The sequence below is a fragment of the Heterodontus francisci genome, chromosome 18 (assembly GCF_036365525.1).
Source record: "Heterodontus francisci isolate sHetFra1 chromosome 18, sHetFra1.hap1, whole genome shotgun sequence".
NCBI classification, from domain to species: Eukaryota; Metazoa; Chordata; class Chondrichthyes; order Heterodontiformes; family Heterodontidae; genus Heterodontus; species Heterodontus francisci.
The window spans coordinates 96,895,350-96,961,064 of record NC_090388.1 but is presented as its reverse complement, the minus strand read 5'-3'; positions in this window follow the sequence as shown (position 1 = coordinate 96,961,064).

Sequence of the window (65,715 nt, the reverse complement as noted above, 5' to 3'; positions counted from 1 at the left end):
TTTCAGAGAGTTTCAGAGATCTTCAGAGAGTGTCAGAGAATTTCAGAGTGTCAGAGAGTTTCAGAGAGCGTCAGACAGAATCTGAGAGTGTCAAAGAGTGCAGAAGAGCTTCAGAGAGGTTCAGAGAGTGTCAGAGAGTGTCAGAGAGTGTCAAAGAGTGTCAGAAATTTTCAGAAAGTGTCAGAGAGTGTCAGAGAGTTTCAGAGACTTTCTGAGAGTACCAGAGAGTGTCAGAGAGTGTCTGAGAGTGTCAGAGAGTGTCTGAGAGTGTCAGAGAGTTTCAGAGAGTTTCAGAGAGTGTCAGAAAGTTTCAGAGAGTGTCAGAGATTGTCAGAGAGTTTCAGAGAGTTTCAGAGACCTTCAAAGAGTGTCGGGGAGTGGCAGAGAGTGGCAGAGATTTTCGGAGTGTTTCAGAGAGAGTCAGACAGTTCCTGAGAGTGTCAGAGAGTGCCTGAGAGTTTCTGACAGTTTCTGAGTGTGTCGGAGAGTGTCAGAGTGTTTCAGAGAGTGTCACAGAGTTTCAGAGAGTGTCAGAGATTTTCAGAGAGTTTCAGAGATCTTCAGAGAGTGTCAGAGAGTGCCAGAAAGTTTCAGAGAGTTTCAGGGAGTGTCAGAGAGTGTCAGAGAATATCAGAGAGTGTCAGAGAGTTTCAGAGAGTGTCAGACAGAATCTGAGAGTGTCAAAGAGTGCAGAAGAGCTTCAGAGAGGTTCAGAGAGTGTCAGAGAGTGTCAGAGAGTGTCAGAGAGTTTCAGAGAGTGTCACAGAGTGTCAGTGAGTGTCAGAGAGTTTCAGAGAGTGTCAGATAGTGTCAGTGAGTGTTAGAGAGTGTCAGATAGTGTCAGTGAGTGTTAGAGAGTATCAGAGACTTTCAGTGAGAGACAGAGAGTGTCATCGAGTGTCAGAGAGTGTCACAGAGTTTCTGAGTTTGTCGGAGAGTGTCAGAGAGTGTCAGTGAGTGTCAGAGAGTATCAGAGAGTGTCAGCGAGAATCGGAGAGTGTCAGTGAGTGTCGGAGAGTGTCAGAGAGTTTCAGAGAGTGTCAGAAAGTGTCAGAGAGTGTCAGAGAGTTTCAGAGAGAGTCACAGAGTGTTGGTGAGTGTCAGAGAGTTTCAGAGAGTGTCAGATAGTGTCAGTGAGTGTTAGAGAGTATCAGAGACTTTCAGTGAGAGTCAGAGAGTGTCATCGAGTGTCAGAGAGTGTCACAGAGTTTCTGAGTTTGTCGGAGAGTGTCAGAGAGTGTCAGAGAGTTTCAGAGATTTTCTGAGAGTTTCAGAAAGTGTCAGATAGTATCAGAGAGTTTCAGAAAGTGTCAGAGAGTGTCAGAGAGTGTCTGAGAGTGTCAGAGAGTGTCTGAGAGTGTCAGAGAGTGTCAGAGAGTTTCAGAGAGGTTCAGAGAGTGCCAGAGAGCTTCAGAGAGATTCAGAGAGTGTCAGAGATTGTCAGAGAGTTCAGAGAGTGTCAGAGAGTGTCCGAGACTGTCTGAGAGATTCAGAGAGTGTCACAGAGTGTCAGAGAGTTTTGGAGAGTGTCACAGAGTGTCAGAGAGTTTCAGAGAGTTTCAGAGAGCTTCTGAGAGTGTCAGAGAGTGTCAGAGTGTGTCAGAGAGTGTCAAAGAGTGTCAGAAACTTCCAGAAAGTGTCAGATAGTGTCAGAGAGTTTCAGAAAGAGTCAGAGTGTGTCAAACAGTGTCAAATAGTTTCAGAGAGTGTCAGAGAGTGTCAGAGAGTTTCAGAGAGTGTCAGAGAGTTTCAGAGACTTTCTGAGAGTACCAGAGAGTGTCAGAGAGTGTCTGAGATTGTCAGAGAGTGTCTGAGAGTGTCAGAGAGTTTCAGAGAGTTTCAGAGAGTGTCAGAAAGTTTCAGAGAGTGTCAGAGAGTGTCAGAGAGTTTCAGAGAGTTTCAGAGAGCTTCAGAGAGTGTCAGGGTGTGGCAGAGAGTGTCAGAGAGTTTCGGAGAGTTTCAGAGAGATTCAGACAGTGCCTGAGAGTGTCAGAGAGTGTCAAAGAGTTTCAGAGAGTGTCAGAGAGTGTCAGAGAGTGTCAGAGAGGTTCAGATAGTGTCAGAGAGTTTCAGAGACTTTCTGAGAGTGTCAGAGAGTGCCTGAGAGTTTCTGACAGTTTCTGAGTGTGTCGGAGAGTGTCAGAGAGTGTCAGAGTGTTTCAGAGAGTGTCACAGAGTTTCAGAGAGTGTCAGAGATTTTCAGAGAGTTTCAGAGATCTTCAGAGAGTGTCAGAGAGTGCCAGAAAGTTTCAGAGAGTGTCAGGGAGTGTTAGAGAGTGTCAGAGAATTTCAGAGAGCATCAGAGAGTTTCAGAAAGTTTCAGGTAGTATCAGAGAGTTTCAGAAAGTGTCAGAGAGTGTCAGAGAGTGTCTGAGAGTGTCAGAGAGTGCCAGAGAGCTTGAGAGAGATTCAGAGAGTGTCAGAGCTTGTCAGAGAGTTTCAGAGAGTGTCAGAGAGTGTCAGAGAGTGTCAGAGACTGTCTGAGAGATTCAGAGAGTGTCAGAGAGTGTCAGAGAGTTTTGGAGAGTGTCACAGACTGTCAGAGAGTGTCAGAGAGTTTCAGAGAGTTTCTGAGAGCTTCTGAGAGTGTCAGAGAGTGTCAGAGAGTGTCAAAGAGTGTCAGAAATTTTCAGAAAGTGTCAGAGAGTGTCAGAGAGTTTCAGAAACTTTCTGAGAGTACCAGAGAGTGTCAGAGAGTGTCTGAGAGTGTCAGAGAGTGTCTGAGAGTGTCAGAGAGTTTCAGAGAGTTTCAGAGAGTGTCAGAAAGTTTCAGAGAGTGTCAGAGAGTGTCAGAGAGTTTCAGAGAGTTTCAGAGACCTTCAACGAGTGTCAGGGAGTGGCAGAGAGTGGCAGAGATTTTCGGAGAGTTTCAGAGAGAGTCAGACAGTTCCTGAGAGTGTCAGAGAGTGCCTGAGAGTTTCTGACAGTTTCTGAGTGTGTCGGAGAGTGTCAGAGTGTTTCAGAGAGTGTCACAGAGTTTCAGAGAGTGTCAGAGATTTCCAGAGAGTTTCAGAGATCTTCAGAGAGTGTCAGAGAGTGCCAGAAAGTTTCAGAGAGTTTCAGGGAGTGTCAGAGAGTGTCAGAGAATATCAGAGAGTGTCAGAGAGTTTCAGAGAGTGTCAGACAGAATCTGAGAGTGTCAGAGAGTGCCAGAGAGTTTCGGAGAGATTCAGAGAGTGTCAGAGCTTGTCAGAGAGTTTCAGAGAGTGTCAGAGAGTGTCAGAGACTGTCTGAGAGATTCAGAGAGTTTCAGAGAGAGTCAGAGAGTTTTGGAGAGTGTCACAGAGTGTCAGAGAGTGTCAGAGAGTTTCAGAGAGTTTCTGAGAGCTTCTGAGAGTGTCAGAGAATTTCAGAGAGTGTCATAGAGTTTCAGAGAATGTCAGACAGAATCTGAGAGTGTCAGAGAGTGCCGAAGAGCTTCAGAGAGGTTCAGAGAGTGTCACAGAGTGTCAGTGAGTTTCAGAGAGTTTCAGAGATTTTCAGATAGTGTCAGTGAGTGTTAGAGAGTGTCAGAGACTGTCTGAGAGTTTCAGAGAGTGTCACAGAGTGTCAGACAGTTTTGGAGAGTGTCACAGTGTGTCAGAGAGTGTCAGAGTGTTTCAGAGAGTTTCAGAGAGCTTCTGAGGGTGTCAGAGAGTGTCGGAGAGTGTCAGAGAGTGTCAAAGAGTGTCAGAAACTTCCAGAAAGTGTCAGATAGTGTCAGAGAGTTTCAGAAAGAGTCAGAGAGTGTCAAACAGTGTCAAAGAGTTTCAGAGAGTGTCAGAGAGTGTCAGAGAGTTTCAGAGAGTTTCAGAGAGCTTCAGAGAGTGTCAGGGAGTGGCAGAGAGTGTCAGAGAGTTTCGGAGAGTTTCAGAGAGAGTCAGACAGTGCCTGAGAGTGTCAGAGAGTGTCAAAGAGTTTCAGAGAGTTTCAGGGAGTGTCAGAGAGTGTCAGAGAATATCAGAGAGTGTCAGAGAGTTTCAGAGAGTGTCAGACAGAATCTGAGAGTGTCAGAGAGTGCCAGAGAGTTTCAGAGAGATTCAGAGAGTGTCAGAGCTTGTCAGAGAGTTTCAGAGAGTGTCAGAGAGTGTCAGAGACTGTCTGAGAGGTTCAGAGAGTGTCAGAGAGTGTCAGAGAGTTTTGGAGAGTGTCACAGAGTGTCAGAGAGTGTCAGAGAGTTTCAGAGAGTTTCTGAGAGCTTCTGAGAGTGTCAGAGAATTTCAGAGAGTGTCAGAGAGTTTCAGAGAATGTCAGACAGAATCTGAGAGTGTCAGAGAGTGCCGAAGAGCTTCAGAGAGGTTCAGAGAGTGTCACCGAGTGTCAGTGAGTGTCAGAGAGTTTCAGAGAGTGTCAGATAGTGTCAGTGAGTGTTAGAGAGTGTCAGAGACTGTCTTAGAGATTCAGAGAGTGTCACAGAGTGTCAGAGAGTTTTGGAGAGTGTCACAGTGTGTCAGAGAGTGTCAGAGAGTTTCAGAGAGTTTCAGAGAGCTTCTGAGAGTGTCAGAGAGTGTCGGAGAGTGTCAGAGAGTGTCAAAGAGTGTCAGAAACTTCCAGAAAGTGTCAGATAGTGTCAGAGAGTTACAGAAAGAGTCAGAGAGTGTCAAACAGTGTCAAAGAGTTTCAGAGAGTGTCAGAGAGTGTCAGAGAGTTTCAGAGAGTGTCAGAGAGTTTCAGAGACTTTCTGAGAGTACCAGAGAGTGTCAGAGAGTGTCTGAGAGTGTCAGAGAGTGTCAGAGAGTGTCAGAGAGTTTCAGAGAGTGTCTGAGAGTTTCAGAGACTTTCTGAGAGTACCAGAGAGTGTCAGAGAGTGTCTGAGAGTGTTAGAGAGTGTCTGAGAGTGTCAGAGAGTTTCAGAGAGTTTCAGAGAGTGTCAGAAAGTTTCAGAGAGTGTCAGAGAGTGTCAGAGAGTTTCAGAGAGTTTCAGAGACCTTCAAAGAGTGTCAGGGAGTGGCAGAGAGAGTCAGAGATTTTCGGAGAGTTTCAGAGAGAGTCAGACAGTGCCTGAGAGTGTCAGAGAGTGTCAAAGAGTTTCAGAGAGTGTCAGAGAGTGTCAGAGAGTGTCAGAGAGGTTCAGATAGTGTCAGAGAGTTTCAGAGACTTTCTGAGAGTGTCAGAGAGTGCCTGAGAGTTTCGGACAGTTTCTGAGTGTGTCGGAGAGTGCCGAAGAGCTTCAGAGAGGTTCAGAGAGTGTCAGAGAGTGTCAGAGAGTGTCAGAGAGTTTCAGAGAGTGTCACAGAGTGTCAGTGAGTGTCAGAGAGTTTCAGAGAGTGTCAGATAGTGTCAGTGAGTGTTAGAGAGTATCAGAGACTTTCAGTGAGAGTCAGAGAGTGTCATCGAGTGTCAGAGAGTGTCACAGAGTTTCGGAGAGTTTCTGAGTTTGTCGGAGAGTGTCAGAGAGTGTCAGAGAGTTTCAGAGAGTGTCACAGAGTGTCAGAGAGTGTCAGAGAGTTTCAGAGAGTGTCAGAGAGTGTCAGAGAGTTTCAGAGAGTTTCAGAGAGTGCCAGAGAGCTTCAGAGAGATTCAGAGAGTGTCAGAGATTGTAAGAGAGTTTCAGAGAGTGTCAGAGAGTGTCAGAGACAGTCTGAGAGATTCAGAGAGTGTCACAGAGTGTCAGAGAGTTTTGGAGAGTTTCAGAGAGTGTCAGAGAGTTTCAGAGAGTTTCAGAGAGCTTCTGAGAGAGTCAGAGAGTGTCAGAGAGTGTCAAAGAGTGTCAGAAATTTTCAAAAAGTGTCAGATAGTGTCAAAGAGTTTCAGAAAGAGTCACAGAGTGTCAAAGAGTGTCAAAGAGTTTCAGAGAGTGTCAGAGTGTGTCAGAGAGTTTCAGAGAGTACCAGAGAGTGTCAGAGAGTGTCTGAGAGTGTCAGAGAGTGTCTGAGAGTGTCAGAGAGTTTCAGAGAGTTTCAGAGAGTGTCAGAAAGTTTCTGAGAGTGTCAGAGAGTTTCAGAGAGTTTCAGAGAGTGTCAGAAAGTTTCAGAGAGTGTCAGAGAGTGTCAGAGAGTTTCAGAGAGTTTCAGAGACCTTCAAAGAGTGTCAGGGAGTGGCAGAGAGAGTCAGAGATTTTCGGAGAGTTTCAGAGAGAGTCAGACAGTGCCTGAGAGTGTCAGAGAGTGTCAAAGAGTTTCAGAGAGTGTCAGAGAGTGTCAGAGAGTGTCAGAGAGGTTCAGATAGTGTCAGAGAGTTTCAGAGACTTTCTGAGAGTGTCAGAGAGTGCCTGAGAGTTTCGGACAGTTTCTGAGTGTGTCGGAGAGTGCCGAAGAGCTTCAGAGAGGTTCAGAGAGTGTCAGAGAGTGTCAGAGAGTGTCAGAGAGTTTCAGAGAGTGTCACAGAGTGTCAGTGAGTGTCAGAGAGTTTCAGAGAGTGTCAGATAGTGTCAGTGAGTGTTAGAGAGTATCAGAGACTTTCAGTGAGAGTCAGAGAGTGTCATCGAGTGTCAGAGAGTGTCACAGAGTTTCGGAGAGTTTCTGAGTTTGTCGGAGAGTGTCAGAGAGTGTCAGAGAGTTTCAGAGAGTGTCACAGAGTGTCAGAGAGTGTCAGAGAGTTTCAGAGAGTGTCAGAGAGTGTCAGAGAGTTTCAGAGAGTTTCAGAGAGTGCCAGAGAGCTTCAGAGAGATTCAGAGAGTGTCAGAGATTGTAAGAGAGTTTCAGAGAGTGTCAGAGAGTGTCAGAGACAGTCTGAGAGATTCAGAGAGTGTCACAGAGTGTCAGAGAGTTTTGGAGAGTTTCAGAGAGTGTCAGAGAGTTTCAGAGAGTTTCAGAGAGCTTCTGAGAGAGTCAGAGAGTGTCAGAGAGTGTCAAAGAGTGTCAGAAATTTTCAAAAAGTGTCAGATAGTGTCAAAGAGTTTCAGAAAGAGTCACAGAGTGTCAAAGAGTGTCAAAGAGTTTCAGAGAGTGTCAGAGTGTGTCAGAGAGTTTCAGAGAGTACCAGAGAGTGTCAGAGAGTGTCTGAGAGTGTCAGAGAGTGTCTGAGAGTGTCAGAGAGTTTCAGAGAGTTTCAGAGAGTGTCAGAAAGTTTCAGAGAGTGTCAGAGAGTGTCAGAGAGTTTCAGAGAGTTTCAGAGAGCATCAGAGAGTGTCAGGGAGTCGCAGAGAGTGTCAGAGAGTTTCGGAGAGTTTCAGAGATAGTCAGACAGTGTCTGAGAGTGTCAGAGAGTGTCAAAGAGTTTCAGAGAGTGTCAGAGAGTGTCAGAGAGGTTCAGATAGTGTCAGAGAGTTTCAGAGACTTTCTGAGAGTGTCAGAGAGTGCCTGAGAGTTTCTGACAGTTTCTGAGTGTGTCGGAGAGTGTCAGAGAGTGTCAGAGTGTTTCAGAGAGTGTCACAGAGTTTCAGAGATTGTCAGAGATTTTCAGAGAGTTTCAGAGATCTTCAGAGAGTGTCAGAGAGTGCCAGAAAGTTTCAGAGAGTTTCAGGGAGTGTCAGAGATTGTCAGAGAATTTCAGAGAGTGTCAGAGAGTTTCAGAAAGTGTCATGTAGTATCAGAGAGTTTCAGAAAGTGTCAGAGAGTGTCAGAGAGTGTCTGAGAGTGTCAGAGAGTGCCAGAGAGCTGCAGAGAGATTCAGAGAGTGTCAGAGAGTGTCAGAGAGTTTCAGAGAGTGCCAGAGTGTTTCAGAGAGTATCAGAGAGTGTCAGAGAGTTTCAGAGACTTTCTGAGAGTACCAGAGAGTGTCAGAGAGTGTCTGAGAGTGTCAGAGAGTGTCAGAGAGTTTCAGAGAGTTTCAGAGAGTGTCAGAGAGTTTCAGAGACTTTCTGAGAGTACCAGAGAGTGTCAGACAGTGTCTGAGAGTGTCAGAGAGTGTCTGAGAGTGTCAGAGAGTTTCAGAGAGTTTCAGAGAGTGTCAGAAAGTTTCAGAGAGTGTCAGAGAGTTTCGGAGAGTTTCAGAGAGAGTCAGACAGTGCCTGAGAGTGTCAGAGAGTGTCAAAGAGTTTCAGAGAGTGTCAGAGAGTTTCAGAGAGTGTCAGAGAGTTTCAGAGACTTTCTGAGAGTGCCAGAGAGTGTCAGAGAGTGTCTGAGAGTGTCAGAGAGTGTCTGAGAGTGTCAGAGAGTTTCAGAGAGTTTCAGAGAGTGTCAGAAAGTTTCAGAGAGTGTCAGAGAGTGTCAGAGAGTTTCAGAGAGTTTCAGAGACCTTCAAAGAGTGTCAGGGAGTGGCAGAGAGTGTCAGAGATTTTCGGAGAGTTTCAGAGAGAGTCAGACAGTGCCTGAGAGTGTCAGAGAGTGTCAGAGAGTTTCAGAGAGTTTCAGAGAGCATCAGAGAGTGTCAGGGAGTCGCAGAGAGTGTCAGAGAGTTTCGGAGAGTTTCAGAGAGAGTCAGACAGTGTCTGACAGTGTCAGAGAGTGTCAAAGAGTTTCAGAGAGTGTCAGAGAGTGTCAGAGAGGTTCAGATAGTGTCAGAGAGTTTCAGAGACTTTCTGAGAGTGTCAGAGAGTGCCTGAGAGTTTCTGACAGTTTCTGAGTGTGTCGGAGAGTGTCAGAGAGTGTCAGAGTGTTTCAGAGAGTGTCACAGAGTTTCAGAGAGTGTCAGAGATTTTCAGAGAGTTTCAGAGATCTTCAGAGAGTGTCAGAGAGTGCCAGAAAGTTTCAGAGAGTTTCAGGGAGTGTCAGAGAGTGTCAGAGAATTTCAGAGAGTGTCAGAGAGTTTCAGAGAGTGTCAGACAGAATCTGAGTGTGTCAGAGAGTGCCGAAGAGCTTCAGAGAGGTTCAGAGAGTGTCAGAGAGTGTCAGAGAGTTTCAGAGAGTGTCACAGAGTGTCAGTGAGTGTCAGAGAGTTTCAGAGAGTGTCAGATAGGGTCAGTGAGTGTTAGAGAGTATCAGAGACTTTCAGTGAGAGTCAGAGAGTGTCATCGAGTGTCAGAGAGTGTCACAGAGTTTCGGAGAGTTTCTGAGTTTGTCGGAGAGTGTCAGAGAGTGTCAGAGAGTTTCAGAGAGTGTCACAGAGTGTCAGAGAGTGTCAGAGAGTTTCAGAGAGTGTCAGAGAGTGTCAGAGAGTTTCAGAGAGTTTCAGAGAGTGCCAGAGAGCTTCAGAGAGATTCAGAGAGTGTCAGAGATTGTAAGAGAGTTTCAGAGAGTGTCAGAGAGTGTCAGAGACAGTCTGAGAGATTCAGAGAGTGTCACAGAGTGTCAGAGAGTTTTGGAGAGTTTCAGAGAGTGTCAGAGAGTTTCTGAGAGTTTCAGAGAGCTTCTGAGAGAGTCAGAGAGTGTCAGAGAGTGTCAAAGAGTGTCAGAAATTTTCAAAAAGTGTCAGATAGTGTCAAAGAGTTTCAGAAAGAGTCACAGAGTGTCAAAGAGTGTCAAAGAGTTTCAGAGAGTGTCAGAGTGTGTCAGAGAGTTTCAGAGAGTACCAGAGAGTGTCAGAGAGTGTCTGAGAGTGTCAGAGAGTGTCTGAGAGTGTCAGAGAGTTTCAGAGAGTTTCAGAGAGTGTCAGAAAGTTTCAGAGAGTGTCAGAGAGTGTCAGAGAGTTTCAGAGAGTTTCAGAGAGCATCAGAGAGTGTCAGGGAGTCGCAGAGAGTGTCAGAGAGTTTCGGAGAGTTTCAGAGAGAGTCAGACAGTGTCTGAGAGTGTCAGAGAGTGTCAAAGAGTTTCAAAGAGTGTCAGAGAGTGTCAGAGAGGTTCAGATAGTGTCAGAGAGTTTCAGAGACTTTCTGAGAGTGTCAGAGAGTGCCTGAGAGTTTCTGACAGTTTCTGAGTGTGTCGGAGAGTGTCAGAGAGTGTCAGAGTGTTTCAGAGAGTGTCACAGAGTTTCAGAGATTGTCAGAGATTTTCAGAGAGTTTCAGAGATCTTCAGAGAGTGTCAGAGAGTGCCAGAAAGTTTCAGAGAGTTTCAGGGAGTGTCAGAGAGTGTCAGAGAATTTCAGAGAGTGTCAGAGAGTTTCAGAAAGTGTCATGTAGTATCAGAGAGTTTCAGAAAGTGTCAGAGAGTGTCAGAGAGTGTCTGAGAGTGTCAGAGAGTGCCAGAGAGCTTCAGAGAGATTCAGAGAGTGTCAGAGAGTGTCAGAGAGTTTCAGAGAGTGCCAGAGTGTTTCAGAGAGTTTCAGAGAGTGTCAGAGAGTTTCAGAGACTTTCTGAGAGTACCAGAGAGTGTCAGAGAGTGTCTGAGAGTGTCAGAGAGTGTCTGAGAGTTTCAGAGAGCGTCAGAGAGTTTCAGAGACTTTCTGAGAGTACCAGAGAGTGTCAGACAGTGTCTGAGAGTGTCAGAGAGTGTCTGAGAGTGTCAGAGAGTTTCAGAGAGTTTCAGAGAGTGTCAGAAAGTTTCAGAGAGTGTCAGAGAGTTTCGGAGAGTTTCAGAGAGAGTCAGACAGTGCCTGAGAGTGTCAGAGAGTGTCAAAGAGTTTCAGAGAGTGTCAGAGAGTTTCAGAGAGTGTCAGAGAGTTTCAGAGACTTTCTGAGAGTGCCAGAAAGTTTCAGAGAGTTTCAGGGAGTGTCAGAGAGTGTCAGAGAATTTCAGAGAGTGTCAGAGAGTTTCAGAAAGTGTCATGTAGTATCAGAGAGTTTCAGAAAGTGTCAGAGAGTGTCAGAGAGTGTCTGAGAGTGTCAGAGAGTGCCAGAGAGCTTCAGAGAGATTCAGAGAGTGTCAGAGAGTGTCAGAGAGTTTCAGAGAGTGCCAGAGTGTTTCAGAGAGTTTCAGAGAGTGGCAGAGAGTGTCAGAGAGTTTCGGAGAGTTTCAGAGAGAGTCAGACAGTGCCTGAGAGTGTCAGAGAGTGTCAAAGAGTTTCAGAGAGTGTCAGAGAGTGTCAGAGAGTTTCAGAGAGTGTCAGAGAGTTTCAGAGACTTTCTGAGAGTACCAGAGAGTGTCAGACAGTGTCTGGGAGTGTCAGAGAGTGTCTGAGAGTGTCAGAGAGTTTCAGAGAGTTTCAGAGAGTGTCAGAAAGTTTCAGAGAGTGTCAGAGAGTTTCGGAGAGTTTCAGAGAGAGTCAGACAGTGCCTGAGAGTGTCAGAGAGTGTCAAAGAGTTTCAGAGAGTGTCAGAGAGTTTCAGAGAGTGTCAGAGAGTTTCAGAGACTTTCTGAGAGTACCAGAGAGTGTCAGAGAGTGTCTGAGAGTGTCAGAGAGTGTCTGAGAGTGTCAGAGAGTTTCAGAGAGGTTCAGAGAGTGTCAGAGAGTTTCAGAGACTTTCTGAGAGTACCAGAGAGTGTCAGAGAGTGTCTGAGAGTGTCAGAGAGTGTCTGAGAGTGTCAGAGAGTGTCAGAGAGTTTCAGAGAGTTTCAGAGAGCTTCAGAGAGTGTCAGGGAGTGGCAGGGAGTGGCAGGGAGTGTCAGAGAGTTTCAGAGAGTGTCAGAGAGTGTCAGAGAGTTTCAGAGAGTGTCAGAGAGTTTCAGAGACTTTCTGAGAGTACCAGAGAGTGTCAGAGAGTGTCTGAGAGTGTCAGAGAGTGTCTGAGAGTGTCAGAGAGTTTCAGAGAGTTTCAGAGAGTGTCAGAAAGTTTCAGAGAGTGTCAGAGAGTTTCGGAGAGTTTCAGAGAGAGTCAGACAGTGCCTGAGAGTGTCAGAGAGTGTCAAAGAGTTTCAGAGAGTGTCAGAGAGTGTCAGAGAGTTTCAGAGAGTGTCAGAGAGTTTCAGAGAGTGTCAGAGAGTTTCAGAGACTTTCTGAGAGTACCAGAGAGTGTCAGAGAGTGTCTGAGAGTGTCAGAGAGTGTCTGAGAGTGTCAGAGAGTTTCAGAGAGTTTTAGAGAGTGTCAGAAAGTTTCAGAGTGTGTCAGAGAGTGTCAGAGAGTTTCAGAGAGTTTCAGAGACCTTCAAAGAGTGTCAGGGAGTGGCAGAGAGTGTCAGAGATTTTCGGAGAGTTTCAGAGAGAGTCAGAAAGTGCCTGAGCGTGTCGGAGAGTGTCAAAGAGTTTCAGAGAGTGTCAGAGAGTGTCAGAGAGGTTCAGATAGTGTCAGAGAGTTTCAGAGACTTTCTGAGAGTGTCAGGGAGTGTCAGAGAGTTTCAGAGAGTGTCAGAGAGTGCCTGAGAGTTTCTGACAGTTTCTGAGTGTGCCGGAGAGTGTCAGAGAGTGTCAGAGAGTTTCAGAGAGTGTCAGAGATTTTCAGAGAGTTTCAGAGATCTTCAGAGAGTGTCAGAGAGTGCCAGAAAGTTTCAGAGAGTTTCAGGGAGTGTCAGAGAGTGTCAGAGAATTTCAGAGAGTGTCAGAGAGTTTCAGAGAGTGTCAGACAGAATCTGAGAGTGTCAGAGTGTGCCGAAGAGCTTCAGAGAGGTTCAGAGACTGTCAGAGAGTTTCAGAGAGTGTCACAGAGTGTCAGTGAGTGTCAGAGAGTTTCAGAGAGTGTCAGATAGTGTCAGTGAGTGTTAGAGAGTTTCAGAGACTTTCAGTGAGAGTCAGAGAGTGTCATCGAGTGTCAGAGAGTGTCACAGAGTTTCGGAGAGTTTCTGAGTTTGTCGGAGAGTGTCAGAGAGTGTCAGAGAGTTTGAGAGAGTGTCACAGAGTGTCAGAGAGTGTCAGAGAGTTTCAGAGAGTGTCTGAGAGTGTCAGAGAGTGTCTGAGAGTTTCAGAGAGTTTCAGAGAGTGCCAGAGAGCTTCAGAGAGATTCAGAGAGTGTCAGAGATTGTCAGAGAGTTTCAGAGAGTGTCAGAGAGTGTCAGAGACAGTCTGCGAGATTCAGAGAGTGTCACAGAGTGTCAGAGAGTTTTGGAGAGTGTCACAGAGTGTCAGAGAGTGTCAGAGAGCTTCTGAGAGAGTCAGAGAGTGTCAGAGAGTGTCAGAGAGTGTCAAAGAGTGTCAGAAATTTTCAAAAAGTGTCAGATAGTGTCAGAGAGTTTCAGAAAGAGTCAGACGGTGCCTGAGAATGTCAAAGAGTTTCAGAAAGTGTCAGAGAGTGTCAGAGCGTTTCAGAGAGTGTCAGAGAGTTTCAGAGAGTGTCAGAGAGTTTCAGAGACTTTCTGAGAGTACCAGAGAGTGTCAGAGAGTGTCTGAGAGTGTCAGAGAGTGTCTGAGAGTGTCAGAGAGTTTCAGAGAGTTTTAGAGAGTGTCAGAAAGTTTCAGAGAGTGTCAGAGAGTGTCAGAGAGTTTCAGAGAGTTTCAGAGACCTTCAAAGAGTGTCAGGGTGTGGCAGAGAGTGTCAGAGATTTTCGGAGAGTTTCAGAGAGAGTCAGACAGTGCCTGAGAGTGTCAGAGAGTGTCAAAGAGATTCAGAGAGTGTCAGAGAGTGTCAGACAGGTTCAGATAGTGTCAGAGAGTTTCAGAGACTTTCTGAGAGTGTCAGAGAGTGCCTGAGAGTGTCAGAGTGTTTCAGAGAGTGTCACAGAGTTTCAGAGAGTGTCAGAGATTTTCAGAGAGTTTCAGAGATCTTCAGAGAGTGTCAGAGAGTGCCAGAAAGTTTCAGAGAGTTTCAGGGAGTGTCAGAGAGTGTCAGAGAATTTCAGAGAGTGTCAGAGAGTTTCAGAGAGTGTCAGACAGAATCTGAGAGTGTCAGAGTGTGCCGAAGAGCTTCAGAGAGGTTCAGAGAGTGTCAGAGAGTTTCAGAGAGTGTCACAGAGTGTCAGTGAGTTTCAGAGAGTTTCAGAGAGTGTCAGATAGTTTCAGTGAGTGTTAGAGAGTTTCAGAGACTTTCAGTGAGAGGCAGAGAGTGTCATCGAGTGTCAGAGAGTGTCACAGAGTTTTGGAGAGTTTCTGAGTTTGTCGGAGAGTGTCAGAGAGTGTCAGAGAGTTTGAGAGAGTGTCACAGAGTGTCAGAGAGTGTCAGAGAGTTTCGGAGAGTGTCTGAGAGTGTCAGAGAGTGTCAGAGAGTTTCAGAGAGTTTCAGAGAGTGCCAGAGAGCTTCAGAGATATTCAGAGAGTGTCAGAGAGTGTCAGAGACAGTCTGAGAGATTCAGAGAGTGTCACAGAGTGTCAGAGAGTTTTGGAGAGTGTCACAGAGTGTCAGAGAGTGTCAGAGAGTTTCAGAGAGTTTCAGAGAGCTTCTGAGAGAGTCAGAGAGTGTCAGAGAGTGTCAGAGAGTGTCAAAGAGTGTCAGAAATTTTCAAAAAGTGTCAGATAGTGTCAGAGAGTTTCAGAAAGAGTCAGAGAGTGTCAAAGAGTGTCAAAGAGTTTCAGAGAGTGTCAGAGTGTGTCAGAGAGTGTCAGAGAGTGTCTGAGAGTGTCAGAGAGTGTCTGAGAGTGTCAGAGAGTTTCAGAGAGTTTCAGAGATTGTCAGAAAGTTTCAGAGAGCGTCAGAGAGTGTCAGAGAGTTTCAGAGAGTTTCTTAGAGCTTCAGAGAGTGTCAGGGAGTCGCAGAGAGTGTCAGAGAGTTTCGGAGAGTTTCAGAGAGAGTCAGACAGTGTCTGAGAATGTCAGAGAGTGTCAAAGAGTTTCAGAGAGTGTCAGAGAGTGTCAGAGAGGTTCAGATAAAGTCAGAGAGTTTCAGAGACTTTCTGAGAGTGTCAGAGAGTGCCTGAGAGTTTCTGACAGTTTCTGAGTGTGTCGGAGAGTGTCAGAGAGTGTCAGAGTGTTTCAGAGAGTGTCACAGAGTGTTGGTGAGTGTCAGAGAGTTTCAGAGAGTGTCAGATAGTGTCAGTGAGTGTTAGAGAGTATCAGAGACTTTCAGTGAGAGTCAGAGAGTGTCATCGAGTGTCAGAGAGTGTCACAGAGTTTCGGAGAGTTTCTGAGTTTGTCGGAGAGTGTCAGAGAGTGTCAGAGAGTTTCAGAGAGTGTCACAGAGTGTCAGAGAGTGTCAGAGAGTTTCAGAGAGTGTCAGAGAGTGTCAGAGAGTTTCAGAGAGTTTCAGAGAGTGCCAGAGAGCTTCAGAGAGATTCAGAGAGTGTCAGAGATTGTAAGAGAGTTTCAGAGAGTGTCAGAGAGTGTCAGAGACAGTCTGAGAGATTCAGAGAGTGTCACAGAGTGTCAGAGAGTTTTGGAGAGTTTCAGAGAGTGTCAGAGAGTTTCTGAGAGTTTCAGAGAGCTTCTGAGAGAGTCAGAGAGTGTCAGAGAGTGTCAAAGAGTGTCAGAAATTTTCAAAAAGTGTCAGATAGTGTCAAAGAGTTTCAGAAAGAGTCACAGAGTGTCAAAGAGTGTCAAAGAGTTTCAGAGAGTGTCAGAGTGTGTCAGAGAGTTTCAGAGAGTACCAGAGAGTGTCAGAGAGTGTCTGAGAGTGTCAGAGAGTGTCTGAGAGTGTCAGAGAGTTTCAGAGAGTTTCAGAGAGTGTCAGAAAGTTTCAGAGAGTGTCAGAGAGTGTCAGAGAGTTTCAGAGAGTTTCAGAGAGCATCAGAGAGTGTCAGGGAGTCGCAGAGAGTGTCAGAGAGTTTCGGAGAGTTTCAGAGAGAGTCAGACAGTGTCTGAGAGTGTCAGAGAGTGTCAAAGAGTTTCAGAGAGTGTCAGAGAGTGTCAGAGAGGTTCAGATAGTGTCAGAGAGTTTCAGAGACTTTCTGAGAGTGTCAGAGAGTGCCTGAGAGTTTCTGACAGTTTCTGAGTGTGTCGGAGAGTGTCAGAGAGTGTCAGAGTGTTTCAGAGAGTGTCACAGAGTTTCAGAGATTGTCAGAGATTTTCAGAGAGTTTCAGAGATCTTCAGAGAGTGTCAGAGAGTGCCAGAAAGTTTCAGAGAGTTTCAGGGAGTGTCAGAGAGTGTCAGAGAATTTCAGAGAGTGTCAGAGAGTTTCAGAAAGTGTCATGTAGTATCAGAGAGTTTCAGAAAGTGTCAGAGAGTGTCAGAGAGTGTCTGAGAGTGTCAGAGAGTGCCAGAGAGCTTCAGAGAGATTCAGAGAGTGTCAGAGAGTGTCAGAGAGTTTCAGAGAGTGCCAGAGTGTTTCAGAGAGTTTCAGAGAGTGTCAGAGAGTTTCAGAGACTTTCTGAGAGTACCAGAGAGTGTCAGAGAGTGTCTGAGAGTGTCAGAGAGTGTCTGAGAGTTTCAGAGAGCGTCAGAGAGTTTCAGAGACTTTCTGAGAGTACCAGAGAGTGTCAGACAGTGTCTGAGAGTGTCAGAGAGTGTCTGAGAGTGTCAGAGAGTTTCAGAGAGTTTCAGAGAGTGTCAGAAAGTTTCAGAGAGTGTCAGAGAGTTTCGGAGAGTTTCAGAGAGAGTCAGACAGTGCCTGAGAGTGTCAGAGAGTGTCAAAGAGTTTCAGAGAGTGTCAGAGAGTTTCAGAGAGTGTCAGAGAGTTTCGGAGACTTTCTGAGAGTGCCAGAAAGTTTCAGAGAGTTTCAGGGAGTGTCAGAGAGTGTCAGAGAATTTCAGAGAGTGTCAGAGAGTTTCAGAAAGTGTCATGTAGTATCAGAGAGTTTCAGAAAGTGTCAGAGAGTGTCAGAGAGTGTCTGAGAGTGTCAGAGAGTGCCAGAGAGCTTCAGAGAGATTCAGAGAGTGTCAGAGAGTGTCAGAGAGTTTCAGAGAGTGCCAGAGTGTTTCAGAGAGTTTCAGAGAGTGGCAGAGAGTGTCAGAGAGTTTCGGAGAGTTTCAGAGAGAGTCAGACAGTGCCTGAGAGTGTCAGAGAGTGTCAAAGAGTTTCAGAGAGTGTCAGAGAGTGTCAGAGAGTTTCAGAGAGTGTCAGAGAGTTTCAGAGACTTTCTGAGAGTACCAGAGAGTGTCAGACAGTGTCTGGGAGTGTCAGAGAGTGTCTGAGAGTGTCAGAGAGTTTCAGAGAGTTTCAGAGAGTGTCAGAAAGTTTCAGAGAGTGTCAGAGAGTTTCGGAGAGTTTCAGAGAGAGTCAGACAGTGCCTGAGAGTGTCAGAGAGTGTCAAAGAGTTTCAGAGAGTGTCAGAGAGTTTCAGAGAGTGTCAGAGAGTTTCAGAGACTTTCTGAGAGTACCAGAGAGTGTCAGAGAGTGTCTGAGAGTGTCAGAGAGTGTCTGAGAGTGTCAGAGAGTTTCAGAGAGGTTCAGAGAGTGTCAGAGAGTTTCAGAGACTTTCTGAGAGTACCAGAGAGTGTCAGAGAGTGTCTGAGAGTGTCAGAGAGTGTCTGAGAGTGTCAGAGAGTGTCAGAGAGTTTCAGAGAGTTTCAGAGAGCTTCAGAGAGTGTCAGGGAGTGGCAGGGAGTGGCAGGGAGTGTCAGAGAGTTTCAGAGAGTGTCAGAGAGTGTCAGAGAGTTTCAGAGAGTGTCAGAGAGTTTCAGAGACTTTCTGAGAGTACCAGAGAGTGTCAGAGAGTGTCTGAGAGTGTCAGAGAGTGTCTGAGAGTGTCAGAGAGTTTCAGAGAGTTTCAGAGAGTGTCAGAAAGTTTCAGAGAGTGTCAGAGAGTTTCGGAGAGTTTCAGAGAGAGTCAGACAGTGCCTGAGAGTGTCAGAGAGTGTCAAAGAGTTTCAGAGAGTGTCAGAGAGTGTCAGAGAGTTTCAGAGAGTGTCAGAGAGTTTCAGAGAGTGTCAGAGAGTTTCAGAGACTTTCTGAGAGTACCAGAGAGTGTCAGAGAGTGTCTGAGAGTGTCAGAGAGTGTCTGAGAGTGTCAGAGAGTTTCAGAGAGTTTTAGAGAGTGTCAGAAAGTTTCAGAGTGTGTCAGAGAGTGTCAGAGAGTTTCAGAGAGTTTCAGAGACCTTCAAAGAGTGTCAGGGAGTGGCAGAGAGTGTCAGAGATTTTCGGAGAGTTTCAGAGAGAGTCAGAAAGTGCCTGAGCGTGTCGGAGAGTGTCAAAGAGTTTCAGAGAGTGTCAGAGAGTGTCAGAGAGGTTCAGATAGTGTCAGAGAGTTTCAGAGACTTTCTGAGAGTGTCAGGGAGTGTCAGAGAGTTTCAGAGAGTGTCAGAGAGTGCCTGAGAGTTTCTGACAGTTTCTGAGTGTGCCGGAGAGTGTCAGAGAGTGTCAGAGAGTTTCAGAGAGTGTCAGAGATTTTCAGAGAGTTTCAGAGATCTTCAGAGAGTGTCAGAGAGTGCCAGAAAGTTTCAGAGAGTTTCAGGGAGTGTCAGAGAGTGTCAGAGAATTTCAGAGAGTGTCAGAGAGTTTCAGAGAGTGTCAGACAGAATCTGAGAGTGTCAGAGTGTGCCGAAGAGCTTCAGAGAGGTTCAGAGACTGTCAGAGAGTTTCAGAGAGTGTCACAGAGTGTCAGTGAGTGTCAGAGAGTTTCAGAGAGTGTCAGATAGTGTCAGTGAGTGTTAGAGAGTTTCAGAGACTTTCAGTGAGAGTCAGAGAGTGTCATCGAGTGTCAGAGAGTGTCACAGAGTTTCGGAGAGTTTCTGAGTTTGTCGGAGAATGTCAGAGAGTGTCAGAGAGTTTGAGAGAGTGTCACAGAGTGTCAGAGAGTGTCAGAGAGTTTCAGAGAGTGTCTGAGAGTGTCAGAGAGTGTCTGAGAGTTTCAGAGAGTTTCAGAGAGTGCCAGAGAGCTTCAGAGAGTGTCAGAGATTGTCAGAGAGTTTCAGAGAGTGTCAGAGAGTGTCAGAGACAGTCTGCGAGATTCAGAGAGTGTCACAGAGTGTCAGAGAGTTTTGGAGAGTGTCACAGAGTGTCAGAGAGTGTCAGAGAGTTTCAGAGAGCTTCTGAGAGAGTCAGAGAGTGTCAGAGAGTGTCAGAGAGTGTCAAAGAGTGTCAGAAATTTTCAAAAAGTGTCAGATAGTGTCAGAGAGTTTCAGAAAGAGTCAGACGGTGCCTGAGAATGTCAAAGAGTTTCAGAGAGTGTCAGAGAGTGTCAGAGCGTTTCAGAGAGTGTCAGAGAGTTTCAGAGAGTGTCAGAGAGTTTCAGAGACTTTCTGAGAGTACCAGAGAGTGTCAGAGAGTGTCTGAGAGTGTCAGAGAGTGTCTGAGAGTGTCAGAGAGTTTCAGAGAGATTTAGAGAGTGTCAGAAAGTTTCAGAGAGTGTCAGAGAGTGTCAGAGAGTTTCAGAGACCTTCAAAGAGTGTCAGGGTGTGGCAGAGAGTGTCAGAGATTTTCGGAGAGTTTCAGAGAGAGTCAGACAGTGCCTGAGAGTGTCAGAGAGTGTCAAAGAGATTCAGAGAGTGTCAGAGAGTGTCAGACAGGTTCAGATAGTGTCAGAGAGTTTCAGAGACTTTCTGAGAGTGTCAGAGAGTGCCTGAGAGTGTCAGAGTGTTTCAGAGAGTGTCACAGAGTTTCAGAGAGTGTCAGAGATTTTCAGAGAGTTTCAGAGATCTTCAGAGAGTGTCAGAGAGTGCCAGAAAGTTTCAGAGAGTTTCAGGGAGTGTCAGAGAGTGTCAGAGAATTTCAGAGAGTGTCAGAGAGTTTCAGAGAGTGTCAGACAGAATCTGAGAGTGTCAGAGTGTGCCGAAGAGCTTCAGAGAGGTTCAGAGAGTGTCAGAGAGTTTCAGAGAGTGTCACAGAGTGTCAGTGAGTTTCAGAGAGTTTCAGAGAGTGTCAGATAGTTTCAGTGAGTGTTAGAGAGTTTCAGAGACTTTCAGTGAGAGGCAGAGAGTGTCATCGAGTGTCAGAGAGTGTCACAGAGTTTTGGAGAGTTTCTGAGTTTGTCGGAGAGTGTCAGAGAGTGTCAGAGAGTTTGAGAGAGTGTCACAGAGTGTCAGAGAGTGTCAGAGAGTTTCGGAGAGTGTCTGAGAGTGTCAGAGAGTGTCAGAGAGTTTCAGAGAGTTTCAGAGAGTGCCAGAGAGCTTCAGAGATATTCAGAGAGTGTCAGAGAGTGTCAGAGACAGTCTGAGAGATTCAGAGAGTGTCACAGAGTGTCAGAGAGTTTTGGAGAGTGTCACAGAGTGTCAGAGAGTGTCAGAGAGTTTCAGAGAGTTTCAGAGAGCTTCTGAGAGAGTCAGAGAGTGTCAGAGAGTGTCAGAGAGTGTCAAAGAGTGTCAGAAATTTTCAAAAAGTGTCAGATAGTGTCAGAGAGTTTCAGAAAGAGTCAGAGAGTGTCAAAGAGTGTCAAAGAGTTTCAGAGAGTGTCAGAGTGTGTCAGAGAGTTTCAGAGAGTACCAGAGAGTGTCAGAGAGTGTCTGAGAGTGTCAGAGAGTGTCTGAGAGTGTCAGAGAGTTTCAGAGAGTTTCAGAGATTGTCAGAAAGTTTCAGAGAGCGTCAGAGAGTGTCAGAGAGTTTCAGAGAGTTTCTTAGAGCTTCAGAGAGTGTCAGGGAGTCGCAGAGAGTGTCAGAGAGTTTCGGAGAGTTTCAGAGAGAGTCAGACAGTGTCTGAGAATGTCAGAGAGTGTCAAAGAGTTTCAGAGAGTGTCAGAGAGTGTCAGAGAGGTTCAGATAAAGTCAGAGAGTTTCAGAGACTTTCTGAGAGTGTCAGAGAGTGCCTGAGAGTTTCTGACAGTTTCTGAGTGTGTCGGAGAGTGTCAGAGAGTGTCAGAGTGTTTCAGAGAGTGTCACAGAGTTTCAGAGATTGTCAGAGATTTTCAGAGAGTTTCAGAGATCTTCAGAGAGTGTCAGAGAGGGCCAGAAAGTTTCAGAGAGTTTCAGGGAGTGTCAGAGAGTGTCAGAGAACTTCAGAGAGTGTCAGAGAGTTTCAGAAAGTGTCATGTAGTATCAGAGAGTTTCAGAAAGTGTCAGAGAGTGTCAGACAGTGCCTGAGAGTGTCAGAGAGTGTCAAATAGTTTCAGAGAGTGTCAGAGAGTGTCAGAGAGTGTCAGAGAGGTTCAGATAGTGTCAGAGAGTTTCAGAGACTTTCTGAGAGTGTCAGAGAGTGCCTGAGAGTTTCTGACAGTTTCTGAGTGTGTCGGAGAGTGTCAGAGAGTGTCAGAGTGTTTCAGAGAGTGTCACAGAGTTTCAGAGAGTGTCAGAGATTTTCAGAGAGTTTCAGAGATCTTCAGAGAGTGTCAGAGAGTGCCAGAAAGTTTCAGAGAGTTTCAGGGAGTGTCAGAGAGTGTCAGAGAATTTCAGAGAGTGTCAGAGAGTTTCAGAGAGTGTCAGACAGAATCTGAGAGTGTCAGAGTGTGCCGAAGAGCTTCAGAGAGGTTCAGAGAGTGTCAGAGAGTTTCAGAGAGTGTCACAGAGTGTCAGTGAGTTTCAGAGAGTTTCAGAGAGTGTCAGATAGTTTCAGTGAGTGTTAGAGAGTTTCAGAGACTTTCAGTGAGAGGCAGAGAGTGTCATCGAGTGTCAGAGAGTGTCACAGAGTTTCGGAGAGTTTCTGAGTTTGTCGGAGAGTGTCAGAGAGTGTCAGAGAGTTTGAGAGAGTGTCACAGAGTGTCAGAGAGTGTCAGAGAGTTTCAGAGAGTGTCTGAGAGTGTCAGAGAGTTTCAGAGAGTTTCAGAGAGTTTCAGAGAGTGCCAGAGAGCTTCAGAGAGATTCAGAGAGTGTCAGAGACAGTCTGAGAGATTCAGAGAGTGTCACAGAGTGTCAGAGAGTTTTGGAGAGTGTCACAGAGTGTCAGAGAGTGTCTGAGAGTTTCAGAGAGTTTCAGAGAGCTTCTGAGAGAGTCAGAGAGTGTCAGAGAGTGTCAGAGAGTGTCAAAGAGTGTCAGAAATTTTCAAAAAGTGTCAGATAGTGTCAGAGAGTTTCAGAAAGAGTCAGAGAGTGTCAAAGAGTGTCAAAGAGTTTCAGAGAGTGTCAGAGTGTGTCAGAGAGTTTCAGAGAGTACCAGAGAGTGTCAGAGAGTGTCTGAGAGTGTCAGAGAGTGTCTGAGAGTGTCAGAGAGTTTCAGAGAGTTTCAGAGATTGTCAGAAAGTTTCAGAGAGCGTCAGAGAGTGTCAGAGAGTTTCAGAGAGTTTCTTAGAGCTTCAGAGAGTGTCAGGGAGTCGCAGAGAGTGTCAGAGAGTTTCGGAGAGTTTCAGAGAGAGTCAGACAGTGTCTGAGAGTGTCAGAGAGTGTCAAAGAGTTTCAGAGAGTGTCAGAGAGTGTCAGAGAGGTTCAGATAGTGTCAGAGAGTTTCAGAGACTTTCTGAGAGTGTCAGAGAGTGCCTGAGAGTTTCTGACAGTTTCTGAGTGTGTCGGAGAGTGTCAGAGAGTGTCAGAGTGTTTCAGAGAGTGTCACAGAGTTTCAGAGATTGTCAGAGATTTTCAGAGAGTTTCAGAGATCTTCAGAGAGTGTCAGAGAGGGCCAGAAAGTTTCAGAGAGTTTCAGGGAGTGTCAGAGAGTGTCAGAGAACTTCAGAGAGTGTCAGAGAGTTTCAGAAAGTGTCATGTAGTATCATAGAGTTTCAGAAAGTGTCAGAGAGTGTCAGAGAGTGTCTGAGAGTGTCAGAGAGTGCCAGAGCGCTTCAGAGAGATTCAGAGAGTGTCAGAGCTTGTCAGAGAGTTTCAGAGAGTGTCAGAGAGTGTCAGAGACTGTCTGAGAGATTCAGAGAGTGTCAGAGAGTTTTGGAGAGTGTCACAGAGTGTCAGAGAGTGTCAGAGACTTTCAGAGAGTTTCTGAGAGTGTCAGAGAGTGTCAGAGAGTGTCAGAAATTTTCAGAAAGTGTCTGATAGTGTCAGAGAGTTTCAGAAAGAGTCAGAGAGTGTCAAACAGTGTCAAAGAGTTTTAGAGAGTGTCTGAGAGTGTCAGAGAGTTTCAGAGAGTGTCAGAGAGTTTCAGGGACTTTCTGAGAGTACCAGAGAGTGTCAGAGAGTGTCTGAGAGTGTCAGAGAATGTCTGAGAGTGTCAGAGAGTTTCAGAGAGTCTCAGAGAGTGTCAGAAACTTTCAGAGAGTGTCAGAGAGTGTCAGAGAGTTTCAGAGAGTTTCAGAGACCTTCAAAGAGTGTCAGGGAGTGGCAGAGAGTGTCAGAGAGTGTCAAAGTGTGTCAGAAATTTTCAAAAAGTGTCAGATAGTGTCAGAGAGTTTCAGAAAGAGTCACAGAGTGTCAAAGAGTGTCAAAGAGTTTCAGAGAGTGTCAGAGTGTGTCAGAGAGTTTCAGAGAGTACCAGAGAGTGTCAGAGAGTGTCTGAGTGTCAGAGAGTGTCTGAGAGTGTCAGAGAGTTTCAGAGAGTTTCAGAGAGTGTCAGAAAGTTTCAGAGAGTGTCAGAGAGTGTCAGAGAGTTTCAGAGAGTTTCAGAGAGCTTCAGAGAGTGTCAGGGAGTCGCAGAGAGTGTCAGAGAGTTTCGGAGAGTTTCAGAGAGAGTCAGAGAGTGTCAGAGAGGTTCAGATAGTGTCAGAGAGTTTCAGAGACTTTCTGAGAGTGTCAGAGAGTGCCTGAGAGTTTCTGACAGTTTCTGAGTGTGTCGGAGAGTGTCAGAGAGTGTCAGAGTGTTTCAGAGAGTGTCACAGAGTTTCAGAGATTGTCAGAGATTTTCAGAGAGTTTCAGAGATCTTCAGAGAGTGTCAGAGAGGGCCAGAAAGTTTCAGAGAGTTTCAGGGAGTGTCAGAGAGTGTCAGAGAACTTCAGAGAGTGTCAGAGAGTTTCAGAAAGTGTCATGTAGTATCAGAGAGTTTCAGAAAGTGTCAGAGAGTGTCAGACAGTGCCTGAGAGTGTCAGAGAGTGTCAAAGAGTTTCAGAGAGTGTCAGAGAGTGTCAGAGAGTGTCAGAGAGGTTCAGATAGTGTCAGAGAGTTTCAGAGACTTTCTGAGAGTGTCAGAGAGTGCCTGAGAGTTTCTGACAGTTTCTGAGTGTGTCGGAGAGTGTCAGAGAGTGTCAGAGTGTTTCAGAGAGTGTCACAGAGTTTCAGAGAGTGTCAGAGATTTTCAGAGAGTTTCAGAGATCTTCAGAGAGTGTCAGAGAGTGCCAGAAAGTTTCAGAGAGTTTCAGGGAGTGTCAGAGAGTGTCAGAGAATTTCAGAGAGTGTCAGAGAGTTTCAGAGAGTGTCAGACAGAATCTGAGAGTGTCAGAGTGTGCCGAAGAGCTTCAGAGAGGTTCAGAGAGTGTCAGAGAGTTTCAGAGAGTGTCACAGAGTGTCAGTGAGTTTCAGAGATTTTCAGAGAGTGTCAGATAGTTTCAGTGAGTGTTAGAGAGTTTCAGAGACTTTCAGTGAGAGGCAGAGAGTGTCATCGAGTGTCAGAGAGTGTCACAGAGTTTCGGAGAGTTTCTGAGTTTGTCGGAGAGTGTCAGAGAGTGTCAGAGAGTTTGAGAGAGTGTCACAGAGTGTCAGAGAGTGTCAGAGAGTTTCAGAGAATGTCTGAGAGTGTCAGAGAGTGTCAGAGAGTTTCAGAGAGTTTCAGAGAGTGCCAGAGAGCTTCAGAGAGAATCAGAGAGTGTCAGAGATTGTCACAGAGTTTCAGAGAGTGTCACAGAGTGTCAGAGAGTTTTGGAGAGTGTCACAGAGTGTCAGAGAGTGTCAGAGAGTTTCAGAGAGTTTCAGAGAGCTTCTGAGAGAGTCAGAGAGTGTCAGAGAGTGTCAGAGAGTGTCAAAGAGTGTCAGAAATTTTCAAAAAGTGTCAGATAGTGTCAGAGAGTTTCAGAAAGAGTCAGAGAGTGTCAAAGAGTGTCAAAGAGTTTCAGAGAGTGTCAGAGTGTGTCAGAGAGTTTCAGAGAGTACCAGAGAGTGTCAGAGAGTGTCTGAGAGTGTCAGAGAGTGTCTGAGAGTGTCAGAGAGTTTCAGAGAGTTTCAGAGATTGTCAGAAAGTTTCAGAGAGCGTCAGAGAGTGTCAGAGAGTTTCAGAGAGTTTCTTAGAGCTTCAGAGAGTGTCAGGGAGTCGCAGAGAGTGTCAGAGAGTTTCGGAGAGTTTCAGAGAGAGTCAGAGAGTGTCTGAGAGTGTCAGAGAGTGTCTGAGAGTGTCAGAGAGTTTCAGAGAGTTTCAGAGATTGTCAGAAAGTTTCAGAGAGCGTCAGAGAGTGTCAGAGAGTTTCAGAGAGTTTCTTAGAGCTTCAGAGAGTGTCAGGGAGTCGCAGAGAGTGTCAGAGAGTTTCGGAGAGTTTCAGAGAGAGTCAGACAGTGTCTGAGAGTGTCAGAGAGTGTCAAAGAGTTTCAGAGAGTGTCAGAGAGTGTCAGAGAGGTTCAGATAGTGTCAGAGATTTTCAGAGACTTTCTGAGAGTGTCAGAGAGTGCCTGAGAGTTTCTGACAGTTTCTGAGTGTGTCGGAGAGTGTCAGAGAGTGTCAGAGTGTTTCAGAGAGTGTCACAGAGTTTCAGAGATTGTCAGAGATTTTCAGAGAGTTTCAGAGATCTTCAGAGAGTGTCAGAGAGGGCCAGAAAGTTTCAGAGAGTTTCAGGGAGTGTCAGAGAGTGTCAGAGAACTTCAGAGAGTGTCAGAGAGTTTCAGAAAGTGTCATGTAGTATCAGAGAGTTTCAGAAAGTGTCAGAGATTGTCAGAGAGTGTCTGAGAGTGTCAGAGAGTGCCAGAGAGCTTCAGAGAGATTCAGAGAGTGTCAGAGCTTGTCAGAGAGTTTCAGAGAGTGTCAGAGAGTGTCAGAGACTGTCTGAGAGATTCAGAGAGTGTCAGAGAGTTTTGGAGAGTGTCACAGAGTGTCAGAGAGTGTCAGAGACTTTCAGAGAGTTTCTGAGAGTGTCAGAGAGTGTCAGAAATTTTCAGAAAGTGTCAGATAGTGTCAGAGAGTTTCAGAAAGAGTCAGAGAGTGTCAAACAGTGTCAAAGAGTTTTAGAGAGTGTCTGAGAGTGTCAGAGAGTTTCAGAGAGTGTCAGAGAGTTTCAGGGACTTTCTGAGAGTACCAGAGAGTGTCAGAGAGTGTCTGAGAGTGTCAGAGAGTGTCTGAGAGTGTCAGAGAGTTTCAGAGAGTTTCAGAGAGTGTTAGAAACTTTCAGAGAGTGTCAGAGAGTGTCAGAGAGTTTCAGAGAGTTTCAGAGACCTTCAAAGAGTGTCAGGGAGTGGCAGAGAGTGTCAGAGAGTGTCAAAGAGTGTCAGAAATTTTCAAAAAGTGTCAGATAGTGTCAGAGAGTTTCAGAAAGAGTCACAGAGTGTCAAAGAGTGTCAAAGAGTTTCAAAGAGTGTCAGAGTGTGTCAGAGAGTTTCAGAGAGTACCAGAGAGTGTCAGAGAGTGTCTGAGTGGCAGAGAGTGTCTGAGAGTGTCAGAGAGTTTCAGAGAGTTTCAGAGAGTGTCAGAAAGTTTCAGAGAGTGTCAGAGAGTGTCAGAGAGTTTCAGAGAGTTTCAGAGAGCTTCAGAGAGTGTCAGGGAGTCGCAGAGAGTGTCAGAGAGTTTCGGAGAGTTTCAGAGAGAGTCAGACAGTGTCTGAGAGTGTCAGAGAGAGTCAAAGAGTTTCAGAGAGTGTCATAGAGTGTCAGAGAGATTCAGAGAGTGTCAGAGAGTTTCAGAGACTTTCTGAGAGTACCAGAGAGTGTCAGAGAGTGTCTGAGAGTGTCAGAGAGTGTCTGAGAGTGTCAGAGTGTTTCAGAGAGTTTCAGAGAGTGTCAGAGAGTTTCAGAGACTTTCTGAGAGTACCAGAGAGTGTCAGAGAGTGTCTGAGAGTGTCAGAGAGTGTCTGAGAGTGTCAGAGAGTGTCAGAGAGTTTCAGAGAGTTTCAGAGAGTTTCAGAGAGCTTCAGAGAGTGTCAGGGAGTGGCAGAGAGTGTCAGAGAGTTTCGGAGAGTTTCAGAGAGAGTCAGACAGTGCCTGAGAGTGTCAGAGAGTGTCAGAGAGTTTCAGAGAGTGTCTGAGAGTGTCAGAGAGTGTCTGAGAGTGTCAGAGAGTGTCAGAGAATTTCAGAGAGTGTCAGAGTGTTTCAGAGAGTGTCAGACAGAATCTGAGAGTGTCAGAGAGTGCCGAAGAGCTTCAGAGAGGTTCAGAGAGTGTCAGAGAGTGTCAGAGAGTTTCAGAGAGTGTCACAGAGTGTCTGTGAGTGTCAGAGAGTTTCAGAGAGTGTCAGATAGTGTCAGTGAGTGTTAGAGAGTATCAGAGACTTTCAGTGAGAGTCAGAGAGTGTCATCGAGTGTCAGAGAGTGTCACAGAGTTTCGGAGAGTTTCTGAGAGTGTCAGAGAGTTTCAGAGAGTTTCAGAGAGTTTCAGAGACCTTCAAAGAGTGTCAGGGAGTGGCAGAGAGTGTCAGAGATTTTCGGAGAGTTTCAGAGAGAGTCAGAGAGTGTCAGAGAGGTTCAGATAGTGTCAGAGAGTTTCAGAGACTTTCTGAGAGTGTCAGAGAGTGCCTGAGAGTTTCTGACAGTTTCTGAGTGTGTCGGAGAGTGTCAGAGAGTGTCAGAGTGTTTCAGAGAGTGTCACAGAGTTTCAGAGAGTGTCAGAGATTTTCAGAGAGTTTCAGAGATCTTCAGAGAGTGTCAGAGAGTTTCAGAGAGTGTCAGACAGAATCTGAGAGTGTCAGAGTTTGCCGAAGAGCTTCAGAGAGGTTCAGAGATTGTCAGAGAGTTTCAGAGAGTGTCACAGTGTGTCAGTGAGTGTCAGAGAGTTTCAGAGAGTGTCAGATAGTGTCAGTGAGTGTTAGAGAGTTTCAGAGACTTTCAGTGAGAGTCAGAGAGTGTCATCGAGTGTCAGAGAGTGTCACAGAGTTTCGGAGAGTTTCTGAGTTTGTCGGAGAGTGTCAGAGAGTGTCAGAGAGTTTGAGAGAGTGTCACAGAGTGTCAGAGAGTGTCAGAGAGTTTCAGAGAATGTCTGAGAGTGTCAGAGAGTGTCAGAGAGTTTCAGAGAGTTTCAGAGAGTGCCAGAGAGCTTCAGAGAGAATCAGAGAGTGTCAGAGATTGTCAGAGAGTTTCCGAGAGTGTCAGAGAGTGTCAGAGACAGTCTGAGAGATTCAGAGAGTGTCACAGAGTGTCAGAGAGTTTTGGAGAGTGTCACAGAGTGTCAGAGAGTGTCAGAGAGTTTCAGAGAGTTTCAGAGAGCTTCTGAGAGAGTCAGAGAGTGTCAGAGAGTGTCAAAGAGTGTCAGAAATTTTCAAAAAGTGTGAGATAGTGTCAGAGAGTTTCAGAAAGAGTCAGAGAGTGTCAAAGAGTGTCAAAGAGTTTCAGAGAATGTCAGAGTGTGTCAGAGAGTTTCAGAGAGTACCAGAGAGTGTCAGAGAGTGTCTGAGAGTGTCAGAGAGTGTCTGAGAGTGTCAGAGAGTTTCAGAGAGTTTCAGAGAGTGTCAGAAAGTTTCAGAGAGCGTACGAGAGTGTCAGAGAGTTTCAGAGAGTTTCAGAGAGCTTCAGAGAGTGTCAGGGAGTCGCAGAGAGTGTCAGAGAGTTTCGGAGAGTTTCAGAGAGAGTCAGACAGTGTCTGAGAGTGTCAGAGAGTGTCAAAGAGTTTCAGAGAGTGTCAGAGAGTGTCAGAGAGGTTCAGATAATGTCAGAGAGTTTCAGAGACTTTCTGAGAGTGTCAGAGAGTGCCTGAGAGTTTCTGACAGTTTCTGAGTGTGTCGGAGAGTGTCAGAGAGTGTCAGAGTGTTTCAGAGAGTGTCACAGAGTTTCAGAGATTGTCAGAGATTTTCAGAGAGTTTCAGAGATCTTCAGAGAGTGTCAGAGAGTGCCAGAAAGTTTCAGAGAGTTTCAGGGAGTGTCAGAGAGTGTCAGAGAATTTCAGAGAGTGTCAGAGAGTTTCAGAAAGTGTCATGTAGTATCAGAGAGTTTCAGAAAGTGTCAGAGAGTGTCAGAGAGTGTCTGAGAGTGTCAGAGAGTGCCAGAGAGCTTCAGAGAGATTCAGAGAGTGTCAGAGCTTGTCAGAGAGTTTCAGAGAGTGTCAGAGACTGTCTGAGAGATTCAGAGAGTGTCAGAGAGTTTTGGAGAGTGTCACAGAGTGTCAGAGAGTGTCAGAGAGTTTCAGAGAGTTTCTGAGAGCTTCTGAGAGTGTCACAGAGTGTCAGTGAGTTTCAGAGATTTTCAGAGAGTGTCAGATAGTTTCAGTGAGTGTTAGAGAGTTTCAGAGACTTTCAGTGAGAGGCAGAGAGTGTCATCGAGTGTCAGAGAGTGTCACAGAGTTTCGGAGAGTTTCTGAGTTTGTCGGAGAGTGTCAGAGAGTGTCAGAGAGTTTGAGAGAGTGTCACAGAGTGTCAGAGAGCTTCAGAGAGTTTCAGAGAGTGTCTGAGAGTGTCAGAGAGTGTCAGAGAGTTTCAGAGAGTTTCAGAGAGTGCCAGAGAGCTTCAGAGAGATTCAGAGAGTGTCAGAGAGTGTCAGAGACAGTCTGAGAGATTCAGAGAGTGTCAGAGACAGTCTGAGAGATTCAGAGAGTGTCACAGAGTGTCAGAGAGTTTTGGAGAGTGTCACAGAGTGTCAGAGAGTGTCAGAGAGTTTCAGAGAGTTTCAGAGAGCTTCTGAGAGAGTCAGAGAGTGTCAGAGAGTGTCAAAGAGTGTCAAAGAGTTTCAGAGAATGTCAGAGTGTGTCAGAGAGTTTCAGAGAGTACCAGAGAGTGTCAGAGAGTGTCTGAGAGTGTCAGAGAGTGTCTGAGAGTGTCAGAGAGTTTCAGAGAGTTTCAGAGAGTGTCAGAAAGTTTCAGAGAGCGTAAGAGAGTGTCAGAGAGTTTCAGAGAGTTTCAGAGAGCTTCAGAGAGTGTCAGGGAGTCGCAGAGAGTGTCAGAGAGTTTCGGAGAGTTTCAGAGAGAGTCAGACAGTGTCTGAGAGTGTCAGAGAGTGTCAAAGAGTTTCAGAGAGTGTCAGAGAGTGTCAGAGAGGTTCAGATAATGTCAGAGAGTTTCAGAGACTTTCTGAGAGTGTCAGAGAGTGCCTGAGAGTTTCTGACAGTTTCTGAGTGTGTCGGAGAGTGTCAGAGAGTGTCAGAGTGTTTCAGAGAGTGTCACAGAGTTTCTGAGATTGTCAGAGATTTTCAGAGAGTTTCAGAGATCTTCAGAGAGTGTCAGAGAGTGCCAGAAAGTTTCAGAGAGTTTCAGGGAGTGTCAGAGAGTGTCAGAGAATTTCAGAGAGTGTCAGAGAGTTTCAGAAAGTGTCATGTAGTATCAGAGAGTTTCAGAAAGTGTCAGAGAGTGTCAGAGAGTGTCTGAGAGTGTCAGAGAGTGCCAGAGAGCTTCAGAGAGATTCAGAGAGTGTCAGAGCTTGTCAGAGAGTTTCAGAGAGTGTCAGAGACTGTCTGAGAGATTCAGAGAGTGTCAGAGAGTTTTGGAGAGTGTCACAGAGTTTCAGAGAGTGTCAGAGAGTTTCAGAGAGTTTCTGAGAGCTTCTGAGAGTGTCAGAGAGTGTCAGAGAATTTCAGAGAGTGTCAGAGAGTTTCAGAGAGTGTCAGACAGAATCTGAGAGTGTCAGAGAGTGCCGAAGAGCTTCAGAGAGGTTCAGAGAGTGTCAGAGAGTGTCAGAGAGTGTCAGAGAGTTTCAGAGAGTGTCAGATAGTGTCAGTGAGTGTTAGAGAGTGTCAGAGACTGTCTGAGAAATTCAGAGAGTGTCACAGAGTGTCAGAGAGTTTTGGAGAGTGTCACAGTTTGTCAGAGAGTGTCAGAGAGTTTCAGAGAGTTTCAGAGAGCTTCTGAGAGTGTCAGAGAGTGTCAGAGAGTGTCAGAGGGTGTCAAAGAGTGTCAGAAACTTCCAGAAAGTGTCAGATAGTGTCAGAGAATTTCAGAAAGAGTCAGAGAGTGTCAGAGAGTTTCAGAGAGTGTCAGATAGTGTCAGTGAGTGTCAGAGAGTGTCAGAGACTGTCTGAGAGATTCAGAGAGTGTCACAGAGTGTCAGAGAGTTTTGGAGAGTGTCATAGTGTGTCAGAGAGTGTCAGAGAGTTTCAGAGAGTTTCAGAGAGCTTCTGAGAGTGTCAGAGAGTGTCAGAGAGTGTCAGAGAGTGTCAAAGAGTGTCAGAAACTTCCAGAAAGTGTCAGATAGTGTCAGAGAGTTTCAGAAAGAGTCAGAGAGTGTCAAACAGTGTCAAAGAGTTTCAGAGAGTGTCAGAGAGTGTCAGAGAGTTTCAGAGAGTTTCAGAGAGTTTCAGAGATTTTCTGAGAGTACCAGAGAGTGTCAGAGAGTGTCTGAGAGTGTCAGAGAGTGTCTGAGAGTGTCAGAGAGTTTCAGAGAGTTTCAGAGTGTGTCAGAAAGTTTCAGAGAGTGTCAGAGAGTGTCAGAGAGTTTCAGAGAGTTTCAGAGAGCTTCAGAGAGTGTCAGGGAGTGGCAGAGAGTGTCAGAGAGTTTCGGAGAGTTTCAGAGAGAGTCAGACAGTGCCTGAGAGTGTCAGAGAGTGTCAAAGAGTTTCAGAGAGTGTCAGAGAGTGTCAGAGAGTGTCAGAGAGGTTCAGATAGTGTCAGAGAGTTTCAGAGACCTTCTGAGAGTGTCAGAGAGTGCCTGAGAGTTTCTGACAGTTTCTGAGTATGTCGGAGAGTGTCAGAGAGTGTCAGAGTGTTTCAGAGAGTGTCACAGTGTTTCTGAGATTGTCAGAGATTTTCAGAGAGTTTCAGAGATCTTCAGAGAGTGTCAGAGAGTGCCAGAAAGTGTCAGGTAGTATCAGAGAGTCTCAGAAAGTGTCAGAGAGTGTCTGAGAGTGTCAGAGAGTGCCAGAGAGCTTGAGAGAGATTCAGAGAGTGTCAGAGCTTGTCAGAGAGTTTCAGAGAGAGTCAGAGAGTGTCAGAGAGTGTCAGAGAGTTTTGGAGAGTGTCACAGAGTGTCAGAGAGTGTCAGAGAGTTTCAGAGAGTTTCTGAGAGCTTCTGAGAGTGTCAGAGAGTGTCAGAGAGTGTCAGAGAGTGTCAAAGAGTGTCAGAAAATTTCTGAAAAAGTCAGATAGTGTCAGAGAGTTTCAGAAAGAGTCAGAGAGTGTCAAACAGTGTCAAAGAGTTTCAGAGAGTGTCTGAGAGTTTCAGAGAGTTTCAGAGAGTGTCAGAGAGTTTCAGAGACTTTCTGAGAGTACCAGAGAGTGTCTGAGAGTGTCAGAGAGTGTCTGAGAGTGTCAGAGAGTGACTGAGAGTGTCAGAGAGTTTCAGAGAGTTTCAGAGAGTGTCAGAAAGTTTCAGAGAGTGTCAGAGAGTGTCAGAGAGTTTCAGAGAGTTTCAGAGACCTTCAAAGAGTGTCAGAGAGTGTCAAAGAGTGTCAAAGAGTTTCAGAGAGTGTCAGAGAGGTTCAGATAGTGTCAGAGAGTTTCAGAGACTTTCTGAGAGTGTCAGAGAGTGCCTGAGAGTTTCTGACAGTTTCTGAGTGTGTCGGAGAGTGTCAGAGAGTGTCAGAGTGTTTCAGAGAGTGTCACAGAGTTTCAGAGAGTGTCAGAGATCTTCAGAGAGTGTCAGAGATTGCCAGAAAATTTCAGAGTTTCAGGGAGTGTCAGAGAGTGTCAGAGAACTTCAGAGAGTGTCAGAGAGTTTCAGAGAGTGTCAGAGAGAATCTGAGAGTGTCAGAGAGTGGCGAAGAGCTTCAGAGAGGTTCAGAGAGGTTCAGAGAGTTTCAGAGAGCTTCTGAGAGAGTCAGAGAGTGTCAGAGAGTGTCAGAGAGTGTCAAAGAGTGTCAGAAATTTTCAAAAAGTGTCAGATAGTGTCAGAGAGTTTCAGAAAGAGTCAGAGAGTGTCAAAGAGTGTCAAAGAGTTTCAGAGAGTGTCAGAGTGTGTCAGAGAGTTTCAGAGAGTACCAGAGAGTGTCAGAGAGTTTCAGAGAGTTTCAGAGAGCTTCAGAGAGTGTCAGGGAGTCGCAGAGAGTGTCAGAGAGTTTCGGAGAGTTTCAGAGAGAGTCAGACAGTGTCTGAGAGTGTCAGAGAGTGTCAAAGAGTTTCAGAGAATGTCAGAGAGTGTCAGAGAGGTTCAGATAGTGTCAGAGAGTTTCAGAGACTTTCTGAGAGTGTCAGAGAGTGCCTGAGAGTTTCTGACAGTTTCTGAGTGTGTCGGAGAGTGTCAGAGAGTGTCAGAGTGTTTCAGAGAGTGTCACAGAGTTTCAGAGATTGTCAGAGATTTTCAGAGAGTTTCAGAGATCTTCAGAGAGTGTCAGAGAGTGCCAGAAAGTTTCAGAGAGTTTCAGGGAGTGTCAGAGAGTGTCAGAGAATTTCAGAGAGTGTCAGAGAGTTTCAGAAAGTGTCATGTAGTATCAAAGAGTTTCAGAAAGTGTCAGAGAGTGTCAGAGAGTGTCTGAGAGTGTCAGAGAGTGCCAGAGAGCTTCAGAGAGATTCAGAGAGTGTCAGAGCTTGTCAGAGAGTTTCAGAGAGTGTCAGAGACTGTCTGAGAGATTCAGAGAGTGTCAGAGAGTTTTGGAGAGTGTCACAGAGTGTCTTAGAGTGTCAGAGAGTTTCAGAGAGTTTCTGAGAGCTTCTGAGAGTGTCAGAGCGTGTCAGAGAATTTCAGAGAGTGTCAGAGAGTTTCAGAGAGTGTCAGACAGAATCTGAGTGTGTCAGAGAGTGCCAAAGAGCTTCAGAGAGGTTCAGACAGTGTCAGAGAGTGTCAGAGAGTTTCAGAGAGTTTCAGAGAGTGTCACAGAGTGTCAGTTAGTGTCAGAGAGTTTCAGAGAGTGTCAGATAGTGCCAGTGAGTTTCGGAGAGTGTCAGAGACTGTCTGAGAGATTCAGAGAGTGTCACAGAGTGTCAGAGAGTTTTGGAGAGTGTCACAGTGTGTCAGAGAGTGTCAGAGAGTTTCAGAGAGTTTCAGAGAGCTTCTGAGAGTGTCAGAGAGTGTCAGAGAGTGTCAGAGAGTGTCAGAGAGTGTCAAAGAGTGTCAGAAACTTCCAGAAAGTGTCAGATAGTGTCAGAGAGTTTCAGAAAGAGTCAGAGAGTGTCAAACAGTGTCAAAGAGTTTCAGAGAGTGTCAGAGAGTTTCAGAGAGTTTCAGAGAGCTTCAGAGAGTGTCAGGGAGTGTCTGAGAGTGTCAGAGAGTTTCGGAGAGTTTCAGAGAGAGTCAGACAGTGTCTGAGAGTGTCAGAGAGTGTCAAAGAGTTTCAGAAAGTGTCAGAGAGTGTCAGAGAGTGTCAGAGAGGTTCAGATAGTGTCAGAGAGTTTCAGAGACTTTCTGAGAGTGTCAGAGAGTGCCTGAGAGTTTCTGACAGTTTCTGAGTGTGTCTGAGAGTGTCAGAGAGTGTCAGAGTGTTTCAGAGAGTGTCACAGAGTTTCTGAGATTGTCAGAGATTTTCAGAGAGTTTCAGAGATCTTCAGAGAGTGTCAGAGAGTGCCAGAAAGTGTCAGGTAGTATCAGAGAGTCTCAGAAAGTGTCAGAGAGTGTCAGAGAGTGTCTGAGAGTGTCAGAGAGTGCCAGAGAGCTTGAGAGAGATTCAGAGAGTGTCAGAGCTTGTCAGAGAGTTTCAGAGAGAGTCAGAGAGTGTCAGAGACTGTCTGAGAGATTCAGAGAGTGTCAGAGAGTTTCAGAGAGTTTTGGAGAGTGTCACAGAGTGTCAGAGAGTGTCAGAGAGTTTCAGAGAGTTTCTGAGAGCTTCTGAGAGTGTCAGAGAGTGTCAGAGAGTGTCAAAGAGTGTCAGAAATTTTCTGAAAATGTCAGATAGTGTCAGAGAGTTTCAGAAAGAGTCAGAGAGTGTCAAACAGTGTCAAAGAGTTTCAGAGAGTGTCTGAGAGTGTCAGAGAGTTTCAGAGAGTGTCAGAGAGTTTCAGAGACTTTCTGAGAGTACCAGAGAGTGTCAGAGAGTGTCAGAGAGTGTCTGAGAGTGTCAGAGAGTGTCTTAGAGTGTCAGAGATTTTCAGAGAGTTTCAGAGAGTGTCAGAAAGTTTCAGAGAGTGTCAGAGAGTTTCAGAGTGTTTCAGAGACCTTCAAAGAGTGTCAGGGAGTGGCAGAGAGTGTCAGAGATTTTCGGAGAGTTTCAGAGAGAGTCAGACAGTGCCTGAGAGTGTCAGAGAGTGTCAAAGAGTTTCAGAGAGTGTCAGAGAGTGTCAGAGAGTGTCAGAGAGGTTCAGATAGTGTCAGAGAGTTTCAGAGACTTTCTGAGAGTTTCAGAGAGTGCCTGAGAGTTTCTGACAGTTTCTGAGTGTGTCGGAGAGTGTCAGAGAGTGTCAGAGTGTTTCAGAGAGTGTCACAGAGTTTCAGAGAGTGTCAGAGATTTTCAGAGAGTTTCAGAGATCTTCAGAGAGTGTCAGAGAGTGCCAGAAAGTTTCAGAGAGTTTCAGGGAGTGTCAGAGAGTGTCAGAGAATTTCAGAGAGTGTCAGAGAGTTTCAGAGAGTGTCAGAGAGAATCTGACAGTGTCAGAGAGTGTCAAAGAGTGTCAAAGAGTTTCAGAGAGTGTCAGAGTGTGTCAGAGAGTTTCAGAGAGTACCAGAGAGTGTCAGAGAGTGTCTGAGAGTGTCAGAGAGTGTCTGAGAGTGTCAGAGAGTTTCAGAGAGTTTCAGAGAGTGTCAGAAAGTTTCAGAGAGTGTCAGAGAGTGTCAGAGAGTTTCAGAGAGTTTCAGAGAGCTTCAGAGAGTGTCAGGGTGTCGCAGAGAGTGTCAGAGAGTTTCGGAGAGTTTCAGAGAGAGTCAGACAGTGTCTGAGAGTGTCAGAGAGTGTCAAAGAGTTTCAGAGAGTGTCAGAGAGTGTCAGAGAGGTTCAGATAGTGTCAGAGAGTTTCAGAGACTTTCTGAGAGTGTCAGAGAGTGCCTGAGAGTTTCTGACAGTTTCTGAGTGTGTCGGAGAGTGTCAGAGAGTGTCAGAGTGTTTCAGAGAGTGTCACAGAGTTTCAGAGATTGTCAGAGATTTTCAGAGAGTTTCAGAGATCTTCAGAGAGTGTCAGAGAGTGCCAGAAAGTTTCAGAGAGTTTCAGGGAGTGTCAGAGAGTGTCAGAGAATTTCAGAGAGTGTCAGAGAGTTTCAGAAAGTGTCATGTAGTATCAGAGAGTTTCAGAAAGTGTCTGAGAGTGTCAGAGGGTGCCAGAGAGCTTCAGAGAGATTCAGAGAGTGTCAGAGCTTGTCAGAGAGTTTCAGAGAGTGTCAGAGACTGTCTGAGAGATTCAGAGAGTGTCAGAGAGTTTTGGAGAGTGTCACAGAGTGTCAGAGAGTGTCAGAGAGTTTCAGAGAGTTTCTGAGAGCTTCTGAGAGTGTCAGAGAGTGTCAGAGAATTTCAGAGAGTGTCAGAGAGTTTCAGAGAGTGTCAGACAGAATCTGAGAGTGTCAGAGAGTGCCGAAGAGCTTCAGAGAGGATCAGAGAGTGTCAGAGAGTGTCAGAGAGTGTCAGAGAGTTTCAGAGAGTGTCACAGAGTGTCAGTGAGTTTCAGAGAGTTTCAGAGAGTGTCAGATAGTGTCAGTGAGTGTTAGAGAGTGTCAGAGACTGTCTGAGAGATTCAGAGAGTGTCACAGAGTGTCAGAGAGTTTTGGAGAGTGTCACAGTGTGTCAGAGAGTGTCAGAGAGTTTCAGAGAGTTTCAGAGAGCTTCTGAGTGTGTCAGAGAGTGTCAGAGAGTTTCAGAAAGAGTCAGAGAGTGTCAAACAGTGTCAAAGAGTTTCAGAGAGTGTCAGAGAGTGTCAGAGAGTTTCAGAGAGTTTCAGAGAGTTTCAGAGATTTTCTGAGAGTACCAGAGAGTGTCAGAGAGTGTCTGAGAATGTCAGAGAGTGTCTGAGAGTGTCAGAGAGTTTCAGAGAGTTTCAGAGAGTGTCAGAAAATTTCAGAGAGTTTCAGAGAGCTTCAGAGAGTGTCAGGGAGTGGCAGAGAGTGTCAGAGAGTTTCGGAGAGTTTCAGAGAGAGTCAGACAGTGCCTGAGAGTGTCAGAGAGTGTCAAAGAGTTTCAGAGAGTGTCAGAGAGTGTCAGAGAGTGTCAGAGAGGTTCAGATAGTGTCAGAGAGTTTCAGAGACTTTCTGAGAGTGTCAGAGAGTGCCTGAGAGTTTCTGACAGTTTCTGAGTGTGTCGGAGAGTGTCAGAGTGTGTCAGAGTGTTTCAGAGAGTGTCACAGAGTTTCAGAGATTGTCAGAGATTTTCAGAGAGTTTCAGAGATCTTCAGAGAGTGTCAGAGAGTGCCAGAAAGTGTCAGGCAGTATCAGAGAGTCTCAGAAAGTGTCGGAGAGTGTCAGAGAGTGTCTGAGAGTGTCAGAGAGTGCCAGAGAGCTTGAGAGAGATTCAGAGAGTGTCAGAGCTTGTCAGAGAGTTTCAGAGAGTGTCAGAGAGTGTCAGAGACTGTCTGAGAGATTCAGAGAGTGTCAGAGAGTGTCAGAGAGTTTTGGAGAGTGTCACAGAGTGTCAGAGAGTTTCAGAGAGTTTCTGAGAGCTTCTGAGAGTGTCAGAGAGTGCCAGAAAGTGTCAGGTAGTATCAGAGAGTCTCAGAAAGTGTCGGAGAGTGTCAGAGAGTGTCTGAGAGTGTCAGAGAGTGCCAGAGAGCTTGAGAGAGATTCAGAGAGTGTCAGAGCTTGTCAGAGAGTTTCAGAGAGTGTCAGAGAGTGTCAGAGACTGTCTGAGAGATTCAGAGAGTGTCAGAGAGTTTTGGAGAGTGTCACAGAGTGTCAGAGAGTTTCAGAGAGTTTCTGAGAGCTTCTGAGAGTGTCAGAGAGTGTCAGAGAGTGTCAAAGAGTGTCAGAAATTTTCAGAAAGTGTCAGATAGTGTCAGAGAGTTTCAGAAAGCGTCAGAGAGTGTCAAACAGTGTCAAAGAGTTTCAGAGAGTGTCTGAGAGTGTCAGAGAGTTTCAGAGAGTGTCAGAGAGTTTCAGAGACTTTCTGAGAGTACCAGAGAGTGTCAGAGAGTGTCAGAGAGTGCCTGAGAGTGTCAGAGAGTTTCAGAGAGATTCAGAGAGTGTCAGAAAGTTTCAGAGAGTGTCAGAGAGTGTCAGAGAGTATCAGAGAGTTTCAGAGACATTCAAAGAGTGTCAGGGAGTGGCAGAGAGTGTCAGAGATTTTCGGAGAGTTTCAGAGAGAGTCAGACAGTGCCTGAGAGTGTCAGAGAGTGTCAAAGAGTTTCAGAGAGTGTCAGAGAGGTTCAGAGAGGTTCAGATAGTGTCAGAGAGTTTCAGAGACTTTCTGAGAGTGTCAGAGAGTGCCTGAGAGTTTCTGACAGTTTCTGAGTGTGTCGGAGAGTGTCAGAGAGAGTCAGAGTGTTTCAGAGAGTGTCACAGAGTTTCAGAGAGTGTCAGAGAGAATCTGAGAGTGTCAGAGAGTGCCGGAGAGCTTCAGAGAGGTTCAGAGAGTGCCAGAAAGTTTCACAGAGTTTCAGGGAGTGTCAGAGAGTGTCAGAGAATTTCAGAGAGTGTCAGAGAGTTTCAGAGAGTGTCAGAGAGAATCTGAGAGTGTCAGAGAGTGCCGGAGAGCTTCAGAGAGGTTCAGAGAGTGTCAGAGAGTGTCAGAGTGTTTCAGAGAGTGTCACAGAGTGTCAGTGAGTGTCAGAGACTTTCAGAGAGTTTCAGATAGTGTCAGTGAGTGTTAGAGACTATCAGAGACTTTCAGTGAGAGTCAGAGAGTGTCACCGAGTGTCAGAGAGTGTCACAGAGTTTCTGAGAGTTTCTGAGTTTGTCGGAGAGTGTCAGAGAGTGTCAGAGAGTTTCAGAGAGTGTCACAGAGTGTCAGAGAGTGTCAGAGAGTTTCAGAGATTTTCTGAGAGTTTCAGAAAGTGTCAGATAGTATCAGAGAGTTTCAGAAAGTGTCAGAGAGTGTCAGAGAGTGTCTGAGAGTGTCAGAGAGTGTCTGAGAGTTTCAGAGAGTGTCAGAGAGTTTCGGAGAGTTTCAGAGAGTGCCAGAGAGCTTCAGAGAGGTTCAGAGAGTGTCAGAGATTGTCAGAGAGTTTCAGAGAGTGTCAGAGAGTTACAGAGAGTTTCAGAGACCTTCAAAGAGTGTCAGGGAGTGGCAGAGAGTGTCAGAGATTTTCGGAGAGTTTCAGAGAGAGTCAGACAGTGCCTGAGAGTGTCAGAGAGTGTCAAAGAGTGTCAGAAATTTTCAGAAAGTGTCAGATAGTGTCAGAGAGTTTCAGAAAGAGTCAGAGAGTGTCAAAGAGTTTCATAGAGTGTCAGAGTGTGTCAGAGAGGTTCAGATAGTGTCAGAGAGTTTCAGAGAATTTCTGAGAGTGTCAGAGAGTGCCTGAGAGTTTCTGACAGTTTCTGAGTGTGCCTGAGAGTGTCAGAGAGTGTCAAAGAGTTTCAGAGAGTGTCAGAGAGTGTCAGAGAGGTTCAGATAGTGTCAGAGAGTTTCAGAGACTTTCTGAGAGTGTCAGAGAGTGACTGAGAGTTTCTGACAGTTTCTGAGTGTGTCGGAGAGTGTCAGAGAGTGTCAGAGCGTTTCAGAGAGTGTCACAGAGTTTCAGAGAGTGTCAGAGATTTTCAGAGAGTTTCAGAGATCTTCAGAGAGTGTCAGAAAGTGCCAGAAAGCTTCAGAGAGTTTCAGAGAGCTTCTGAGAGAGTCAGAGAGCGTCAGAGAGTGTCAGAGAGTGTCAAAGAGTGTCAGAAATTTTCAGAAAGTGTCAGATAGTGTCAGAGAGTTTCAGAAAGAGTCAGAGAGTGTCAAAGAGTGTCAAAGAGTTTCAGAGAGTGTCAGAGTGTGTCAGAGAGTTTCAGAGAGTACCAGAGGGTGTCAGAGAGTGTCTGAGAGTGTCAGAGAGTTTCTGATAGTGTCAGAGAGTTTCAGAGAGTTACAGAGAGTGTCAGAAAGTTTCAGAGAGTGTCAGAGAGTGTCAGAGAGTTTCAGAGAGTTTCAGAGAGCTTCAGAGAGTGTCAGGGAGTCGCAGAGCAGTGTCAGAGAGTTTCGGAGAGTTTCAGAGAGAGTCAGACAGTGTCTGAGAGTGTCAGAGAGTGTCAAAGAGTTTCAGAGAGTGTCAGAGAGTGTCAGAGAGGTTCAGATAGTGTCAGAGAGTTTCAGAGACTTTCTGAGAGTGTCAGAGAGTGCCTGAGAGTTTCTGACAGTTTCTGAGTGTGTCGGAGAGTGTCAGAGAGTGTCAGAGTGTTTCAGAGAGTGTCACAGAGTTTCAGAGAGTGTCAGAGATTTTCAGAGAGTTTCAGAGATCTTCAGAGAGTGTCAGAGAGTGCCAGAAAGTTTCAGAGAGTTTCAGGGAGTGTCAGAGAGTGTCAGAGAATTTCAGAGAGTGTCAGAGAGTTTCAGAAAGTGTCATGTAGTATCAGAGAGTTTCAGAAAGTGTCAGAGAGTGTCAGAGAGTGTCTGAGAGTGTCAGAGAGTGCCAGAGAGCTTCAGAGAGATTCAGAGAGTGTCAGAGCTTGTCAGAGAGTTTCAGAGAGTGTCAGAGACTGTCTGAGAGATTCAGAGAGTGTCAGAGAGTTTTGGAGAGTGTAACAGAGTGTCAGAGAGTGTCAGAGAGTTTCAGAGAGTTTCTGAGAGCTTCTGAGAGTGTCAGAGAATTTCAGAGAGTGTCAGAGTGTTTCAGAGAGTGTCAGACAGAATCTGAGAGTGTCAGAGAGTGCCGAAGAGCTTCAGAGAGGTTCAGAGAGTGTCAGAGAGTGTCAGAGTGTGTCAGAGAGTTTCAGAGAGTGTCACAGAGTGTCAGTGAGATTCAGAGAGTTTCAGAGAGTTTTCAGATAGTGTCAGTGAGTGTTAGAGAGTGTCAGAGACTGTCTGAGAGATTCAGAGAGTGTCACAGAGTCTCAGAGAGTTTTGGAGAGTGTCACAGTGTGTCAGAGAGTGTCAGAGAGTTTCAGAGAGTTTCAGAGAGCTTCTGAGAGTGTCAGAGAGTGTCAGAGAGTGTCAGAGAGTGTCAAAGAGTGTCAGAAACTTCCAGAAAGTGTCAGATAGTGTCAGAGAGTTTCAGAAAGAGTCAGAGAGTGTCAAACAGTGTCAAAGAGTTTCAGAGAGTGTCAGAGAGTGTCAGAGAGTTTCAGAGAGTTTCAGAGATTTTCTGAGAGTACCAGAGAGTGTCAGAGAGTGTCTGAGAGTGTCAGAGAGTGTCTGAGAGTGTCAGAGAGTTTCAGAGAGTTTCAGGGAGTGTCAGAAAGTTTCAGAGAGTTTCAGAGAGCTTCAGAGAGTGTCAGGGAGTGGCAGAGAGTGTCAGAGAGTTTCGGAGAGTTTCAGAGAGAGTCAGACAGTGCCTGAGAGTGTCAGAGAGTGTCAAAGAGTTTCAGAGAGTATCAGAGAGGGTCAGAGAGTGTCAGAGAGGTTCAGATAGTGTCAGAGAGTTTCAGAGACTTTCTGAGAGTGTCAGAGAGTGCCTGAGAGTTTCTGACTGTTTCTGAGTGTGTCGGAGAGTGTCAGAGAGTGTCAGAGTGTTTCAGAGAGTGTCACAGAGTTTCAGAGATTGTCAGAGAGTTTCAGAGAGTTTCAGAGATCTGCAGAGAGTGTCAGAGAGTGCCAGAAAGTGTCAGGTAGTATCAGAGAGTCTCAGAAAGTGTCAGAGAGTGTCAGAGAGTGTCTGAGAGTGTCAGAGAGTGCCAGAGAGCTTGAGAGAGATTCAGAGAGTGTCAGAGCTTGTCAGAGAGTTTCAGAGAGTGTCAGAGAGTGTCCGAGACTGTCTGAGAGATTCAGAGAGTGTCAGAGAGTGTCAGAGAGTTTTGGAGAGTGTCACAGAGTGTCAGAGAGTGTCAGAGAGTTTCAGAGAGTTTCTGAGAGCTTCTGAGAGTGTCAGAGAGTGTCAGAGAGTGTCAAAGAGTGTCAGAAATTTTCAGAAAGTGTCAGATAGTGTCAGAGAGTTTCAGAAAGAGTCAGAGAGTGTCAAACAGTGTCAAAGAGTTTCAGAGAGTGTCTGAGAGTGTCAGAGCGTTTCAGAGAGTGTCAGAGAGTTTCAGAGACTTTCTGAGAGCACCAGAGAGTGTGAGAGAGTGTCAGAAAGTGTCTGAGAGTGTCAGAGAGTGTCTGAGAGTGTCAGAGAGTTTCAGAGAGTTTCAGAGAGTGTCAGAAAGTTTCAGAGAGTGTCAGAGAGTGTCAGAGAGTATCAGAGAGTTTCAGAGACATTCAAAGAGTGTCAGGGAGTGGCAGAGAGTGTCAGAGATTTTCGGAGAGTTTCAGAGAGAGTCAGATAGTGCCTGAGAGTGTCAGAGAGTGTCAAAGAGTGTCAGAGAGGTTCAGAAAGTGTCAGAGAGTTTCAGAGACTTTCTGAGAGAGTCAGAGAGTGCCTGAGAGTTTCTGACAGTTTCTGAGTGTGTCGGAGAGTGTCAGAGAGTGTCAGAGTGTTTCAGAGAGTGTCACAGAGTTTCAGAGAGTGTCAGAGATTTTCAGAGAGTTTCAGAGATCTTCAGAGAGTGTCAGAGAGTGCCAGAAAGTTTCAGAGAGTTTCAGGGAGTGTCAGAGAGTGTCAGAGAATTTCAGAGAGTGTCAGAGAGTTTCAGAGAGTGTCAGAGAGAATCTGAGAGTGTCAGAGAGTGTCGAAGAGCTTCAGAGAGGTTCAGAGAGTGTCAGAGAGTGTCAGAGTGTTTCAGAGAGTGTCACAGAGTGTCAGTGAGTGTCAGAGACTTTCAGAGCGTGTCAGATAGTGTCAGTGAGTGTTAGAGACTATCAGAGACTTTCAGTGAGAGTCAGAGACTGTCATCGAGTGTCAGAGAGTGTCACAGAGTTTCTGAGAGATTCTGAGTTTGTCGGAGAGTGTCAGAGAGTGTCAGAGAGTTTCAGAGAGAGTCACAGAGTGTCAGAGAGTGTCAGAGAGTTTCAGAGATTTTCTGAGAGTTTCAGAAAGTGTCAGATAGTATCAGAGAGTTTCAGAAAGTGTCAGAGAGTGTCAGAGAGTGTCTGAGAGTGTCAGAGAGTGTCTGAGAGTGTCAGAGAGTGTCAGAGAGTTTCGGAGAGTTTCAGAGAGTGCCAGAGAGCTTCAGAGAGATTCAGAGAGTGTCAGAGATTGTCAGAGAGTTTCAGAGAGTGTCAGAGAGTGTCAGAGACAGTCTGAGAGATTCAGAGAGTGTCACAAAGTGTCAGAGAGTTTTGGAGAGTGTCACAGAGTGTCAGGGAGTGTCAGAGAGTTTCAGAGAGCTTTTGAGAGAGTCAGAGAGTGTCAGAGAGTGTCAGAGACTGTCAAAGAGTGTCAGAAATTTTCAAAAAGTGTCAGATAGTGTCAGAGAGTTTCAGAAAGAGTCAGAGAGTGTCAAAGAGTGTCAAAGAGTTTCAGAGAGTGTCAGAGAGTGTCAGAGAGTTTCAGAGAGTTCCAGAGAGTGTCAGAGAGTGTCTGAGAGTGTCAGAGAGTGTCTGAGAGTGTCAGAGAGTTTCAGAGAGATTCAGAGAGTGTCACAAAGTTTCAGAGAGTGTCAGAGAGTGTCAGAGAGTTTCAGAGAATTTCAGAGAGCTTCAGAGAGTGTCAGGGAGTGGCAGAGAGTGTCAGAGAGTTTCGGAGAGTTTCAGAGAGAGTCAGACAGTGTCTGAGAGTGTCAGGGAGTGTCAAAGAGTTTCAGAGAGTGTCAGAGAGTGTCAGAGAGGTTCAGATAGTGTCAGAGAGTTTCAGAGACTTTCTGAGAGTATCAGAGAGTGCCTGAGCGTTTCTGACAGTTTCTGAGTGTGTCCGAGAGTGTCAGAGAGTGTCAGAGTGTTTCAGAGAGTGTCACAGAGTTTCAGAGATTGTCAGAGATTTTCAGACAGTTTCAGAGATCTTCAGAGAGTGTCAGAGATTGCCAGAAAGTTTCAGAGAGTGTCAGGGAGTGTCAGAGAGTGTCAGAGAATTTCAGAGAGTGTCAGAGAGTTTCAGAAAGTGTCACGTAGTATCAGAGAGTTTCAGAAATTGTCAGAGAGTGTCAGAGAGTGTCTGAGAGTGTCAGAGAGTGCCAGAGAGCTTCAGAGAGATTCAGAGAGTGTCAGAGCTTGTCAGAGAGTTTCAGAGAGTGTCAGAGAGTGTCACAGACTGTCTGAGAGATTCAGAGAGTGTCACAGAGTGTCAGAGAGTTTCAGAGAGTTTCTGAGAGCTTCTGAGAGTGTCAGAGAGTGTCAGAGAGGGTCAAAGAGTGTCAGAAATTTTCAGAAAGTGTCAGATAGTGTCAGAGAGTTTCAGAAAGAGTCAGAGAGTGTCAAACAGTGTCAAAGAGTTTCAGAGAGTGTCTGAGAGTGTCAGAGAGTTTCAGAGAGTGTCAGAGAGTTTCAGAGACTTTCTGAGAGTACCAGAGAGTGTCAGAGAGTGCCTGAGAGTTTCTGACAGTTTCTGAGTGTGTCGGAGAGTGTCAGAGAGTTTCAGAGTGTTTTAGAGAGTGTCACAGAGCTTCAGAGAGTGTCAGAGATTTTCAGAGAGTTTCAGAGATCTTCAGAGAGTGTCAGAGAGTGCAAGAAAGTTTCAGAGAGTGTCAGGGAGTGTCAGAGAGTGTCAGAGAATTTCAGAGAGTTTCAGAGAGTTTCAGAGAGTGTCAGACAGAATCTGAGAGTGTCAGAGAGTACCAAAGAGCTTCAGAGAGGTTCAGAGAGTGTCAGAGAGTGTCAGAGAGTTTCAGAGAGTGTCACAGAGTGTCAGTGAGTGTCAGAGAGTTTCAGAGAGTGTCAGATAGTGTCAGTGAGTGTTAGAGAGTATCAGAGACTTTCAGTGAGAGTCAGAGAGTGTCAGAGAGTGTCAGAGAGTGTCACAGAGTTTCTGAGAGTTTCTGAGTTTGTCGGAGAGTGTCAGAGAGTGTCAGAGAGTTTCAGAGAGTGCCACAGAGTGTCAGAGAGTGTCAGAGAGTTTCAGAGATTTTCTGAGAGTTTCAGAAAGTGTCAGATAGTATCAGAGAGTTTCAGAAAGTGTCAGAGAGTGTCAGAGAGTGTCTGAGAGTGTCAGAGAGTGTCTGAGAGTGTCAGAGAGTGTCAGAGAGTTTCAGAGAGTTTCAGAGAGTGCCAGAGAGCTTCAGAGAGATTCAGAGAGTGTCAGAGATAGTCAGAGAGTTTCAGAGAGTGTCAGAGAGTGTCAGAGACAGTCTGAGAGATTCAGAGAGTGTCACAGAGTGTCAGAGAGTTTTGGAGAGTGTCACAGAGTGTCAGAGAGTGTCAGAGAGTGTCAAAGAGTGTCAGAAATTTTCAAAAAGTGTCAGATAGTGTCAGAGAGTTTCAGAAAGAGTCAGAGAGTGTCAAAGAGTGTCAAGGAGTTTCAGAGAGTGCTAGAGAGTGTCAGAGATTTTCAGAGAGTACCAGAGAGTGTCAGAGAGTGTTTGAGAGTGTCAGAGAGTGTCTGAGAGTGTCAGAGAGTTTCAGAGAGTTTCAGAGAGTGTCAGAAAGTTTCAGGGAGTGTCAGAGAGTGTCAGCGAGTTTCAGAGAGTTTCAGAGAGAGTCAGACAGTGTCTGAGAGTGTCAGAGAGTGTCAAAGGGTTTCAGAGAGTGTCAGAGAGGTTCAGATAGTGTCACAGAGTTTCAGAGACTTTCTGAGAGTGTCGGAGAGTGCCTGAGAGTTTCTGACAGTTTCTGAGTGTGTCGGAGAGTGTCAGAGAGTGTCAGAGTGTTTCAGAGAGTGTCACAGAGTTTCAGAGATTGTCAGAGATTTTCAGAGTGTTTCAGAGATCTTCAGAGAGTGTCAGAGAGTGCCAGAAAGTTTCAGCGAGTGTCAGGGAGTGTCAGAGAGTGTCAGAGAATTTCAGAGAGTGTCAGAGAGTTTCAGAAAGTGTCATGTAGTATCATAGAGTTTCAGAAAGTGTCAGAGAGTGTCAGAGAGTGTCTGAGCGTGTCAGAGAGTGCCAGAGAGCTTCAGAGAGATTCAGAGAGTGTCAGAGCTTGTCAGAGAGTTTCAGAGAGTGTCAGAGAGTGACAGAGACTGTCTGTGAGATTCAGAGAGTGTCAGAGAGTTTTGGAGAGTGTCACAGAGTGTCAGAGAGTGTCAGAGAGTTTCAGAGAGTTTCTGAGATCTTCTGAGAGTGTCAGAGAGTGTCAGAAATTTTCAGAAAGTGTCAGATAGTGTCAGAGAGTTTCAGAAAGAGTCAGAGAGTGTCAAACAGTGTCAAGGAGTTTCAGAGAGTGTCTGAGAGTGTCAGAGAGTTTCAGAGAGTTTCTGAGACTTTCTGAGAGTACCAGAGAGTGTCAGAGAGTGCCTGAGAGTTTCTGACAGTTTCTGAGTGTGTCGGAGAGTGTCAGAGAGTGTCAGAGTGTTTCAGAGAGTGTCACAGAGTTTCAGAGAGTGTCAGAGATTTTCAGAGAGTTTCAGAGATCTCCAGAGAGTGTCAGAGAGTGCCAGAAAGCTTCAGAGAGTGTCAGAGAGTGTCAGAGAGTGTCAGAGAGTGTCAGAGAATTTCAGAGAGTGTCAGAGAGCTTCAGAGAGTGTCAGACAGAATCTGAGAGTGTCAGAGAGTGCCGAAGAGCTTCAGAGAGGTTCAGAGAGTGTCAGAGCGTGTCAGAGAGTGTCAGAGAGTTTCAGAGAGTGTCACAGAGTGTCAGTGAGTGTCAGAGAGTTTCAGAGAGTGTCAGATAGTGTCAGTGAGTGTTAGAGAGTATCAGAGACTTTCAGTGAGAGTCAGAGAGTGTCATCGAGTGTCAGAGAGTGTCACAGAGTGTCAGAGAGTGTCAGAGAGTTTCAGAGATTTTCTGAGAGTTTCAGAAAGTGTCAGATAGTATCAGAAAGTTTCAGAAAGTCTCAGAGAGTGTCAGAGAGTGTCTGAGAGTGTCAGAGAGTTTCAGAGAGTTTCAGAGAGTGCCAGAGAGCTTCAGAGGGATTCAGAGAGTGTAAGAAATTGTCAGAGAGTTTCAGAGAGTGTCAGAGAGTGTCAGAGACTGTCTGAGAGATTCAGAGAGTGTCACGGAGTGTCAGAGAGTTTTGGAGAGTGTCACAGAGTGTCAGAGAGTGTCAGAGAGTTTCAGAGAGTTTCAGATAGTGTCAGTGAGTGTTAGAGAGTATCAGAGACTTTCAGTGAGAGTCAGAGAGTGTCATCGAGTGTCAGAGAGTGTCACAGAGTGTCTGAGAGTGTCAGAGAGTTTCAGAGAGTTTCAGAGAGTGCCAGAGAGCTTCAGAGGGATTCAGAGAGTGTAAGAAATTGTCAGAGAGTTTCAGAGAGTGTCAGAGAGTGTCAGAGACTGTCTGAGAGATTCAGAGAGTGTCACGGAGTGTCAGAGAGTTTTGGAGAGTGTCACAGAGTGTCAGAGAGTGTCAGAGAGTTTCAGAGAGTTTCAGAGAGCTTCTGAGAGTGTCAGAGAGTGTCAGAGAGAGTCAGAGAGTGTCAGAGAGTTTCAGAGACTTTGTGAGAGTACCAGAGAGTGTCAGAGAGTGTCTGAGAGTCTCAGAGAGTGTCTGAGAGTGTCAGAGAGTTTCAGAGAGTGTCAGAGAGCTTCAGAGAGTGTAAGGGAGTGGCAGAGAGTGTCCGAGAGTTTCGGAGAGTTTCAGAGAGAGTCAGACAGTGTCTGAGAGTGTCAGAGAGTCTCAAAGAGTTTCAGAGAGTGTCAGAGAGTGTCAGAGAGGTTCAGATAGTGTCACAGAGTTTCAGAGATTGTCAGAAATTTTCAGAGAGTTTCAGAGATCTTCAGAGAGTGTCAGAGAGTGCCAGAAAGTTTCAGAGAGTGTCAGGGAGTGTCAGGGAGTGTCAGAGAATTTCAGAGAGTGTCAGAGAGTTTCAGAAAGAGTCAGGTAGTATCAGCGAGTTTCAGAAAGTGTCAGAGAGTGTCCGAGAGTGTCTGAGAGTGTCTGAGAGTGTCAGAGAGTGTCTGAGAGTGTCAGAGAATGTCAGAGAGTGTCAGAGACTGTCTGAGAGATTCAGAGAGTGTCAGAGAGTGTCAGAGAGTTTTGGAGAGTGTCACAGAGTGTCAGAGAGTGTCAGAGAGTGTCAGAGAGTTTCAAAGAGTGTCAGAAATGTTCAGAAAGTGTCTGATAGTGTCAGAGAGTTTCAGAAAGAGTCAGAGAGTGTCAAACAGTGACAAAGAGTTTCAGAGAGTGTCTGAGAGTGTCAGAGAGTTTCAGAGATTGTCAGAGAGTGTCAGAGAGTTTCAGAGTGTTTCAGAGACCTTCAAAGAGTGTCAGGGAGTGGCAGAGAGTGCCAGAGATTTTCGGAGAGATTCAGAGAGAGTCAGACAGTGTCTGAGAGTGTCAGAGAGTGTCAAAGAGTTTCAGAGAGTGTCAGAGAGTGTCAGAGAGGTTCAGATAGTGTCAGAGAGTTTCAGAGACCTTCTGACAGTGTCAGAGAGTGCCTGAGAGTTTCTGACAGTTTCTGAGTGTGTCGGAGAGTGTCAGAGAGTGTCAGAGTGTTTCAGAGAGTGTCACAGAGTTTCAGAGAGTGTCAGAGATTTTCAGAGAGTTTCAGAGATCTTCAGAGAGTGTCAGACAGTGCCAGAAAGTTTCAGAGAGTGTCAGGGAGTGTCAGAGAGTGTCAGAGAATTTCAGAGAGTGTCAGAGAGTTTCAGAGAGTGTCAGACAGAATCTGAGAGTGTCAGAGTGTGCCGAAGAGCTTCAGAGAGGTTCATAGAGTGTCAGGGAGTGTCACAGAGTGTCAGAGAGTGTCAGAGAGTGTCAGAGATTTTCAGAGAGTTTCTGAGCGTTTCTGAGAGTGTCATAGAGTGTCAGAGATTGTCAGAAATTTTCAGAAAGTGTCAGATAGTGTCAGAGAGTTTCAGAAAGTGTCAGAGAGTGTCAGAGATTGTCTGAGAGTGTCAGAGAGTTTCAGATGAATTTCAGAGAGTGCCAGAGAGTTTCAGAGAGTTTCAGAGAGTGTCAGAGCGTGTCAAAGAGTTTCAGAAAGTATCAGAGAGTGTCAGATATTATCAGAAAGTTTCAGAAAGTGTCAGATAGTGTCAGAGATTTTCAGAAAGTGTCAGAGAGAGTCAGAGAGTGTCTGAGAGTGTCAGAGATTGGCTGAGAGTGTCCGAGAGTTTCAGAGAGTTTCAGAGAGTGTCAGAAAGTTTCAGAGAGTGTCAGAGAGTTTCAGAGAGTTTCAGAGAGTTTCAGATAGTGTCAGCGAGTGTCAGAGAGTGTCAGAGAGTTTCGGAGAGTTTCAGAGAGAGTCAGACTGTGTCTGAGAGTGTCCGAGAGTGTAAAAGAGTTTCAGAGAGTGTCAGAGAGTGTCAGAGAGGTTCAGATATTGTCAGAGAGTTTCAGAGACTTTCTGAGAGTGCCAGAGAGTGCCTGAGAGTTTCTGACAGTTTCTGAGTGTGTCGGAGAGTGTCAGAGAGTGTCAGAGTGTTTCAGAGAGTTTCTGAGGTCTTCAGAGAGTGTCAGAGAGTGCCAGAAAGTTTCAGAGAGTGTCACAGAGTGTCAGAGAGCTTCAGAGAGATTCAGAGAGTGTCGGGGAGTGTCAGAGAGTGTCAAAGAACTTCAGAGAGTGTCAGAGAGTTTCAGAGAGTGTCAGACAGTATCTGAGAGTGTCAGAGAGTGCCGAAGAGTTTCAGAGAGTGTCAGAGAGTTTCAGAGAGTGTCACAGAGCGTCAGTGAGAGTCAGAGAGTTTCAGAGAGTGTCAGAGAGTGTCAGAGAGTGTCAGAGAGTATCAGAGCGGGCCAGCGAGAATCAGAGAGTGTCAGAGAGTGCCTGAGAGTTTCTGACAGTTTCTGAGTGTGTCGGAGAGTGTCAGAGAGTGTCAGAGTGTTTCAGAGAGTGTCACAGAATTTCAGTGGGTGTCAGAGATTTTCAGAGAGTTTCAGAGATCTTCAGAGAGTGTCCGAGAGTGCCAAAAAGTTTCAGAGAGTGTCACAGAGTGTCAGAGAGCTTCAGAGAGATTCAGAGAGTGTCAGGGAGTGTCAGAGGGTGTCAGAGAATTTCAGAGAGTGTCAGAGATTTTCAGAGAGTGTCAGACAGTATCTGAGAGTGTCAGAGAGTGCCGAAGAGTTTCAGAGAGTGTCAGAGAGTTTCAGAAAGAGTCAGGTAGTATCAGAGAGTTTCAGAAAGTGTCAGAGAGTGTCCGAGAGTGTCTGAGAGTGTCTGAGAGTGTCAGAGAGTGTCTGAGAGTGTCAGAGAGTGTCAGAGAGTTTCAGATAGTGTCAGTGAGTGTTAGAGAGTATCAGAGACTTTCAGTGAGAGTCAGAGAGTGTCATCGTGTGTCAGAGAGTGTCACAGAGTTTCTGAGAGTATCTGAGTTTGTCGGAGAGTGTCAGAGAGTGTCAGAGAGGTTCAGAGAGTGTCACAGAGTGTCAGAGAGTGTCAGAAAGTTTCAGAGATTTTCTGAGAGTTTCAGATAGTGTCAGATAGTATCAGAAAGTTTCAGAAAGTGTCAGAGAGTGTCAGAGAGTGTCTGAGAGTGTCAGAGAGTGTCTGAGAGTGTCAGAGAGTGTCAGAGAGTTTCAGAGAGTGCCAGAGAGCTTCAGAGGGATTCAGAGAGTGTAAGAAATTGTCAGAGAGTTTCAGAGAGTGTCAGAGAGTGTCAGAGACTGTCTGAGAGATTCAGAGAGTGTCACAGAGTGTCAGAGAGTTTTGGAGAGTGTCACAGAGTGTCAGAGAGTGTCCGAGAGTTTCAGAGAGTTTCAGAGAGCTTCTGAGAGTGTCAGAGAGTGTCAGAGAGTGTCAGAGAGTGTCAAATAGTGTCAGAAATTTTCAGGAAGTGTCAGATAGTGTCAGAGAGTTTCAGAAAGAGTCAGAGAGTGCCAAACAGTGTCAAAGAGTTTCAGAGAGTCTCAGAGAGTGTCAGAGAGTTTCAGAGAGTGTCAGAGAGTTTCAGAGACATTCTGAGAGTACCAGAGAGTGTCAGAGAGTGTCTGAGAGTCTCAGAGAGTTACTGAGAGTCTCAGAGAGTTTCAGAGACTGTCAGAGAGTGTCAGAGAGTTTCAGAGAGTTTCAGAGAGCTTCAGAGAGTGTCAGGGAGTGGCAGAGAGTGTCCGAGAGTTTCGGAGAGTTTCAGAGAGAGTCAGACAGTGTCTGAGAGTGTCAGAGAGTGTCAAAGAGTTTCAGAGAGTGTCAGAGAGTGTCAGAGAGGTTCAGATAGTGTCAGAGAGTTTCAGAGACTTTCTGAGAGTGTCAGAGAGTGCCTGAGAGTTTCTGACAGTTTCTGAGTGTGTCGGAGAGTGTCAGAGAGTGTCAGAGTGTTTCAGAGAGTTTCACAGAGTTTCAGAGATTGTCAGAGATTTTCAGAGAGTTTCAGAGATCTTCAGAGAGTGTCAGAGAGTGCCAGAAAGTTTCAGAGAGTGTCAGGGAGTGTCAGAGAGTGTCAGAGAATTTCAGAGAGTTTCTGAGAGTGTCAGAGAGTTTCAGAGATTGTCAGAGAGTGTCAGAGACTTTCAGAGTGTTTCAGAGACCTTCAAAGAGTGTCAGGGAGTGGCAGAGAGTGTCAGAGAGTTTCGGAGAGTTTCAGAGAGAGTCAGACAGTGTCTGAGAGTGTCAGAGAGTGTCAAAGAGTTTCAGAGAGTTTCAGAGAGTGTCAGAGAGTGTCAGAGAGGTTCAGATAGTGTCAGAGAGTTTCAGAGACTTTCTGAGAGTGTCAGAGAGTGCCTGAGAGTTTCTGACAGTTTCTGAGTGTGTCGGAGAGTGTCAGAGAGTGTCAGAGTGTTTCAGAGAGTGTCACAGAGTTTCAGAGATAGGCAGAGGTTTTCAGAGAGTTTCAGAGATCTTCAGAGAGTTTCAGAGAGTGCCAGAAAGTTTCAGAGAGTGTCAGGGAGTGTCAGAGAGTTTCAGAGAATTTCAGAGAGTGTCAGAGAGTTTCAGTAAGTGTCAGGTAGTATCAGAGAGTTTCAGAATGTGTCAGAGAGTGCCGGAGAGCTTCAGAGAGATTCAGAGAGTGTAAGAGCTTGTCAGAGAGTTTCAGAGAATGTCAGAGAGTGTCAGAGACTGTCTGAGAGATTCAGAGAGTGTCAGAGAGTGTCAGAGAGTTTTGGAGAGTGTCACAGAGTGTCAGAGAGTGTCAGAGAGTTTCAGAGAGTTTCTGAGAGCTGCTGAGAGTGTCAGAGAGTGTCAGAGAGTTTCAAAGAGTGTCAGAAATGTTCAGAAAGTGTCTGATAGTGTCAGAGAGTTTCAGAAAGAGTCAGAGAGTGTCAAACAGTGACAAAGAGTTTCAGAGAGTGTCTGAGAGTGTCAGACAGTTTCAGAGTGTTTCAGAGACCTTCAAAGAGTGTCAGGGAGTGACAGAGAGTGTCAGAGATTTTCGGAGAGTTTCAGAGAGAGTCAGACAGTGTCTGAGAGTGTCAGAGAGTGTCAAAGAGTTTCAGAGAGTGTCAGAGAGTGTCAGAGAGGTTCAGATAGTGTCAGAGAGTTTCAGAGACCTTCTGACAGTGTCAGAGAGTGCCTGAGAGTTTCTGACAGTTTCTGAGTGTGTCGGAGAGTGTCAGAGAGTGTCAGAGTGTTTCAGAGAGTGTCACAGAGTTTCAGAGAGTGTCAGAGATTTTCAGAGAGTTTCAGAGATCTTCAGAGAGTGTCAGACAGTGCCAGAAAGTTTCAGAGAGTGTCAGGGAGTGTCAGAGAGTGTCAGAGAATTTCAGAGAGTGTCAGAGAGTTTCAGAGAGTGTCAGACAGAATCTGAGAGTGTCAGAGTGTGCCGAAGAGCTTCAGAGAGGTTCATAGAGTGTCAGGGAGTGTCACAGAGTGTCAGAGAGTGTCAGAGAGTGTCAGAGATTTTCAGAGAGTTTCTGAGCGTTTCTGAGAGTGTCATAGAGTGTCAGAGATTGTCAGAAATTTTCAGAAAGTGTCAGATAGTGTCAGAGAGTTTCAGAAAGTGTCAGAGAGTGTCAGAGATTGTCTGAGAGTGTCAGAGAGTTTCAGATGAATTTCAGAGAGTGCCAGAGAGTTTCAGAGAGTTTCAGAGAGTGTCAGAGCGTGTCAAAGAGTTTCAGAAAGTATCAGAGAGTGTCAGATATTATCAGAAAGTTTCAGAAAGTGTCAGATAGTGTCAGAGATTTTCAGAAAGTGTCAGAGAGAGTCAGAGAGTGTCTGAGAGTGTCAGAGATTGGCTGAGAGTGTCCGAGAGTTTCAGAGAGTTTCAGAGAGTGTCAGAAAGTTTCAGAGAGTGTCAGAGAGTTTCAGAGAGTTTCAGAGAGTTTCAGATAGTGTCAGCGAGTGTCAGAGAGTGTCAGAGAGTTTCGGAGAGTTTCAGAGAGAGTCAGACTGTGTCTGAGAGTGTCCGAGAGTGTAAAAGAGTTTCAGAGAGTGTCAGAGAGTGTCAGAGAGGTTCAGATATTGTCAGAGAGTTTCAGAGACATTCTGAGAGTGCCAGAGAGTGCCTGAGAGTTTCTGACAGTTTCTGAGTGTGTCGGAGAGTGTCAGAGAGTGTCAGAGTGTTTCAGAGAGTTTCTGAGGTCTTCAGAGAGTGTCAGAGAGTGCCAGAAAGTTTCAGAGAGTGTCACAGAGTGTCAGAGAGCTTCAGAGAGATTCAGAGAGTGTCGGGGAGTGTCAGAGAGTGGCAAAGAACTTCAGAGAGTGTCAGAGAGTTTCAGAGAGTGTCAGACAGTATCTGAGAGTGTCAGAGAGTGCCGAAGAGTTTCAGAGAGTGTCAGAGAGTTTCAGAGAGTGTCACAGAGCGTCAGTGAGAGTCAGAGAGTTTCAGAGAGTGTCAGAGAGTGTCAGAGAGTATCAGAGCGGGCCAGCGAGAATCAGAGAGTGTCAGACAGTGCCTGAGAGTTTCTGACAGTTTCTGAGTGTGTCGGAGAGTGTCAGAGAGTGTCAGAGTGTTTCAGAGAGTGTCACAGAATTTCAGTGGGTGTCAGAGATTTTCAGAGAGTTTCAGAGATCTTCAGAGAGTGTCCGAGAGTGCCAAAAAGTTTCAGAGAGTGTCACAGAGTGTCAGAGAGCTTCAGAGAGATTCAGAGAGTGTCAGGGAGTGTCAGAGGGTGTCAGAGAATTTCAGAGAGTGTCAGAGATTTTCAGAGAGTGTCAGATAGTATCTGAGAGTGTCAGAGAGTGCCGAAGAGTTTCAGAGAGTGTCAGAGTGTCAGAGAGTTTCAGAGAGTGTCACAGAGCTTCAGTGAGAGTCAGAGTGTTTCAGAGAGTGTCAGAGAGTGTCAGAGAGTTTCAGAGAGTGTCACAGAGTGTTAGTGACTGTCAGAGAGTATCAGAGAGTGTCAGCGAGAATCAGAGAGTGTCAGCGAGTGTCAGAGACTGTCAGAGAGTTTCAGAGAGTGTCAGAAAGTGTCAGAGAGTGTCAGAGAGTTTCAGAGAGTGTCACAGAGTGTCAGTGAGTGTCAGAGAGTTTCAGAGAGTGTCAGATAGTGTCAGTGAGTGTTAGAGAGTATCAGAGACTTTCAGTGAGAGTCAGAGAGTGTCATCGAGTGTCAGAGAGTGTCAGAGAGTTTCTGAGAGTTTCTGAGTTTGGCGGAGAGTGTCAGAGAGTGTCAGAGAGTTTCAGAGATTGTCACAGAGTGTCAGAGACTGTCAGAGAGTTTCAGAGATTTTCGGAGAGTTTCAGAGAGAGTCAGACAGTGCCTGAGAGTGTCAGAGAGTGTCAAAGAGTTTCAGAGAGTGTCAGAGAGTGTCAGAGAGGTTCAGATAGTGTCAGAGAGTTTCAGAGACCTTCTGACAGTGTCAGAGAGTGCCTGAGAGTTTCTGACAGTTTCTGAGTGTGTCGGAGAGTGTCAGAGAGTGTCAGAGTGTTTCAGAGAGTGTCACAGAGTTTCAGAGAGTGTCAGAGATTTTCAGAGAGTTTCAGAGATCTTCAGAGAGTGTCAGACAGTGCCAGAAAGTTTCAGAGAGTGTCAGGGAGTGTCAGAGAGTGTCAGAGAATTTCAGAGAGTGTCAGAGAGTTTCAGAGAGTGTCAGACAGAATCTGAGAGTGTCAGAGTGTGCCGAAGAGCTTCAGAGAGGTTCATAGAGTGTCAGGGAGTGTCACAGAGTGTCAGAGAGTGTCAGAGATTTTCAGAGAGTTTCTGAGCGTTTCTGAGAGTGTCATAGAGTGTCAGAGATTGTCAGAAATTTTCAGAAAGTGTCAGATAGTGTCAGAGAGTTTCAGAAAGTGTCAGAGAGTGTCAGAGATTGTCTGAGAGTGTCAGAGAGTTTCAGATGAATTTCAGAGAGTGCCAGAGAGTTTCAGAGAGTTTCAGAGAGTGTCAGAGCGTGTCAAAGAGTTTCAGAAAGTATCAGAGAGTGTCAGATATTATCAGAAAGTTTCAGAAAGTGTCAGATAGTGTCAGAGATTTTCAGAAAGTGTCAGAGAGAGTCAGAGAGTGTCTGAGAGTGTCAGAGATTGGCTGAGAGTGTCCGAGAGTTTCAGAGAGTTTCAGAGAGTGTCAGAAAGTTTCAGAGAGTGTCAGAGAGTTTCAGAGAGTTTCAGAGAGTTTCAGATAGTGTCAGCGAGTGTCAGAGAGTGTCAGAGAGTTTCGGAGAGTTTCAGAGAGAGTCAGACTGTGTCTGAGAGTGTCCGAGAGTGTAAAAGAGTTTCAGAGAGTGTCAGAGAGTGTCAGAGAGGTTCAGATATTGTCAGAGAGTTTCAGAGACTTTCTGAGAGTGCCAGAGAGTGCCTGAGAGTTTCTGACAGTTTCTGAGTGTGTCGGAGATTGTCAGAGAGTGTCAGAGTGTTTCCGAGAGTTTCTGAGGTCTTCAGAGAGTGTCAGAGAGTGCCAGAAAGTTTCAGAGAGTGTCACAGAGTGTCAGAGAGCTTCAGAGAGATTCAGAGAGTGTCGGGGAGTGTCAGAGAGTGGCAAAGAACTTCAGAGAGTGTCAGAGAGTTTCAGAGAGTGTCAGACAGTATCTGAGAGTGTCAGAGAGTGCCGAAGAGTTTCAGAGAGTGTCAGAGAGTTTCAGAGAGTGTCACAGAGCGTCAGTGAGAGTCAGAGAGTTTCAGAGAGTGTCAGAGAGTGTCAGAGAGTATCAGAGCGGGCCAGCGAGAATTAGAGAGTGTCAGACAGTGCCTGAGAGTTTCTGACAGTTTCTGAGTGTGTCGGAGAGTGTCAGAGAGTGTCAGAGTGTTTCAGAGAGTGTCACAGAATTTCAGTGGGTGTCAGAGATTTTCAGAGAGTTTCAGAGATCTTCAGAGAGTGTCCGAGAGTGCCAAAAAGTTTCAGAGAGTGTCACAGAGTGTCAGAGAGCTTCAGAGAGATTCAGAGAGTGTCAGGGAGTGTCAGAGGGTGTCAGAGAATTTCAGAGAGTGTCAGAGATTTTCAGAGAGTGTCAGACAGTATCTGAGAGTGTCAGAGAGTGCCGAAGAGTTTCAGAGAGTGTCAGAGTGTCAGAGAGTTTCAGAGAGTGTCACAGAGCTTCAGTGAGAGTCAGAGTGTTTCAGAGAGTGTCAGAGAGTGTCAGAGAGTTTCAGAGAGTGTCACAGAGTGTTAGTGACTGTCAGAGAGTATCAGAGAGTGTCAGCGAGAATCAGAGAGTGTCAGCGAGTGTCAGAGACTGTCAGAGAGTTTCAGAGAGTGTCAGAAAGTGTCAGAGAGTGTCAGAGAGTTTCAGAGAGTGTCACAGAGTGTCAGTGAGTGTCAGAGAGTTTCAGAGAGTGTCAGATAGTGTCAGTGAGTGTTAGAGAGTATCAGAGACTTTCAGTGAGAGTCAGAGAGTGTCATCGAGTGTCAGAGAGTGTCAGAGAGTTTCTGAGAGTTTCTGAGTTTGGCGGAGAGTGTCAGAGAGTGTCAGAGAGTTTCAGAGATTGTCACAGAGTGTCAGAGACTGTCAGAGAGTTTCAGAGATTTTCTGAGAGTTTCTGAGAGTGTCAGAGAGTGTCAGAGATTGTCAGAAAGTTACAGAAGGTGTCAGATAGTATCAGAGAGTTTCAGAAAGTGTCAGAGAGTGTCTGAGAGTGTCAGAGAGTGTCAGAGAGATTCAGAGAGTTTCAGAGAGTGCCTGAGAGCTTCAGAGGGATTCAGAGAGTGTCAGAGCGTGTCAGAGAGTTTCAGAGAGTGTCAGAGAGTGTCAGAGAGTGTCTGAGAGTTTCAGAGAGTGTCAGAGAGTTTCAGAGAGTTTCAGAGACTGTCAGAGAGTGTCACAGAGTGTCAGTGAGTGTCAGAGAGTTTCAGAGAGTGTCAGATAGTTTCAGAGAGTGTCAGAGAGTGTCAGAGACTGTCTGAGAGATTCAGAGTGTGTCAGAGAGTTTTGGAGAGTGTCACAGAGTGTCAGGGAGTGTCAGAGAGTTTCAGAGAGCTTCTGAGAGTGTCAGAGAGTGTCGGAGAGTGTCAGAGAGTGTCAAATAGTGTCAGAAATTTTCAGAAAGTGTCAGATAGTGTCAGAGAGTTTCAGAAAGAGTCAGAGAGTTCCAAACAGTGTTAAAGAGTTTCAGAGAGTGTCAGAGAGTGTCAGAGAGTTTCAGAGAGTGTCAGAGAGTTTCAGAGACTTTCTGAGAGTACCAGAGAGTGTCAGAGAGTGTCTGAGAGTGTCAGAGAGTGTCTGAGAGTGTCAGAGAGTTTCAGAGAGTGTCAGAGAGTGTCAGAGAGTTTCAGAGATTTTCAGAGAGCTTCAGAGAGTGTCAGGGAGTGGCAGAGAGTGTCCGAGAGTTTCGGAGAGTTTCAGAGAGAGTCAGACAGTGTCTGAGAGTGTCAGAGTGTGTCAAAGAGTTTCTGAGAGTGTCAGAGAGTGTCAGAGAGTGTCAGAGAGGTTCAGATAGTGTCAGAGAGTTTCAGAGACTTTCTGAGAGTGTCAGAGAGTGCCTGAGAGTTTCTGACAGTTTCTGAGTGTGTCGGAGAGTGTCAGAGAGTGTCAGAGTGTTTCAGAGAGTGTCACAGAGTTTCAGAGATTGTCAGAGATTTTCAGAGACTTTCTGAGAGTACCAGAGAGTGTCAGAGAGTGTCTGAGAGTCTCAGAGAGTGTCTGAGAGTGTCAGAGAGTTTCAGAGAGTGTCAGAGAGTGTCAGAGAGTTTCAGAGATTTTCAGAGAGCTTCAGAGAGTGTCAGGGAGTGGCAGAGAGTGTCCGAGAGTTTCGGAGAGTTTCAGAGAGAGTCAGACAGTGTCTGAGAGTGTCAGAGTGTGTCAAAGAGTTTCTGAGAGTGTCAGAGAGTGTCAGAGAGTGTCAGAGAGGTTCAGATAGTGTCAGAGAGTTTCAGAGACTTTCTGAGAGTGTCAGAGAGTGCCTGAGAGTTTCTGACAGTTTCTGAGTGTGTCGGAGAGTGTCAGAGAGTGTCAGAGTGTTTCAGAGAGTGTCACAGAGTTTCAGAGATTGTCAGAGATTTTCAGAGAGTTTCAGAGATCTTCAGAGAGTGTCAGAGAGTGCCAGAAAGTATCAGAGAGTGGCAGAGAGTTTCAGAAAGTGTCAGGTAGTATCAGAGAGTTTCAGAAAGTTTCAGAGAGTGTCCGAGAGTGTCTGAGAGTGTCAGAGAGTGCCAGAGAGCTTCAGAGAGATTCAGAGAGTGTCAGAGCTTGTCAGAGAGTTTCAGAGAGTGTCAGAGAGTGTCAGATACTGTCTGAGTGATTCAGAGAGTGTCAGAGAGTGTCAGAGAGTTTTGGAGAGTGTCACAGAGTGTCAGAGAGTGTCAGAGAGTTTCAGAGAGTTTCTGAGAGCTTCTGAGAGTGTCAGAGAGTGTCAGAGAGTTTCAAAGAGTGTCAGAAATTTTCAGAAAGTGTCATATAGTGTCAGAGAGTTTGAGAAAGAGTCAAAGTTTGTCAAACAGTCTCAAAGAGTTTCAGAGAGTGTCTGAGAGTGTCAGAGAGTTTCAGAGAGTGTCAGAGATTTTCAGAGACTTTCTGAGAGTACCAGAGAGTGTCAGAGAGTGCCTGAGAGTTTCAGAGAGTGTCACAGAGTTTCAGAGAGTGTCAGAGATTTTCTGACAGTTTCAGAGATCTTCAGAGAGTGTCAGAGAGTGCCAGAAAGTTTCAGAGAGTGTCAGGGAGTGTCAGAGAGTGTCAGAGAATTTCAGAGAGTGTCAGAGAGATTCAGAGAGTGTCCGACAGAATCTGAGAGTGTCAGAGAGTGCCGTCGAGCTTCAGAGAGGTTCAGAGAGTGTCAGAGAGTGTCAGAGAGTTTCAGAGAGTGTCACAGAGAGTAAGGGAGTGGCAGAGAATGTGCGAGAGTTTCGGAGAGTTTCAGAGAGAGTCAGACAGTGTCTGAGAGTGTCAGAGAGTGTCAGAGAGTGTCAGAGAGTGTCTGAGAGGTTCAGATAGTGTGAGAGAGTTTCAGAGACTTTCTGAGAGTGTCAGAGAGTGCCTGAGAGATTCTGACAGTTTCTGAGTGTGTCGGAGAGTGTCAGAGAGTGTCAGAGTGTTTCAGAGAGTGTCACAGAGTTTCAGAGATTGTCAGAGATTTTCAGAGAGTTTCAGAGATTGTCAGGGAGTGTCAGAGAGTGTCAGAGAATTTCAGAGAGTGTCACAGAGTTTCAGAGAGTGTCAGAGAGTGCCAGAAAGTTTCAGAGAGTGTCAGGGAGTGTCAGAGAGTGTCAGAGAATTTCAGAGAGTGTCAGAGAGTTTCAGAAAGTGTCAGGTAGTATCAGAGAGTTTCAGAAAGTGTCAGAGAGTGTCCGAGAGTGTCTGAGAGTGTCAGAGAGTGTCTGAGAGTGTCAGAGAGTGTCAGAGAGTTTCAGATAGTGTCAGTGAGTGTTAGAGAGTATCAGAGACATTCAGTGAGAGTCAGAGAGTGTCATCGAGTGTCAGAGAGTGTCACAGAGTTTCTGAGAGTTTCTGAGTTTGTCGGAGAGTGTCAGAGAGTGTCAGAGAGTTTCAGAGAGTGTCACAGAGTGTCAGAGAGTGCCAGAGAGTTTCAGAGATTTTCTGAGAGTTTCAGAAAGTGTCAGATAGTATCAGAGAGTTTCAGAAAGTGTCAGAGAGTGTCAGAGAGTGTCTGAGATTGTCAGAGAGTGTCTGAGAGTGTCTGAGAGTGTCAGAGAGTGTCAGAGAGTTTCAGAGAGTTTCAGAGATTGCCAGAGAGCTTCAGAGAGATTCAGAGTGTCAGAGATTGTCAGAGAGTTTCAGAGAGTGTCAGAGAGTGTCAGAGTCTGTCAGAGAGTTTTGGAGAGTGTCACAGAGTGTTGGAGAGAGTCAGAGAGTTTCAGAGAGTTTCAGAGAGCTTCTGAGAGTGTCAGAGAGTGTCAGAGAGTGTCAAATAGTGTCAGAAATTTTCAGAAAGTGTCAGATTGTGTCAGAGAGTTTCAGAAAGAGTCAGAGAGTGTCAAACAGTGTCAAAGAGTTTCAGAGAGTGTCAGAGAGTGTCAGAGAGTTTCAGAGAGTGTCAGAGAGTTTCAGAGACTTTCTCAGAGTACCAGAGAGTGTCAGAGAGTGTCTGAGAGTGTCAGAGAGTTTCTGAGAGTGTCAGAGAGTTTCAGAGAGTGTCAGAGAGTGTCAGAGAGTTTCAGAGAGTTTCAGAGAGCTTCAGAGAGTGTCAGGGAGTTGCAGTGAGTGTCAGAGAGTTTCGGAGAGTTTCAGAGAGAGTCAGACAGTGTCTGAGAGTGTCAGAGAGTGTCAAAGAGTTTCAGAGAGTGTCAGAGTGTGGCAGAGAGTGTCAGAGAGGTTCAGATAGTGTCAGAGAATTTCAGAGACTTTCTGAGAGTGTCAGAGAGTGTCTGAGATTGTCAGAGAGTGTCTGAGAGTGTCTAAGAGTGTCAGAGAGTGTCAGAGAGTGTCAGAGAGTTTCAGAGAGTTTCAGAGATTGCCAGAGAGCTTCAGAGAGATTCAGAGTGTCAGAGATTGTCAGAGAGTTTCAGAGAGTGTCAGAGAGTGTCAGAGTCTGTCAGAGAGTTTTGGAGAGTGTCACAGAGTGTTGGAGAGAGTCAGAGAGTTTCAGAGAGTTTCAGAGAGCTTCTGAGAGTGTCAGAGAGTGTCAGAGAGTGTCAAATAGTGTCAGAAATTTTCAGAAAGTGTCAGATTGTGTCAGAGAGTTTCAGAAAGAGTCAGAGAGTGTCAAACAGTGTCAAAGAGTTTCAGAGAGTGTCAGAGAGTGTCAGAGAGTTTCAGAGAGTGTCAGAGAGTTTCAGAGACTTTCTCAGAGTACCAGAGAGTGTCAGAGAGTGTCTGAGAGTGTCAGAGAGTTTCTGAGAGTGTCAGAGAGTTTCAGAGAGTGTCAGAGAGTGTCAGAGAGTTTCAGAGAGTTTCAGAGAGCTTCAGAGAGTGTCAGGGAGTTGCAGTGAGTGTCAGAGAGTTTCGGAGAGTTTCAGAGAGAGTCAGACAGTGTCTGAGAGTGTCAGAGAGTGTCAAAGAGTTTCAGAGAGTGTCAGAGTGTGGCAGAGAGTGTCAGAGAGGTTCAGATAGTGTCAGAGAATTTCAGAGACTTTCTGAGAGTGTCAGAGAGTGCCTGAGAATTTCTGACAGTTTCTGAGCGTGTCGGAGAGTGTCAGAGAGTGTCAGAGAGTTTCAGAGATTTTCAGAGAGCTTCAGAGAGTGTCAGGGAGTGGCAGAGAGTGTCAGAGAGTTTCGGAGAGTTTCAGAGAGAGTCAGACAGTGTCTGAGAGTGTCAGAGTGTGTCAAAGAGTTTCTGAGAGTGTCAGAGAGTGTCAGAGAGTGTCAGAGAGGTTCAGATAGTGTCAGAGAGTTTCAGAGACTTTCTGAGAGTGTCAGAGAGTGCCTGAGAGTTTCTGACAGTTTCTGAGTGTGTCGGAGAGTGTCAGAGAGTGTCAGAGTGTTTCAGAGAGTGTCACAGAGTTTCAGAGATTGTCAGAGATTTTCAGAGACTTTCTGAGAGTACCAGAGAGTGTCAGAGAGTGTCTGAGAGTCTCAGAGAGTGTCTGAGAGTGTCAGAGAGTTTCAGAGAGTGTCAGAGAGTGTCAGAGAGTTTCAGAGATTTTCAGAGAGCTTCAGAGAGTGTCAGGGAGTGGCAGAGAGTGTCCGAGAGTTTCGGAGAGTTTCAGAGAGAGTCAGACAGTGTCTGAGAGTGTCAGAGTGTGTCAAAGAGTTTCTGAGAGTGTCAGAGAGTGTCAGAGAGTGTCAGAGAGGTTCAGATAGTGTCAGAGAGTTTCAGAGACTTTCTGAGAGTGTCAGAGAGTGCCTGAGAGTTTCTGACAGTTTCTGAGTGTGTCGGAGAGTGTCAGAGAGTGTCAGAGTGTTTCAGAGAGTGTCACAGAGTTTCAGAGATTGTCAGAGATTTTCAGAGAGTTTCAGAGATCTTCAGAGAGTGTCAGAGAGTGCCAGAAAGTATCAGAGAGTGGCAGAGAGTTTCAGAAAGTGTCAGGTAGTATCAGAGAGTTTCAGAAAGTTTCAGAGAGTGTCCGAGAGTGTCTGAGAGTGTCAGAGAGTGCCAGAGAGCTTCAGAGAGATTCAGAGAGTGTCAGAGCTTGTCAGAGAGTTTCAGAGAGTGTCAGAGAGTGTCAGATACTGTCTGAGTGATTCAGAGAGTGTCAGAGAGTGTCAGAGAGTTTTGGAGAGTGTCACAGAGTGTCAGAGAGTGTCAGAGAGTTTCAGAGAGTTTCTGAGAGCTTCTGAGAGTGTCAGAGAGTGTCAGAGAGTTTCAAAGAGTGTCAGAAATTTTCAGAAAGTGTCATATAGTGTCAGAGAGTTTGAGAAAGAGTCAAAGTGTGTCAAACAGTCTCAAAGAGTTTCAGAGAGTGTCTGAGAGTGTCAGAGAGTTTCAGAGAGTGTCAGAGATTTTCAGAGACTTTCTGAGAGTACCAGAGAGTGTCAGAGAGTGCCTGAGAGTTTCAGAGAGTGTCACAGAGTTTCAGAGAGTGTCAGAGATTTTCTGACAGTTTCAGAGATCTTCAGAGAGTGTCAGAGAGTGCCAGAAAGTTTCAGAGAGTGTCAGGGAGTGTCAGAGAGTGTCAGAGAATTTCAGAGAGTGTCAGAGAGATTCAGAGAGTGTCCGACAGAATCTGAGAGTGTCAGAGAGTGCCGTCGAGCTTCAGAGAGGTTCAGAGAGTGTCAGAGAGTGTCAGAGAGTTTCAGAGAGTGTCACAGAGAGTAAGGGAGTGGCAGAGAATGTGCGAGAGTTTCGGAGAGTTTCAGAGAGAGTCAGACAGTGTCTGAGAGTGTCAGAGAGTGTCAGAGAGTGTCAGAGAGTGTCTGAGAGGTTCAGATAGTGTGAGAGAGTTTCAGAGACTTTCTGAGAGTGTCAGAGAGTGCCTGAGAGATTCTGACAGTTTCTGAGTGTGTCGGAGAGTGTCAGAGAGTGTCAGAGTGTTTCAGAGAGTGTCACAGAGTTTCAGAGATTGTCAGAGATTTTCAGAGAGTTTCAGAGATCTTCAGAGAGTGTCAGAGAGTGCCAGAAAGTTTCAGAGAGTGTCAGGGAGTGTCAGAGAGTGTCAGAGAATTTCAGAGAGTGTCAGAGAGTTTCAGAAAGTGTCAGGTAGTATCAGAGAGTTTCAGAAAGTGTCAGAGAGTGTCCGAGAGTGTCTGAGAGTGTCAGAGAGTGTCTGAGAGTGTCAGAGAGTGTCAGAGAGTTTCAGATAGTGTCAGTGAGTGTTAGAGAGTATCAGAGACATTCAGTGAGAGTCAGAGAGTGTCATCGAGTGTCAGAGAGTGTCACAGAGTTTCTGAGAGTTTCTGAGTTTGTCGGAGAGTGTCAGAGAGTGTCAGAGAGTTTCAGAGAGTGTCACAGAGTGTCAGAGAGTGCCAGAGAGTTTCAGAGATTTTCTGAGAGTTTCAGAAAGTGTCAGATAGTATCAGAGAGTTTCAGAAAGTGTCAGAGAGTGTCAGAGAGTGTCTGAGATTGTCAGAGAGTGTCTGAGAGTGTCTGAGAGTGTCAGAGAGTGTCAGAGAGTTTCAGAGAGTTTCAGAGATTGCCAGAGAGCTTCAGAGAGATTCAGAGTGTCAGAGATTGTCAGAGAGTTTCAGAGAGTGTCAGAGAGTGTCAGAGTCTGTCAGAGAGTTTTGGAGAGTGTCACAGAGTGTTGGAGAGAGTCAGAGAGTTTCAGAGAGTTTCAGAGAGCTTCTGAGAGTGTCAGAGAGTGTCAAATAGTGTCAGAAATTTTCAGAAAGTGTCAGATTGTGTCAGAGAGTTTCAGAAAGAGTCAGAGAGTGTCAAACAGTGTCAAAGAGTTTCAGAGAGTGTCAGAGAGTGTCAGAGAGTTTCAGAGAGTGTCAGAGAGTTTCAGAGACTTTCTCAGAGTACCAGAGAGTGTCAGAGAGTGTCTGAGAGTGTCAGAGAGTTTCTGAGAGTGTCAGAGAGTTTCAGAGAGTGTCAGAGAGTGTCAGAGAGTTTCAGAGAGCTTCAGAGAGTGTCAGGGAGTTGCAGTGAGTGTCAGAGAGTTTCGGAGAGTTTCAGAGAGAGTCAGACAGTGTCTGAGAGTGTCAGAGAGTGTCAAAGAGTTTCAGAGAGTGTCAGAGTGTGGCAGAGAGTGTCAGAGAGGTTCAGATAGTGTCAGAGAATTTCAGAGACTTTCTGAGAGTGTCAGAGAGTGTCTGAGATTGTCAGAGAGTGTCTGAGAGTGTCTAAGAGTGTCAGAGAGTGTCAGAGAGTGTCAGAGAGTTTCAGAGAGTTTCAGAGATTGCCAGAGAGCTTCAGAGAGATTCAGAGTGTCAGAGATTGTCAGAGAGTTTCAGAGAGTGTCAGAGAGTGTCAGAGTCTGTCAGAGAGTTTTGGAGAGTGTCACAGAGTGTTGGAGAGAGTCAGAGAGTTTCAGAGAGTTTCAGAGAGCTTCTGAGAGTGTCAGAGAGTGTCAGAGAGTGTCAAATAGTGTCAGAAATTTTCAGAAAGTGTCAGATTGTGTCAGAGAGTTTCAGAAAGAGTCAGAGAGTGTCAAACAGTGTCAAAGAGTTTCAGAGAGTGTCAGAGAGTGTCAGAGAGTTTCAGAGAGTGTCAGAGAGTTTCAGAGACTTTCTCAGAGTACCAGAGAGTGTCAGAGAGTGTCTGAGAGTGTCAGAGAGTTTCTGAGAGTGTCAGAGAGTTTCAGAGAGTGTCAGAGAGTGTCAGAGAGTTTCAGAGAGTTTCAGAGAGCTTCAGAGAGTGTCAGGGAGTTGCAGTGAGTGTCAGAGAGTTTCGGAGAGTTTCAGAGAGAGTCAGACAGTGTCTGAGAGTGTCAGAGAGTGTCAAAGAGTTTCAGAGAGTGTCAGAGTGTGGCAGAGAGTGTCAGAGAGGTTCAGATAGTGTCAGAGAATTTCAGAGACTTTCTGAGAGTGTCAGAGAGTGCCTGAGAATTTCTGACAGTTTCTGAGCGTGTCGGAGAGTGTCAGAGAGTGTCAGAGTGTTTCAGAGAGTGTCACAGAGTTTCAGAGATTGGCAGAGGTTTTCAGAGAGTTTCAGAGATCTTCAGAGAGTGTCAGAGAGTGCCAGAAAGTTTCAGAGAGTATCGGGGAGTGTCAGAGAGTGTCAGAGAATTTCAGCGAGTGTCAGAGAGTTTCAGTAAGTGTCAGGTAGTATCAGAGAGTTTCAGAATGTGTCAGAGAGTGCCAGAGAGCTTCAGAGAGATTCAGAGAGTGTCAGAGCTTGTCAGAGAGTTTCAGAGAATGTCAGAGAGTGTCAGAGAGTTTTGGAGAGTGTCACAGAGTGTCAGAGAGTGTCAGAGAGTTTCAGAGAGTTTCTGAGAGCTTCTGAGAGTGTCAGAGAGTGTCAGAGAGTGTCAAAGAGTGTCAGAAATTTTCAGAAAGTGTCAGATAGTGTCAGAGAGTTTCAGAAAGAGTCAGAGAGTGTCAAACAGTGACAAAGAGTTTCAGAGAGTGTCTGAGAGTGTCAGAGAGTTTCAGAGATTGTCAGAGAGTGTCAGAGAGTTTCAGAGTGTTTCAGAGACCTTCAAAGAGTGTCAGGGAGTGGCAGAGAGTGTCAGAGATTTTCGGAGAGTTTCAGAGAGAGTCAGACAGTGTCTGAGAGTGTCAGAGAGTGTCAAAGAGTTTCAGAGAGTGTCAGAGAGTGTCAGAGAGGTTCAGATAGTGTCAGAGAGTTTCAGAGACCTTCTGAGAGTATCAGAGAGTGCCTGAGAGTTTCTGACAGTTTCTGAGTGTGTCGGAGAGTGTCAGAGAGTGTCAGAGTGTTTCAGAGAGTGTCACAGAGTTTCAGAGAGTGTCAGAGATTTTCAGAGAGTTTCAGAGATCTTCAGAGAGTGTCAGACAGTGCCAGAAAGTTTCAGAGACTGTCAGGGAGTGTCAGAGAGTGTCAGAGAATTTCAGAGAGTGTCAGAGATTTTCAGAGTTTGTCAGACAGAATCTGAGAGTGTCAGAGTGTGCCGAAGAGCTTCAGAGAGGTTCAGAGAGTGTCAGAGAGTGTCACAGAGTGTCAGAGAGTGTCAGAGATTTTCAGAAAGTTTCTGAGCGTTTCTAAGAGTGTCATAGAGTGTCAGAGATTGTCAGAAATTTTCAGAAAGTTTCAGATAGTGTCAGAGAGTTTCAGAAAGTGTCAGAGAGTGTCAGAGATTGTCTGAGAGTGTCAGAGAGTTTCAGATGAGTTTCAGAGAGTGCCAGAGAGTTTCAGAGAGTTTCAGAGAGTGTCAGAGCGTGTCAGAGAGTTTCAGAAAGTGTCAGAGAGTGTCAGAGATTATCAGAAAGTTTCAGAAAGTGTCAGATAGTGTCAGAGATTTTCAGAAAGTGTCAGAGAGAGTCAGAGAGTTTCTGAGAGTGTCAGAGATTGGCTGAGAGTGTCCGAGAGTTTCAGAGAGTTTCAGAGAGTTTCAGAGAGTGTCAGGGAGTGTCAGAGAGTGTCAGAGAGTTTCGGAGAGTTTCAGAGAGAGTCAGACAGTGTCTGAGAGTGTCCGAGAGTGGAAAAGAGGTTCAGAGAGTGTCAGAGAGTGTCAGAGAGTGTCAGAGAGTGTCAGAGAGATTCAGATAGTGTCAGAGAGTTTCAGAGACTTTCTGAGAGTGCCAGAGAGTGCCTGAGAGTTTCTGACAGTTTCTGAGTTTGTCGGAGAGTGTCAGAGAGTGTCAGAGTGTTTCAGAGAGTTTCTGAGATCTTCAGAGAGTGTCAGAGATTGCCAGAAAGATTCAGAGAGTGTCACTGAGTGTCAGAGAGCTTCAGAGAGATTCAGAGAGTGTCGGGGAGTGTCAGAGAGTGTCAAAGAACTTCAGAGAGTGTCAGAGAGTTTCAGAGAG